At 34.5% G+C, this 72,089-nt stretch overlaps 5 protein-coding genes across 6 annotated transcripts; 4 read left to right on the top strand and 1 right to left on the bottom strand.

The window, feature by feature from the left end:
* Positions 1-4,947: 4,947 nt before the first annotated feature.
* Positions 4,948-23,046, top strand: LOC145576668 (protein trichome birefringence-like 41). 2 transcript variants are annotated; one of them, XM_081634388.1, is made up of 7 exons: positions 4,948-5,406; positions 7,051-7,222; positions 8,105-8,280; positions 8,461-8,619; positions 9,056-9,300; positions 22,400-22,477; positions 22,745-23,046. In XM_081634388.1, exons 1-7 carry the CDS (start codon positions 5,141-5,143, stop codon positions 22,756-22,758), a joined length of 1,110 nt encoding a protein of 369 aa, XP_081490514.1. In that variant the 5' UTR covers positions 4,948-5,140; the 3' UTR covers positions 22,759-23,046. The 2 variants fall into 2 exon arrangements, with proteins under 2 accessions (XP_081490514.1, XP_081490515.1); XM_081634389.1 differs by lacking the exons at positions 22,400-22,477; positions 22,745-23,046 and having other exon boundaries at positions 9,056-9,456.
* Positions 23,047-24,629: 1,583 nt separating this feature from the next.
* LOC145575528 (protein trichome birefringence-like 38) lies at positions 24,630-36,841 on the top strand. The gene is made up of 5 exons (XM_081633387.1): positions 24,630-24,879; positions 26,770-26,960; positions 35,562-35,740; positions 36,303-36,461; positions 36,553-36,841. The coding sequence occupies exons 1-5, from the start codon at positions 24,630-24,632 to the stop codon at positions 36,839-36,841; spliced, it is 1,068 nt and encodes a 355-aa protein (XP_081489513.1).
* A 1,246-nt stretch (positions 36,842-38,087) lies between these two features.
* Positions 38,088-44,533, top strand: LOC145574774 (protein trichome birefringence-like 42). The gene is made up of 5 exons (XM_081632631.1): positions 38,088-38,401; positions 42,478-42,649; positions 42,997-43,157; positions 43,953-44,111; positions 44,233-44,533. Exons 1-5 carry the CDS (start codon positions 38,088-38,090, stop codon positions 44,531-44,533), a joined length of 1,107 nt encoding a protein of 368 aa, XP_081488757.1.
* A 159-nt stretch (positions 44,534-44,692) lies between these two features.
* LOC145574775 (large ribosomal subunit protein uL13c-like) lies at positions 44,693-50,110 on the bottom strand. Its single transcript, XM_081632632.1, has 4 exons — positions 49,713-50,110; positions 48,186-48,371; positions 46,755-46,925; positions 44,693-45,022 (listed from the first exon to the last, which is right to left on the bottom strand). Exons 1-4 carry the CDS (start codon positions 49,977-49,979, stop codon positions 44,906-44,908), a joined length of 741 nt encoding a protein of 246 aa, XP_081488758.1. The 5' UTR covers positions 49,980-50,110; the 3' UTR covers positions 44,693-44,905.
* A 16,597-nt stretch (positions 50,111-66,707) lies between these two features.
* On the top strand, positions 66,708-68,896 carry LOC145575527 (protein FAR1-RELATED SEQUENCE 5-like). The gene is made up of 3 exons (XM_081633386.1): positions 66,708-67,367; positions 67,556-68,029; positions 68,150-68,896. The coding sequence occupies exons 1-3, from the start codon at positions 66,708-66,710 to the stop codon at positions 68,894-68,896; spliced, it is 1,881 nt and encodes a 626-aa protein (XP_081489512.1).
* Positions 68,897-72,089: the final 3,193 nt, after the last annotated feature.

Raw genomic sequence — 72,089 nt, 5'->3', positions numbered from 1 at the left:
TTCTAATTTTAAATATGTAAAAATTATAGTAATATAACGTAAAATTTTTATAGAAGATTTTGAAACGAATCTAGCAAGATTTCATATGATCAAATTATATTTTTTTTATGGAATTTTCATTTTCAATATTGGGAAATTCTATATGGTTTTTTATTTTTTTTTATTTATTTTTTTTATTAAACCATAGTTTCTACTTTCTAGTGATATACTACGTATTAGTAAAGGAAAGGAAAGGTGATGATTTGGTCTCAACCAGTATGAAGCAGTTTTCGGACAGAAAATTAACTATGATAAATCGGAGGTCTCTTTTAGTAAAGGCATGTGTGAGTCGAAGCAAGAGGAATTGATTGAGCTATTGGGAACGAAGAAGGTGGAGAAGCGTGAAAAGTACTTAGGTGTTCCGACAATTATAGGGAGATCGAAAAGAGTCATTTTTAATGCTCTAAAGGACAAAATATGGAAGAAGTTGCAAGGTTGGAAGGAAAAGCTCCTATCAAGGGCCGGCAAAGAAATTCTTATCAAGTCGGTAATCCAACCTATTCCGACATATTTGATGGGGATTTACAAAATTTCGAGTAGTGTGATAAATGACATTCGAGCCATGACTGCTCGATTTTGGTGGGGACACTCGGATCGTCGGAAAAATGTTCATTGGATTAATTGGGATGCTATGTGCTCCAAAATGTCTAGGGGGCATGGGTTTCCGATATATGGAAGTTTTTAATATAGCCCTCCTAGGCAAGCAAGCGTGGAGATTGTTGAAAAACCCGAACTCGATGTTGGGAAGAGTGATGGTAGGGAAGTACTATTCCAATTCTTATTTCCTACACTCGGCTTTAGGCCTTGGGGGCAGTTACCCCTGGTCAAGCATTTGGGCATCGAAGGCTTTTCTGATGGAAGGTCTCTTATGGCAGGTTGGCTCGAGTTCTCATATCAATGTGTGGGAAGACCCCTGGGTGGCAAATGAGCAGGGGAGGTATGTTATTTCTGATCGAGTGCACAGCATTGTGATAGTTAAAGATCTGATTGAGCCTAGCAGGATGGAATGAAGGCATGAATTCATTGCTGCAAATTTCTGTGAAAGAGATGCTAAATGTATCCTTACAATCCCTCTGAGCTATCGTTCCCCGACTGATGAGCTAATTTGGGCTTTCTGAAAAGATGGATCTTACTCTGTGAAAACTTCATATTTTCTCGGAAAATCTTGTAATCTTGATGACTACCATAAAGGTTGGTTGATAATATGGAGCTTGAATGTTACACCGGAAATTAGGCACTTTTTATGGAGGATTAGCACTGGAACTCTAGCTGTGAGAGCCTACTTACAGTCTAGACATATGTCCGACACCAATGGCTGCCATGGTGTCCAGACGAGGCAGAAACTCTACAGCATGCTTTTTTCGAATGTCCAGCAGTAAGGGACTTGTGGGAAGAGGTAGGGTGCGCTCAGCTTTATAATTTTGATAGTATGTCATTCGTAGAATTGATTATTGCCTGGAAGGAGAGGTTCGCTTCAACTTGTCACATGGGTGCCATTCTTTTGTGGCAAATCTGGAGTAGACATAATGACAAAGTCTGGAATGGGGCTGAGATCACATATTTCACGGTGGCCAAAAGAACAAGAAGACTTGCTGGAGATTTGAAGTTATATTCTAAAAAGATTTATGGATGCGTGAGTAAGAGTGTGCTGTGCAAGAGTCCTAATAAGTGGACAGCTCCTCCAATGGGTGTGATTAAAGTGAACTGCAATGCCTCCATTGACGAGTCAGGTTGGATGGGGCTGGGTGTAGCAGCAAGAGATGAAACAGGGGCTATTCTGTTCACGGCCGTGAGAAGAGTCCGAGCATTTTGGGAACCCATAATTGCTGAAGGGAAGGCCCTTACTATGGCAGTGAGACTTGCAAGCAGGAACAATTTCAAGAAAGTTATCATTGAATCAAATTATGCAACTCTGATCAAACGCCTCACGAATGCCTCGATTTATTTAACGGAGCTTGATGCTATCCTTGAGGATATATTTTCGCTTTCTTGTAATTTTGATAATGTATCTTGGTCTCACGTCAGAAGAGATGGGAATTTTGTCGCCCGATTAACTCCCTTCGGTTGTGAATAAGTATGGGTAAATCATGTTCCATGTGAGATTTCACCCTATGTATTGTTGGATGCTTTATCCTTGAATTAATACTACCTTTTTCGGGCCTGTTCACATTTACTGAACAGAGCTGAACTGAACTGAACTGAACTGATTGGAGCTGAACTGAACTGAACTGAAATGAATATTTTATGAGAGAAGGAAATTAGGAGCTGAATTGAAGTGAACGGAACTGAACTGAACTAAATTTAAGCTGAAGGCCCTTTGTTTCCTAAAAAAAAAAAAAAAATATTTTGTTTTCAGATTTTTTAAATACTTTAAATTTATCAGAATCATATCAACTAATTAGTTGGAATATACCTAGATGTATATTTTTTTGCAAATATTATTCCACCGAACATAATATTATCTAACCTTTTCTTTTTGGTGAAAATATTATCTAACCTTATAATAAGATTTGGAATGTATTATTATTATTATTATTATTATTATTATCAAAGTATATTATTATTATTATTATTATTATAAAAATATCAAAAAAAACCTACAAAGTCAATCAATTTACAAGAAATTAGTGGGAAGCCGAGATACAATCTGGGCCCCCACCCCTCTAGCTATAGCGAACCCGATCCTGCTGAAGATGTGAGCAGCTGCACGAGCACCAATATCCTGAGTCTTAGCGAACGCCTGAACCCGCTTCAGCAACGCAATAGCATCCTTCTCTAATTCCCCCAACGAAGAAAAGGAGAAAGGAAGAAAACCGTAGCCAATAGCCCTACAACGCGCCCCATACTTTTCCCGCTTCCGCTGAGCCGCCGTAGACACAACACGACCAGGAACAAAGTCAGACAACCCCGATAGTGTTAAAGGTGAAGATCCCGTCAAGTCAACACATACATCAAGGCCTCTATCCCAAGAATAAAGCAACACATCTGCTGGTCGAAGAGCCCCGTCATTCCCTCCAATTAACCCAACATTAACCTCCTTTCGAGCAGAAATCCCAGACCGAAAACAAATATCAACAAGAGTGTCACGAACAACGTTGTGCCGATGCTTAATACCCACCATCCCAGCACAAGACACTGCATGATCCCCATAAATATCCCCATCAAAAACCCTTGAGCAAGCAGAACACGGTGTTGAAATGGAGAACAAAGGAACACCCAACCTGTAGCAAAGAACACTGTGGTAAGTCTTACCATTCATAGTTTGACCCAGACCCGATATCGGAACCGCCCGCAACCAGGCCGAAGAGTGATCCCCCTATTGGGACTTCCATAAGGCAACCTGACGCGCAGATAAGGAGAAAGTGGAATCCGCTGATGCAGTGACCTTCGTGAAATATATATCTGCCAATTTTTTCATGAGTCTGGGGGCAGTGATCTCACTTTAAAATAATATCTGTGCATATATATAAAGAATCTTTTCATTCCAATTCAATAAATTAAAAATGATTCTCCATCCAATAAATTATATTCTCTCCGTTTCTGATAATTCAACTCATTTTGCATTTGTGCGATCTCAAATGACCATCTTTTATCATGAATATCTTCGGCTATGTATAAGTGAAAATTATAAAAAGTTATTTTATTTTGACCCATGAAACTTTCAGAAACGGAGGTAGTACATTACTTTATTTTATTTTAAGTTGTTAAAGCTTAGGTTTTATAAGATATAAAAAAAATTAAAAATATTTATAATATTGCCTTCCCTTTGAAGCTAAGTTTACAAAAAGTGTAAACCTTGAGCGGACCATCCAATTCTTATTCTGTAAACACAAACTTTTTAATGGACTTGCATGATTGCATGTACCAAATTATTATGGGACCCAGAATATGAATCTAGCTAGTCACTCCATAAAATTATTAAAGTTTCAACTTTCAATTAATCCAAGAATCTTAGCTATTATCATCACCCCATTATTATTGTTAACGAAAACATGAAAAGGATCTCATAGAAAAAAAGAATCAGTTACTTTTACCACTACATTATATTATTGCTTATAAGACTGGTATATATATATATAGCAGTATAATAATGACAATCAAAACAAAATTAATAATTCTTAATAAAATGACATTTATATGTATAAATAATATTATTAATTCTAGCCTGTTCACAAGATTTCTTAAAAAAAAAAAAAAAAAATTGTGCTTTTGTGTGCAGCTGATCATATCATGTGACCGTTTATAAAAATAGTCATATAACAATGATCGAGTAACCTCTATAATAATGACAAACTAATACATGTAACAGTGACGACTAAGGTCCTGTTCACATTTACTGAACTGAGCTGAACTGAACTGATTGGAGCTGAACTGAACTGAACTGAACTGATTGGAGCTGAACTGAACTAAACTAAACTGAACTGATTGGAGCTGAACTGAACTGAATTGAGCTTAAATGAATATTTTATGAGAGAGGAAAATTAAGAGCTGAACTAAACTGAACTGATTGGAGCTGAACTGAACTGAACTGAACTGATTAGAGCTAAACTGAACTGAAATTAAGTAAATGTGAACAGACCCTAAGTAACCCATATAACACTAATGAAGTAACACCTAGCGGGCCAAACCTTTTCAACCACATATAAGAATTTAGGATAAAAAAAATTTGCAATATAATCTCACATTTTATAACGATAGATATATATCACATCTCCATCAATATCTTTGTTTTGATACGTTAATCTTTCAAAAAAGGAAGGAAATCAAATGAAATCATGATGTGAAAGCAAAACAAATCTCTTACATCAAACTAATTAGCTGTATATATATATATATATATATATATATATATATATATATATATATATATATATATATGCATGCATGCATGTATTATTCATTTTATAAGCTAATTATCTAACCTCACAAAAAGGAAACAGAAATAATACTCCTTCATTTTTATAGCTCTTATCTAACATATAGATGTTACGTATATATATATAAGTAGCATAAATTTTGTTTTAGCAAACCATATTATCTATCACACATTATTTTAAGTCTTGACTCTCTCGAGTTGTGACACAATCATTGTTCAAACAAAATGGTACGTCGGAGGTGTACTTGGATTGTTATTATTCCCGTTATTGTGTTGCTTACGGTTCTATCAGTCACGATTTCAGAATCGATGGCGGCTGATGATGGTTGCAACAGATTTGAGGGGAGTTGGGTGTCGGATCCGAGTTACCCGTTATACGATTCGTCGGTATGTCCATTTTTGCGTAAACAATTTGATTGCCAAAAGAATGGAAGGCCAGATAAGTCTTACCTTGGCTATAGATGGCAGCCTACTGGATGTAAACTTACCAGGTAACTCTATCTCAATATTATTGAATGTGTTACATGACAATTATTATTTTAAAATATTATTGAATGTGTTACTACAAGATCCTTTGTGTTAGAGAAATTTATGAGAATATACACATAACATTCTCTTAATACTTTTACGTTCTTATGTTCCATAAATACTTTGCTTGTTTTTCACAAATTTATTGTTGGACATATCTTTCGTAATAATATAATTAAAATAATAATTAAAAATGTAATATTAATAATACTACTTTTGTTTCTTACTATTCCGGTATTTTTAATAAAGAGTATTCTTCCCTTGTTGCAAATAATAAGAAATGAATACCATTTTACAAATTCTTACCATTTTTTGTTGATTACTATTTGACCAGTTTTCTCTCCAAAAAATTTCAAACTTAAACAACAAATAAAAATGGAGAAAATACTATATTTCATAATTTTTAAAATCAGATAATTTGAAAATAATTTACACCAGACAATTAACTAACATGAATCACGTGATATTGTTTACCCGTGACCCTTGAGCATAATGATCTCTTATATTGACCTCATGTTAATCATGAATAATATATCTACGTAGTAGAATAATAAATATCTAGCAATATTGCTCGACAATTTAATTATACGAAGTATACGTTAATATTATTCGATCCTAGACATATAAATTATGAAATACTCATAGAAAATTAAATTATACAAATTATATATTCCTATATCTTTAAGACTCAATAATAAATATCAATCTTTAATATATATCATGTGAGATTTAATTAACATGAATTACTCTTGACTCTAAAATTGGATAATTAGCACATTATTGTTTGAGATTATCATAAATAATTTTTTTTCAGACAATGAAACATTAAAGATCTTACATATATATTTTGTATTTCATAACACCCCTGGTTAAATAAGAAAACTTTGCCATTTATCCTATTTTTCAAATTGGATAAGAAAGTGTATGTAATCCCTTAGTAGTTGGATATATTTTTCACTCTACTAGTTGAAGCTAATGTCGTTTGGTACACACATACAATTATTTGGTACTCTTGGACACTAGGTAGGTAAGCTATACATAACATATAAGAAAAATATATCACGCTTTATTTATTTATTTTGCTTTAATATCGGTTATTATAAATAGTAATTGGAGCCATATAAGAATATAACAACAATAATAATAATACTGAGAGTGAGAGTGAGGGATTACTCAAATGATAAAAACTTCCCACCCGATTCCAGGAGATCATGTGATCGATTCTCACCCTTATTCTTGTGGCTATCTAAACACCAAAAAAACAGAACGAGCTACCTAAACTTAAGTAAGATGATCTAAACTCTACTAGTTTTTCTTTCAAAACAATTGGTTGGTGACTCAGTGATAAAATAAAATATATCATTTTCTACTTTTTTCCCGCTTTTTCTTTAAGATAAATAGTTTAGTTATAGTGATTTTTATACAAAAATGGGTACAAGTTATATTTCGATTGTTTGGATAATTATTGCTCATTTATTCATCAAATAATTAATGATTAAAATTAACTGCATTCAGGTGAATATAATAATTTTCAAGCTACATGCAAAGTATGAAATTGATTTATTAGTTCAATTTAATTGACCCCTTTTTTTTAACTTAAAATACAGGTATGATGTAAATGTGTTTTTCACAAAATTTAGTGGAAAGAAAATATTGTTTGTGGGGGATTCACTAAGCCTAAATCAATGGCAATCTCTTACTTGCATGCTTCATGCGGGCAATCCGAACGCTACATACAACTTGACGCAACAACAACCCATGTATTCCTTTCAATTTCCAGTAAGTCACTTAATTAGCTTATTATTAACCATTCAATCTACTGCACTATCAATTCAATTGTTAACTAATTTACGGTGACTAAATTACATTATTTTTTATAGCCAAATATTAATTGATCTTGGGATCGATTCTGATCATCTGCCCTTGGGGCTCTCTAAACACCCCAAAAAAAATATAGGCAAATTTATACACTTGGTTGCTCGTTACGTTGGGTGAATGGGACAAGGGTGGTATCTAGAGCCGCCAATGATAAGGCACTATTGGGTTTATCGGCTAAGTGTTGAATGTAGACATGTGGTTGTAATGGGGACGATAGTGACGGGGTTGCTAATGACTTGACATGTTGGGTAGAATAAAATGTTGGATTTGGTTGTAATTGGTGGTTAATTAACTTAAACAAATTAGGAGGGAAAGAGACCTATGTTCCTATTGATCTGGAAAAAAGAAAAAAAAAAGTTTCATAACATACAAAGTATACGTGTAATGTGACATTTTCGCATTCACTAATTTTTATAGTGTTTGAACACATGACCAATGGTAATTAAGTTAGAAGTTTTAACCATCTAAGCCAATTTACTTATGTTTTTACATTTAACTCAAATTAATTACATCTAATTTTGATTGGAGGTGCTTATTATGATTTATTTTTTCGTCCTATATTGTTTAGTAATATTTATTATGCACTTTGTGTATTTAGAAATTTATACATAATAATATAAAAATTTAAAGTAATAACCTGGGACATTACTTGGACTACACACTAGTTGATTGAGTTAAATATGTGTAAGTTTAAGTATTTAATTTTAAAAAATTATGAAAAATAAACAAACAATTTTCTCTTCGAGATATGACTAATTTTCAAATAAATTTTTTGAATTGCAGGAGTATAATCTCACAATTAATATGCAATGGCATCAATTCCTAGTGGACATAGATGTGGAACCAACAGGCAGAATTTTAAAGCTTGAGTCTATCAAGGGTGGTGATGCATGGACTGATTTTGACTTGCTCATCTTTGATAGTTGGCATTGGTGGTTTTACATTCCACCCCAGCAACCGTATGTCTCACTCTATTTTTATATATTTTTTGTATTTTTCAAGTATCTACTACTACTTTTTCTCAAAAAAAAAAAAAAAAAAAAAAAAAAAAAAAAAAAAAAAAAAAAAAAAAAGGTAGTATCTACTAATTAAAGCAATTTGCTAAAATTTTGTTAATATATATTTGAATACATTTGTAGATGGGATTTCATACAATTAGGAAATGAAACAAAGAAGGATATGAATCGGATAGAGGCATTCAAGATTGGGCTAGGAACTTGGGCAAAATGGGTTGATTCTGCGCTTGATCATAGTAGAACCAAAGTTTTTTATCAAGGCATCTCAGCGTCGCACTATCAGTAAGATAATACTTGCCTTATCCTTCACCGTGAAAACTATATTATGCTTCAATTAGAAATTATACTACTTGCATATTGTAGATAATCAGTTATATAAATAGGTAGAACAGTAAATTTAAAAGACAAAATACTTGTAGCTATACAGAATAGTACTACATAGAATCGTAGATGACAAGAACTAGATTTGTATTTTTCTTATCATCTTATCTGACCACTTAACTAGTTACTTATTATCATATAGGCCGTCAAATTACAAACGAGATGCTATTACTCCATAAGCATGTTACATGTACCAATACAATAAACTTTTTCTTTTAAAAAAAAAAAAAAATTAAAGCAACATATAAAAGACAATTAGTCAATTACTAAATATTTGCCAACTTTGATTTTATATACTAACACATCCTAAATGACATAATTCCTATAAAATTGGCAGTGGCATTGATTTTGGGAAATCAACAGCACAAGGTTGTTATAAGGAGACACAACCAATACTTGGATCAAAAAGCCCAGCACCACCAAGCCCAGGAATTGGTATAGTGAAGAGCATATTAGGCCAAATGAATAACCCAGCTTTCTTTTTGGACGTCTCATTGTTGACCCAATTAAGGCCCGATGCACATCCACAGAAATATGGTGCCTCAAAAACTGGTGGAGATTGCACACATTGGTGTCTTGCTGGTATTCCTGATACTTGGAATTTACTCCTTTATGCTTCTTTATAGTTTTTTAGGCCTTTATTTTTCATTTTTTATGATTAATTAAGGTATACACAATTAAAGTCTCATTCTTGATAGACTTAATTTGTTGAATTACACATTTATTTTTAATGAAATGTTTAAGTAATAAAAATTAAATTGTACTTTTTTTTTAGGATTATTTATGCTCTCCATTGCATAATTCTTTTGAATTTATAGATTTATAGCACTGTTTTTATTGTTTTTAATGTTTAAATGAGTAGTGTATTATTTTCTTTGCATAAGAAATGTGAGTGGGACAGAAATCCTAAGAGCAAGAAAAAAGTACGCACATGAGTGGGGGTGTAAATATTTAAAGAAAATATGGGCTATTTTAGGTAGTTGAGTGAATAAAAAAAAAATTACGAAGGCAATTTGGTCTTTTCATAGTTTCTAGAAAATGAAAAAAAAAATTAAAATAAATTGGGACACTTGAAATGGAAAATGGAAAAACAATACGGAATAGCCACAATGGAAAATGGGAAAAATATTATGGGACGATGGAGTACCATATTTGTGCAAATAAGGTTATATTGGAAGAAAGAAATAACGAAATAGAAGTAGATTCTTACCGGGCAAATAAGAAAGTGTAGCAAGTGATTTGGGTAAAAATACCCTAGGCCAGTTGGCCCAATCAGAGTCTGCCACGTGTCACTGGAAGGGGCGCCACCTTGGACCTCCCAGGGAACGACACGTGGCAGACAGATAAAAGGACCTGGGATTGGCGGCTTTCAGGCCCAAATCCCGAGGTCTGCAAAAGCTGCGTGAATATTTTCTAGGGCACGAAACCCTAGGGAGTGCACGCTTTTCGAGAAGCCTATAAATAGGAGATGACCTCCTCATTTATGGTGACATTCAATACGTCTTTACGTACAACAAAACCTTTTACACTCCTTACGAGGAATATTCAGTGATTACTAATCATTGTCAGAACTATCACTCTCAAGAGAACAGTACACCCGAGCTCGGAATCCGAGCAGATAACCTTTTCATTCTGCACCTTATTCTTCGGACTTAGACTAACTTAAGCTTCGGAGGCGGACCACCGACCATTCGGTGCTCCGTTGTTTTGCAGGTACAGGCATCCAAGCGAGCATCCAGTCTTAGTGTTGTAACTCTCCCAAGGGACACAAAAAACCCCGAAACATTTGGCGCCGTCTGTGGGGAGAGTACCTCTAAGATGGCCTCTTTGGAAACTGTACCAATTTCTGTAACCAATCGGCCTCCGGAAACCAATCGGCCACCAGAGACCAGACAGCCACCAGAGACCAATCGGTCCCTGGAAGAAGTATTGGTCCAGTCGGACCATGACTCAGGTGACGACGGTGACGTTGAAACCTATACTGCCAGAGATGGGTCCCTCATCTCCAGGCGCATCCGCGGCAAGGAAAAGCGGGAGCGTCCTCATTCTCAGAATGTTCCGAGCAAACCAGCCGGACATCCAAAGAAACCGGCTGATCCTACCCAGGTGGAAGGGTCAGACCCGGTAACCAGAGACGAGCTCATGAAGCTTGTGAACACTCTCCGTGGGGAGATAAAACAACTCACCAACAAGAAGTCGGCTACTGCTGCCAAGGAGCAGTCGGCCAAGAAGTCAGCCCAGACGGGCAAGCACAAATCGGTCAGGGACCGTCAGCCAACTCCTCATCCTAAGGAAAAGGCTCGGCCTCAGTTTGACCTTTCAAGACTCCGTTTCCCAGAAACGGTTGCAAGAAAAGTCATTCGGCATGTTCAGCCGGATGGTAACAAGAAAACATTCTCTGATGCTCGACATTACATCGAGCAGAAGAGGAATGAGCTTTCAGAGTCGGCCTCAACGTCGACTTATCACGACAGCTTCCAGAATACCTCCTTGAGGTATTCACAATCTGTGCATGAGACTCCAACAAGCAGCCCCCGGGTTCAAGTTGGACCTCATGTAATTCAGCCGGCTCCGTACATGGCTCAGCCATTGTACCAAACGCTTGCTCAACCTTACATTCAGCCTGCCTTCCTTGGAGGACAGGCGACATGCGGCTATCAGCCCATGGATTGGCAGCTTAGGCTGCAGCACCTTGGAAATCAACCCTCTGCCTTCTCTAAGGAAATAACCGACGCCGAACAGCCGGCTAAGGTTAAAAACGTGTTGGTTGGAACCTATGATGGGACTACCAACCCCGAAGACCACCTGCTAGCATACACCCACCTCATGTATTTACAAGGGTTGGATGATGCCGCATGGTGCCGCTGCTTTCCAGCCACCCTGAAGGGCATAGCCCAGCAGTGGTTCGGCAATTTGCCGGCTGGTTGCATCAATAGCTTCAAGACGCTTGCGTTCTTGTTTGCTTCCAACTTCTCTATGAACATCCCTGCCAAGAAGACAAGCCTTGATCTTGGCAATGTGCAGCAGGGAGATAGAGAAGGCTTGCGTTCCTATGTCAGGCGGTTCAATCTGGTGCGAATCCAGATCCATGGGTTGTCTGATGAGGTCGCCTTCACAGACTTTTTCAAGGGTCTGAAGGAAGGTTCTACTTTCAAGTATGAACTTGTCCGAAAATAAATTTTCACCCTGCAGGGAGCGCTGCGAGAGGCGGAAGCCTATATACAGGCGACCGAGCTCTGCTCCTCCAACGGGCAGTCGGACTCTAAGAGGTCCGACCGACAAAAGGAGAGTCGGCCTGCTCAGCCGGCTCCTAAGCCAGAAGAGAGCAAAAAGAAAAAGCAAGTCTGGGCCGTTGATAACTCTGATCAGCCAGCCCAGAAAAAGAAGAAAGAGTGGAAACCGTACGTCCCAAGGTACGAGTTCCACAAGGACTGCTGCTCCATCTTGATGGAAATAAAGGATCGGCTGACCCTTGAGAAGCCGACTCCAATGAGAGGTTCCGTTGAAAATCGGAACAAAAACAAACATTGCCATTTCCATGAAGACATCGGCCATGACACCAACGACTGTTTCAGCCTCAAACGAGAGCTTGACCGTCTGGCCGACAAAGGACGGCTGAAGTCCTATTTGAAGTCCAAAGTGACTTCAAAGGCGAATCAGGGGCAGCCTAAAAAGCAGGCTCCTCAGCCGACTGTTAGTACCGACACCGATGAAGAGCCGGTATATACCATAGCAGGCGAATTCGCCGGGGGTGGCCCGACCATTCGGGGCACCAAGGATCATCTAAAAAAGATGATCCATTCTGTTGAAGAGGGAGAGACGGCATGTACATCCGCCTTCCCCGAAGTAATCATCACCGAAAAGGACAGAGGCAAAGTCCGTCGGCCGCATAATGACCCTGTGGTCATTGAATGCAAAGTGGCCAACCAACTAGTTTATCGAATCTTGATCGACACAGGCAGCTCCTCTGATCTCATCAGCCTCAAATGCTTGTCCAATCTCAAGTACAAGCCAGACAGCATGATGGAGGTCTCCCACACCCTTGTAGGGTTTGGGGGACGACTTGTGCACCCAGTCGGACGGATAGATCTGCCCATCCGTCTGGGGCAAAAGGGAAACGGTCGGCATATGACCATCCGTTTCCTCGTGGTTGAAGAGCTTACTGCCTACAACCTCATCTTTGGTCGACCCACTCTAAACGAGTGCAAGGCCATTATCATTCCTGCTCTCATGCTTGTTAAGTATGATAGGGATGATGGCACAGTCGGTTCCCTTAACGGGGACCAAAAGACAGCTCGGGAGTGCTACCTCTCGGATGTAAAGCCCGCGGTTGCAGCAACCTTCCGGGGCAAACAAACAGTCGACCTTGATGACAACAGGGAAGACTAGGCGGCCCCACCAGCCGAGAAAAAGAGAAAAGTTGATCAACTGGTGGTGGTCAAAAAAGAGAAGCAATAGCAATCACTGACCGGGGAACGGTCAGACGATCTCCGTCCCCAGCCGACTGGTGAACACATTGATATCCCTCTGGACGACACTCGGCCAGAGCGGACTGTTAAGGTGGGGACGGTTGCATTTGCTAAGCTAGGTGACAGCTTACACCAGCTTCTGAAAGAATTCAAAGACATCTTTGCCTTTGAAGTGGAAGAGATGCCTGGCATCAGCCCGGATCTCGCTGTCCACAAACTCGCCGTGGATCCCAAAAAGAAGCCCATTCGGCAAAAGAAGAGAAATCACAGCGAAGAAAGAAGTCAGGCGGCAACAGCTGAAGTTAAAAAGCTGCTGGACGCCAAGTTCATTCGGTCGTGTAACTTCCCTGACTGGGTAGCTAACGTTGTGTTAGTAAAAAAGCCGAATGGAACTTGGCGGATGTGTGTTGACTACACCGACCTGAATAAGGCATGTCCGAAGGATAGTTATCCATTGCCAAAGATCGACAATCTAGTCGATTCAACAGCCGGACATGCCCTGATGAGTTTTATGGACGCCTATTCAGGCTTCCACCAGATCCCCCTGTGGAAAAAAGATCAAGAAAAGACAGCATTTGTCACTGATCAGGAGTTGTTCTGTTATACTGTGATGCCGTTTGGTTTGAAGAATGCGCCTGCTACTTTCCAACGAATGATTAATACGGTCTTCATTAATCAGATTGGGAGGAATGTAGAAGCATACATTGATGACATGATAGTCAAATCCAAACAACAAGCGGATCATCTTGCTGATCTCCGAGAAACATTCGCCACACTCAGACGGCACGAGGTCATGCTAAATCTAAAAAAGTGTGTCTTTGGTGTTGAGTCTGGGAAGTTTCTCGGATTCCTGATTGATCAAAGGGGAATAGAGGCCAACCCTGAGAAAATACAGGCGGTCATCGACATGTAGTCGCCCCGTACTGTGAAAGAGGTTCAAAAGCTTACAGGTTGTCTGGCGGCCTTGGGGAGATTCCTCAGTCGGTCAGGCGATAAGTGTCTCTACTTCTTCCAGGCAATTAGGAAGAAGACTAATTTTGAATGGAGAGATGACGCAGAGGCGGCCTTTCAAAAGTTAAAAACTCATTTGCACTCTTTGCCGAGACTTGTTAGCCCTTTGCCCAAAGAGACGCTCTTCATGTATCTGGCCGTCTCCGATCATGCCCTCACCGCTGTTCTCTAAGCTGAAAGAGACGGCACTCAGCTCCCGGTCTATTTCATCAGCCATGTTCTCAGGAACGCTGAGCTTCGGTACCCCATGGTTGAAAAATTTGGCCTCGCTCTTTACATGGCCATCAAGAAATTGAAACCCTACTTCTTGGCACATGCGGTAGTGGTCTATACTGACCAGCCGATCAAGCGGCCTCTGACAACCTTAGAGTCTTCTGGACGAATGCTCAAATGGGCGATTGAAATGCAAGGATTGGAAATCACTTACGAACCTAGGAAAGCAATAAAGGGGCAAGCATTCGCCGACTTTATTGTGGAAATGACAAGGCCGGTTGTTCCGGATGATACTAGTCAGGTTTGGAAAGTGTATGTGGACGGGAGCTCCACTGCGAATGATTGTGGTGCAGGGATTATCTGTCAGTCTCCTGAAGGGGACAAATATGAATATGCACTACGGTTCAAGTTCCAGGTCTCTAATAATGAGGCCGAATATGAAGCCCTGCTTGCTGGCATTGGGTACTGTAAGGCAGCAGGGGCAAAGAAAATTGACGCCTGCTCGGACTCACAATTGGTCGTACTCCAAGTCAATGGGACGTACGAGGCCACTCATCCGGCCATGATAAAATATTTGCAGGTGGTCAAAGCTGAAGTTGGGACACTTGAAGAATTCACTCTAAGTCAAGTGCCCAGGTCTTCCAACAATCAGGCGGATGCCTTGTCCAAACTGGCATCATCCGCCTCCTGTGAGACGCCTCAGTCAGTCTTCTGGGAGGTCATGGAAAAAATAAGTATATCTGGGGAAGACCCCATTGGAGTGCTTGACCGAAGCTCAACCTGGATGGACAGCATCCGGGCCTATCTTACAGACGGCACGCTCCCTGACTCACCACAGGAGGCGGCTATTTTGAAAAAGCGAGCGGCTAACTTCGAGTTGCGACAAGGAGAACTCTTCAGGGCTGGTTTTCTGAAACCCCTGTTGAAGTGTGTTACCCCCGAAAAGGGTAAGGAAGTCCTCGAAGAGCTGCATTCGGGATTCTGCGCCTCCCATATAGGCGGCAGATCCCTCGCTGCCAAGGTCAGGTGGCTTTACTTCTGGCCAACCCTGGAGTCGGATGCAATGGAATTGGTGAAAAAATGTGACAAGTGTCAAAAATTTGGCAAGCTCATTCATCGTCCGGCAACAGACCTGACGGCCATCCACAGCCCAATACCCTTTGCCAAATGGGGCATGGACATTTTGGGGCCATATACAGCTGCACCAGGCGGCAGGCGCTACATATTGGTGGCTGTGGATTACTTTACCAAGTGGGTAGAGGCGGAGGCGGTCAAAAACATTAAGACAAAAGATGTCATTTCCTTCATCTGGAGGAACATAATCACTCGTTTCGGGGTGCCCATGTCTATGGTTTTTGACAATGGTCCTCAATTTGAAACACCTCAACTCAAGACTTGGCTGGGAGACCAGGGGGTCTCTAGCTTCTTTGCATCAGTCGGCCGGCCTCAAGCAAACGGCAAGGTCGAGGCCTTCAACAAGTTAATCTCAGACGGGATTAAAAAGAAAATTGAACGGGCTGGTGGCCTTTGGGCGGATGAATTACCACACGTCCTCTGGTCCATCAGAACGACTGTTAAAGGGGCAACTGGAGAAACCCCATTCCTTATGGTGTATGGTGCAGAAGCTGTCCTGCCCATTGAACACTATGAGCCGACTCTTCGAATCATGTTGTATGATGAAGAGGCGAACTGGGAGGCCATGCGCCTAGCATTGGACTCACTACCAGAGCGCAGGGGCAATGCTGCCTTGCGCCATGAGATATACCGTCTGAGAATAACTCGGGCTTACAACAAAAGAGTACACAAGCGTCCTCTCAAAGTAGGGGACTTTGTGCTACGGAAAATGGAAGCAGTCGGTAGGGCGAATGAGCAGGGAAAGCTAACCCCAAATTGGGAAGGCCCCTACCGAATCTATGAGGAAGTAAGAGACGGCACCTACCGCCTGGAAGAACCAGACGGCAGGCAGCTGCCCAGAACTTGGAATGTAGACAACTTGAAAAAGTACTAATTCTAAGTACGAATATAAATACTTCAAATTTTGTTATCTCAAGTTTTGTTAATGAGAATATGCCTCCATTCTCCAACTTGTCTTTTTTAAAGTTTTTTAGCACCGCCTGTACCAGATACAGACGGCCAATATGCTTGGAAAGCGTCTGTCTCAACAGCAGACGCCCCAAACCCTGTGAAGGAGCCGATTGTTCTAAAACAGTCGTTCGTACGAAATTTCATTAAGTTTATACCAACATTTACTTAATCAAGTAAGAGGCCAAAGGCCAGATAAAAACAAAAAGAGACCGAATGGTCACAGTCCGCTCCAACATGAGTATGACCGTCTGCTCCAACATGAGTCAGATAACCGGCGACGTCCATTCGGGCGAATTCGTCGAGGAGAAGCATCTCCCATTTGGGTGGCACATTGCTCTACGAATATAACAAGCGGCCCTACCGAATGCTAAGGCAGCATTCGCAGTCGTTTGTTCTAATTGAAAGTGAAATCTAAAAGGCCAAAATTTTCTATCTGTTCTAGCACAGTTCAGAAATGGTCATTGTTTCATAAGTAGAGGCTAACCGAGGCATAAAGCCGGATGCGCCTGTTTTAGCTCAGGGGCAAAACAGGCGGAATATTTTTACATACACGAGTTAAGTTAACTACTTAGCACTCATTTGAGGTTATCAGCCGGATGACGCCTGATCCTTACCTATAGGGCAAGACAGGCGGACAATTAATTTAAAGAAAATTGGCTAAGTTACAAACTTAGCATTTTTATCTCGAGGAGGCCAATGGCCGGATGCGCCTGTTTTTGCCTATGAGTCAAAACAGGCGGGGATTTTTCCTTAGCATTTCAACTAAGTTGGAAATTTGAGTTTAGTTCGAGCCAATGGCAGAATGAACACTTATATTTGCCAATTCTGGATGGACGTCTGCCGAGTGGTTTGGGGCAATCACCATAGTGATTGATTGACTCAGAAACCATGAATACTCTTCTAAGTATCAATAATTTCTAAGTCAATCAATCCCATAAATCGAAACCACTCGACATCCGTCTAGGGGCAAGAACATTCGCATGGTATACAGGTTATAATACTTAGCCAAAAAACATGCAAAAATTTAAAAAAAATTCAAAGGACAATAATGTGCATAACTTCAGCCAAATGGCTGAAGGATTCAAATTAAAAAGACCAATCGCCCCCTGGCAAATGGTTTAAATTGTTATCTGGCAAAGCCAGAAGAATTGTCAAATCACCCGACCCCTCGGTCGGTAAAAATACAGAAATACTCGGCACACAGGGCGGAAAAGCAAGTACTTGGCCATTCGGCCGCAGAAACAGAAAAAATAAAAAGCTTAAGTTATCAGGGGAGAGCATCTTCATTGGAAGCCGGCCTGTTGTCCTTCGGCTGCTCTTCATCTTTTTTCTCTCGCTCCTCCTCCTGATCCTCCTCCTCCCCAGAGGACGACTCCCCAGAAGAGTCGGACCCAGAGCCTTCGGTAGCCTCGGCATCGGCATCAGCCTTGGTAGCTTCTTCCATCTCCTCAAGGAGGCGATCGTCGAGAGCCTTGCTGAGCTCATCAAACTTGGATTTTCAAATTTGATAGTCCGAGCCTGACTGCACAGCCGCCCAAGTGTCCCGCATGATGGCTTCATTGTCACTGATCAATTGTTTGATCAGATCAGCTCTATCCTGCTCAGCACGGGACTCAAACTTGGCCTTCAGCTGGTGCTCCTGGTTTGTGAGGCGCTGCTCCAGGCGGATCACCCTCTTCTTGGCTCTCTCGGCCTCATCCTTGGCATCCTGAGGGGGCTCGAGCTCCGCCTTAAGGGACTTGATCTCCTTCTTAAGGTTGGAGACCTGTAGGCGGGCCGAGTCCAGGTCCTTCTTCACCTGCAGATTGGCCTCCGACTGTGAATACATCATATCAAGCGTCAGAAATTCATTCTGAGCAATATCAAATTGAGCCCTATCCAAGGCGGACTCGGCCTGAGCCTTAGCGGCCTTTACCTCTTTGGACTTGTCCTTGAGGGGTTTCCCGAGCCCTTGGACGCGCAGCATGGCCTGCAAAAAGAAGCCCGATGGTTAAAAACCAGGCGGACAAAGACGAATGGAAAATTGTTCAAGACTAAGTTCATACCTCACAAAGGTTCCCTAGAATGCCATCTAGGTCTAGGGTGCCGACTCCTCTGACGGATGCTTTATCATCCGGATCAATCGCCCTCAGCATGGACTTGGCCATTTGAACTACAGTCGGCTTCTGTACAGGAACTGCAAAAAAAAAAAGAAAAAAAAAAGAAAAAGAGAGAGTTAGAAAAATGTTCAAGTATGGATAACTTGGAGAAAAAGAAAGGGGGGACGAATGGTCTTTACCGTCGTCCTCTTCTTCCTCCTCTTCCCCCAGAACCCTCTTCTCACCGGCAGAAGAGGCGGGCCTTTTCCCCAAAAACCTCTCCTTACCAGAAGAAGAGGGAGGCTTTTCCCCCAGAAACCTCTTCTCACCGGTAGAGGCGTCTGGGGCTCTCTTGGGCTTGTGAGCAATGTGCTTCCGGCCGCCCTTGCCGGATGCGCTCACATCACCCGCCCTAGTTTTTTGGAGCTTAGGGTCGGATGGTTTTGATGGGGACTTGGAGGAGGTACCCTGCATCAATAAAGACAAAACACAAAGTCAGAAAACATTCGGACGAACTCAGCATTAATCAGAAAAATGCTAAGTACAAAAGCCTCACCCCTGGGGTACCGACTGGTCGCTGCTCTTCCACCCTTGTAGTGGTGGCCTCCGCCCTGTTAAGGACGTTTGATCTGTATCTAGCAGCAGATACAGCCGGCTTCCTGGAGGCCGAGAGCTTCTCCATTACTTTGTCTGCGAAAAAGAACAAGTGTTAGAATCATTTAACAAGTGAAGACAAGCAAAATAAAAGTGCATATAAAACAGACGGCCGACTACCTCTCGGCATCTCAGTACTTAGCCCACAAGCGGCCAAGAACGTCCCTTCCTCAAACCATTTGTACAAAGGGAGATAGCATTGAGGGGTGACTTCCTTGTCCCCCTCATCATTCGTCCTCACGGACACGGTGAACAAACCCGCGTCCATGATCTCCTCCTTTGCTCGTCTAGGAAGAGCTGGCAACACACTCCTACCTGCTAGGAGAGGTGGATCCTTGTTCCACCTGTTATACTTTTGGTTCAGGCGGCTGTTGGCGGTTTTGACTATGTAGAATTTAGTCCTCCAGTCTTTCCACTTGTTCTCCTTGCCAACAGCCATCATGTACCCCTTGCAAGTAGTCAAGGTGTACCAGCCCTCGCCACCCCTAGCAGGCGCCCTGCTAAGATAATGCATGTGGGCGAATGCTTCAAAACTCGCCTCCACCTGCAGCATCTCACAGGCGGCAACGTACCCCAGAATGTTGATCCAGGACTTGGGTACAAGTTGCCAGATACCAAGTTGGTATCCATCAAAAATCCTCTCCACGGCCGGATGGAGAAGGAAGCGCAAGCCAGCCTGGAAGGCCGCCTCATAGCAACCGAATGCTCGGTCTTCGTAGCTGGCCATACTCGGCCAAGTAATGGTGTCGTCCTTATTGGGGACGCACAGAGTAAAGCCATGGCCCAAAACAACCTTGCACTTAAAACTTGCAAGGCCGTTTGCCATGGTGTTCCGCCTGCTTTGCGGAACATGATGATAGAAAGGGGGCTTTCTCCAAGCGCCTGGAAGCACTCGGCTCGGCCCAAGATTCCCCCCTCTCAACTGCCAAGGACTCCCTGGCAGTATCTATTCTGGCCCTTGCCTCCCCAGAAGAAACGGAGGCATTATCTGAAGAAGATGACGAGGTCGACTCGTCATCAGAGCTCTCATCAGAGCTAGGGGACTGCCGACTGGTGCCAGCAGGGTCCTCCCCTAGACTCTCTTTCGGCACCTGTCTAGAAGGCCCGAGTGCATAGGTTTCATCCGCCTCCTCCAGTATCCTATCACTAGGAGTACCACTTGAAGTGGGCGAATGGTAGTAGGTGGGGGTAGGAGGAAGATAAGAAGGGCTATCAGGGTGTTCCGACACCTCACTTCGAGGCACCCTCATTGAGTCGTCTGAATAAAGAGTTGAACCATCCGACGAGAAGAAAGATCCATCGGAGTTAGGTTTTCTTGCTGTTCTTTTGGTTCTGGCCATAGTGTCCTGCACAGACACGAAACCAGTCGAATTCGGAGAAGTTCGCAAAGCACTGTCGCTGGCCAAGTAGTCGGCACTGCAAGTTCTAGATTCAGCCGTCCCCGGTGACCAGCTGATCACTATCCTATGCTGTGCCGCATGCGATTGGGATACCATTTTTCGAAAACAAAGAAAAAATGAAAAGTAAAAGAAGAAACAGGCGTTACCTTTAGAAGAAGGGTGAGAGACGCTTGGTTGGCCGAAGAACGGTCGGACAGCTGGCCGAGTGTCGGATGCTTGAAAGAAGAGAAACACTTAGGGAATTTTGAGATTCTTAAGGTCAAACAGTCCAAGATTCTCCAAAGATTCGCAAAGATGTAAAAAATTCAGGGGGTGAAAACTTTCCATTTATAGAAGGGTCAAAAACCCTAAACTTTCCCTCCACAGTAATTTTTTGAAATCCGACCAATCGGATGTTTACACCTGTCACAGGCAACACGTGGCAAGCGCGTGTCACCTGTGAGGGGCAAATGATTTGGGTAAAAATACCCTAGGCCAGTTGGCCCAATCAGAGTCTGCCACGTGTCACTGGAAGGGGCGCCACCTTAGACCTCCCAGGGAACGACACGTGGCAGACAGATAAAAGGACCTGGGATTGGCGGCTTTCAGGCCCAAATCCCGAGGTCTGCAAAAGCTGTGTGAATATTTGTTAGGGCACGAAACCCTAGGGAGTGCACGCTTTTCGAGAAGCCTATAAATAGGAGATGACCTCCTCATTTATGGTGACATTCAATACGTCTTTACGTACAACAAAACCTTTTACACTCCTTACGAGGAATATTCAGTGATTACTAATCATTGTCAGAACTGTCACTCTCAAGAGAACAGTACACCCGAGCTCGGAATCCGAGCAGATAACCTTTTCATTCTGCACCTTATTCTTCGGACTTAGACTAACTTAAGCTTCGGAGGCGGACCACGGACCATTCGGTGCTCCGTTGTTTTGCAGGTACAGGCATCCAAGCGAGCATCCAGTCTTAGTGTTGTAACTCTCCAAGGGACTCAAAAAACCCCGAAACAACAAGCATTTATTATAAAGCGGACGTAAAAAAAAAAAAAAAAAAAAAAAAAAGTATTGTGGAAGGAATTTAGAATTAATTTTGTAGACAATGCAAACAGACTGTATTATATTTATAGATTAATATTGATAATTAAAAAAAATATTCAATAAAACAAAACTTATTTATATAATTAACTAAATAAAACCCGAACAAATATTTGGTTTTTCAAAGTCATACTACGTACATCTACAATATAAACCAAAACTAGCAAATCTAACATAAATTGGATAAAATAATATTCAAGTTGGATAAACACTACTACAAAAACGGCCTAAGGAACCACTCTTAAGGCACCATATAAACCACTAATCTGGTTTCTTAGATTAAGAAACCTAATAGAGGAGGTATCCGGTTTCTTAAGTGAAAAATAGGAAACCATATATCACAACAAACCGGTTTCTTAGATTAAGAAACCTCACATGAGAAATATTTGGTTTCTTAGATGTTATAATAAGTAACAATACATTACTAAATCAGGTTCCTTAAATTTCATTTAATATTTAATCATTAAAAAAATATTAAAAAAAGATAAAAACCCCTAATCTGCGTTCATAGTAACTGCCGCCCCATTCCCCATTCCTCTTATCCTCCTCTCCATAAACGAAATCGTCTCAGAAATTCAGGCCTCATCTCTCCTCCATCTCTACTTGATCTTAATTTTTGATTTCCATCAATCCTCTCTCATCTCTATCTTAATCTCTATAGTTTCTCTATACATCTTATACTAACAGATCTGACGCTTTCTCGCTATCGTCTTCTCATCGCAACGAATCCCGACAAGATCATCTTCTTTCTCCTTGGTTTTTCCGGTAAGCCCCCTTTCAATCTCCATTGTGGGTAAAAATATTTTCTAACTTAATTTATTTTTCCTTCTTTATTTTACAATCCTTTTTATGTTCTCTTTATCAAATTGTGCACTTCAATTCACAATCATTATTTGCCTAAAGATTGTATGCATATAGAATTTCATTCTTATCTTTTTAAATTGAAGTTTGTTACACCGTTTCAATTATTGATTTGTTTTTTTCTTGGTTGAAATCGATTGATTTTTATTTATACATCTATTTTTTTGGCAGTAAATCTACATTGATTTTGACCAGTCAAATTAAAAGTGGATATTGCAGACATGCGCGGTTGAAGAATGTGAAACGGAGCAATCGTGTTGCTTGAATCAAGATTATTGTTTTACGGAGGAGTTCATAGAAATAAGATTGTAATGGAGCATTTTTATTTTCTCTGAACAATGTAATTTTTCATTTAGTCAACTACTTGTTTTTTTATGCGTAATGGTGTCAGTAACTCAGTATGTTTAGGAATAAGATTGTAATGAAGTACTCCATATTTTTTTTCCATTAAGTTTTTTTTAGAAATTTAACAATTGAATTGTAAGTAGAACTGATTCCTACTTTTTAGTTGCATAGATCTTTAGAAAATATTGATATATTTGTTGAGTTGATTCGTGGGCAAAAAGTAACCATCATATGATTTTTTTATTTTTTTAAAAATAAATTATCAAAGAGACCGGTAATCTCTAGACATAGGTCTTTTAGACTAGTATCTAAGAAACCGGTAATCTAAAAAACATTCGGTGCCTTTCCCTTATTTATTTATGGTCTTACAATGATCTAAGAGACCGGTGAAAAGGAAGAACTAGTCTCTTTGCATAATCTAAGATACCAGGCAAAAAACACGGTCTCTTATGCTAAGAGACCTACTACCTAGGCACCGGTCAATTTCCGGTTTCTTAGACGTATTTTGCACGGTCTCCTAGGCTATTTTTGTAGTAGTGAAAATAACGATCGTTATAGATGAGATTTGATATTATGGATAAATACTCACTTTCACATTGATGTTTGATACAGTGGAGTCTTTCGATTTATTGTAGTTTTGAAATCAAATAATATTTTATGCAATTGATTGTAGCTTTAAAATATATAAACAAAAGAGCAAATTTATTGCTAAGTATAAGATATAGATTAAGGAAAATGATATATGTAACTAGCCCTTAGGGCAACATATAGTTTGTAAAGAGCTAAAAATAGAAAAAACATATTAATGTATATATACATATATATATATATATATATATATATATATATTATAATAAAAAAAATGATTTGAATGTGATTTTGTCATTCATTTCTAAATTAATGCCAAATTAAGAATGATGAATGCTTATTTGTAACCCCTTAGTGCTACATATATCATTAGTACCCATAAATTAATTAAAATTGCGCGTACACAATTTTATAAGACTGTAGAAATATCTAGAAAATAATAATCAACTTGCATTACTCCTTCTAAGGCCTTGTTCACTTTACCTTAAAAAAATATTTAGTAAAAAATAATAATTTAAGTTATGTAAAAATAAGTTCAGTTCATTAAAAATAATTTCAGTTTAATAAAAATAAGTTTAGTTCAATAAAATTCAATAACTTTAAGCAAGAATTATAATAGAAAATCAGTAAAAAAAAAATAATTTCAATTTAGCAAAAATAATTTCTATTCAGTAAAGTTAATTTCAATTTCATAAAAATAATTTCAATTCAACAAAAATAAGGTAAAGTGAATGGGACCTTATTCATGAACATTGACAAATGCAATCGAGTGCATGTATCTTTAACATACATGAAGAATCTCATAATGTGAACCAATAATTCAAGCACATCTTAATCAATCTTTGATTTCAAATACTAATCTCCTAGAAAAGAAGCAAATCAAACGAAAAAATTATGCATAATAATACTTTTGGTAACAAAATATTCTTTCAATTCTTTAAGATGGAAGTAACAATATCAGCTTTTGCAAAATTTGCATATATATATATATACATATCAAACATTATGTAGTGACATATATAATTGTTCAAATTTTACTAATATATATATATATATATATATATATATATATATATATATATATATATATATATATATATATATAATTGTTCAAATTGATACAATGGTGTTTTGGAGGCGTCTTTCGATTGTTCCCATTATTGTGGTGTTGCTATTATCAGTTTCGATTCATGAATCAATGGCAGATGATAGTTGTAACAGATTCGAAGGGAGTTGGGTTTACGATCCTAGTTACCCTCTATACGATTCTTCGTTATGTCCATTCTTGAGCAAGCAATTTGATTGCCAGAAGAATGGTAGACCTGATAAATTCTACCTTAGTTATAAATGGCAGCCTACTGGATGCAATCTTAATCGATGAGTCCTAACTGTATGTACTAATAAGTACGTTCTTTCCATTTGTATTGTCGTACTGTGTTATTCTCTTTTCTTTTTTGAATAAAAAATTTTAACAATATTTCTAGAGATTACTTTGAACGGTATTATTTTCATTTACTTAGGCTTCGTTCATTTTACCTTATTTTTGTTGACTTGAAATTATTTTATAAACTGAAATTATTTTTACTAAAGTTAAATTATTCTTATTGAACTGAAATTAATTTTACTAAACTGAAATTATTTTTGCTGAACTGAAATTAATTTTTACTGAAGTGAAATTAATTTTTACTGAAGTGAAATGAAGTGAAATTAATTTCACTAAACTGAAATTATTTTTGCTATATATTATTCTTTTAAGGTGAAGTAAACAGGGCCATATTTTTAATACATGAATATTGGAGAAAGTAAGTTTACACAGAATGCAATAAAATATCCTATGATTTGTTTTCATTATATATATTCTTACATATATACGTGATCAAAATATGATCATATGTAGCGAATGTGGGAAAAAAATTGGATTGTAGAAGTGTATTAGAGATATAGGTATATTAATTAACCTAATAAACAATAGAAATGCCCTAAAACAAATGTAGAATATATTTTTTTCAATAAATTTTATATGTGGATGGTCACACCGTATGACCAAGTTATATAGGTTATTGGGTCAGATCAGTATTACAAGGATTACTCGGTCATTGTTATAAGTGTTACTTGGTGAGTATTACAAGGGTTACTCGGTCATTGTTGTATGTGGGAGTTACTTTGTTATTTTAAAAGCGGTCACATGGTGTGATCAACCGCGCACAAAACACGCTGAATAAAAAGACATACGACATTTATAAATGAAATCTAAAAAATACAATATTTATTGTGTATCAGTATATACCCTTATTTTAAAGTTGGTGTAAACAAATGCAGGCCTGGCCTTGAGAGTAGGCCGGGAGTGCCACCGCCTTGTAAAAAAAAAAGTTCTCTAGATTATGGAAATGGTTAAGATAAATAACATTAAAAATAAAAATAAAAACATCTATCACCAATTATTCAACTCTCATCTTGTTTATATTACTCCGTATTAGTTGTTTTCAATCAATTTCGCATTAGCAATTTACACTTTGTTCTTTATACTTTATTTCGGCAATTATATTTATCCCCCCAACGTCCGATCGACCCTCCTTGGTCGATTGCATAGAGGTGACACAATATAGCTGTTACTCTGTTTTTTTTTTTCTTACTTGTAAGTACATTTATTTGTAAATATTGTGCCATGATTTAAGGGATTTGATTTACTCTAATTATAGTATATAGTTATAATATAAATATATAATTATAATTATTAGTACTATGATTTTATCATCCTAAACTCTAGTCATATCTAGTACTCCGTATAATTATTATTTATTAGTATAATTTTATACCTTTGAATAATTAAATAATGTATGTTTGGCCAGAAATGTTGAATAGTTTGGCAACACTGGTCAATTGAGAAAGATATGCATGAAAATCAACATTGACTTAATTATAAAGACCTGCGCCAAAAATTGCTTGAATAAATCATTTTTTTTTTATGAAGTGGGGATTATTATTTTGTATTACTCCGTGTAAAGTACAATATAATTTAAATCAAATACGTAGTAAGTTTTTTTTTTGTCGATTCGTTGTTTAACTATATTTAAAGAAAAAGATTAGTTATGTGAGGCCATAAGGGGCCCTTTTCTAACATTATGCCTAGGGCCCATAATATATCAGGAACGGAGCTGAACAAATAGCCAATTTTTTTTTTAATATTTTTTTTTTTTTTTTTTGAAACAACAAATGGCCAATTAATCACACACTTTTTTAAAATTGATTATTACTTACAAATTGCAGGTTAGATGTAAATGAATTTTTTACAAGATTTCAAGGAAAGAAAATATTGTTTGTGGGAGATTCACTAAGCGTGAATCAATGGGAATCCCTAACTTGCATGCTTTACGCGGGCAGTCGTAGACCTATTGCTAATTACGACTTGGCGCAGCAAAGCCAGCAATCTCCCTTGTACACTTTTCAACTTCCTGTAAGTCACTTTCCATTCAATATATCTAGGCAAAAGCTAATGAGTGCCCCCGGGACGTTAGATAAGAGAATTAAAGTGTAAATATTAGAGTAAAATTAACATTAATTACACCGAACGACGCGTGATTTTGTCATGAATTCCTAACTTAATACCATTTCAACCAATATAATTGGGAGGGAGTAGGGTACACATGGTGTACAAAAGAATCTTGTACACAAGCACCTTATTAGTTGAAAAGGAATCTTTTGAATTTGTGGGTCATCCTCATTTTCATTTGAATTTCAAATCATATTTTTTAAATTTTCAATTTTGAATTTTAAATTTATCTAACCTTTCAACTACTCACATTAATATAGTATATAATCCCAAAAAAAAATATTCTCTTATTTTTTCTCCTCATTTTTTTTCTCTCTCCTAATTTTTTTTCCATGTCTCCTAATTTTTTTCCTCTGCCCAATTTTACAGATTTCTTGCAAAAAAATTAGTCTCCTAATTTTTTTCCTCTGTCCAATTATTACTCTCTCCATAACGAATGAAATATACTGAAAAAATCTTACATTATTAGTTTCTTCATGGAAAAATTTGACCCCGCTGAGTTTTCTACATATTTCTCCGGTGAAAATTTGAACAATTATGTAATTAAGTTCCTGTTGTTTCCGGCCGTACTCGTGGTGGGTTACAATTGTTAAAATGAATTTTAATGATAATACTATGAAGAATAAACTTATTTGAATACAAGTTTGGTTGATGTTTCAAAAAAAAATAAAAGATTTGGAAGTATATGCGGTAAGTAAATTAATTTGGTTAAAGTTGATGTCGTAAAATTTTCGTAGAAATTGGTGTAATGTTTGCTGTCGAAAATTGAAATTGGACACAAAAAAAATTCCTGGAATTTTAATTGACATAAAACTATCGCCGGAATAGTGGCGGGAGACACCAAAGTTTTGCCGGAATTGCCATAGATACATTTTAATAAATAAATTTATTTTCACATAATGAACGTGCTGATACCCCTTAGTCCAATGGTTTAGAATACTAGCGTCGAAAGAGTGTGTATATGTCTACTGGATACCACAGTTCGAACTCTGTCGAAAGAGTGCATAAATTTTTTTATTTATTTTTGGTGTCTTATTCAATTTTACAGAATCATATTTAATTATAAAAATCAAAATAACAAAAACATAGTTATTATTTTTTTTATATTTTTTTTATTTATGTGAAGGAAACAAACTTATTCCTTTAGATTTAATTTTCTTAAATTTAAATAAGTATTTTATTTTTGTATCCAAAATTTAAAAAGTATTTTAAAAAAGTAAAAAAAATTCAAATTTGATAAATGTAAAAAGAGAACCTATTCATTTAATAATATATATTAATATGTACTCCAATGAATGTGCTGATACCCCCTTAATCCAATGGCCTGGACATTATTGAAATAGCGTATTAAGCAAAGCCATTCAGTGTTCGAAACTTGCGACCTTGAAAAACCTTTTTTTTTTGTTTTTTTCATTTGAAACATTTGTTATTTTAAAGAATTATTCTTCTGTTTATAAAATCTAAATTAATAAAAGTAATAATTTTAGATCTGCGTACACAATGTTTTAAACTCTAGTACACACTATAGTTTTAAGTGAAATTAATAAAAATAATGGCATAAATTTTTTTACATATTTTTGGTGTTTTATTCAATTTTACAGAATCATATTTAATTATAAAATATCAAAATAACAAAAACATAGTTATTATTTTTTTTATTTATGTGAAGGAAACAAACTTATTCCTTTAGATGTAACTTTCTTAAATTTAAATAAGTATTTTTTTTTTTGTATCCAAAATTTAAAAAGTATTTTAAAAAGTAAAAAATTTTCAAATTTGATAAATGTAAAAAGAGAACCTATTCATTTAACAATATATATTAATATGTAATCTAATGAATAGTCCAATGGTCTAGACATTATTGAAATAGCGTATTAAGCAAAGCCATTCAATGTTCGAAACTTATGACCTTGAAATTTTTTTTTTTTCATTTGAAACATTTGTTATTTTAAAGAATCATTCTTCTATTTATAAAATCTAAATTAATAAAAGTAATAATTTCAGATCTGCGTACACAATGTTTTAAACTCTAGTACACACTATAGTTTTAAATGAAATTAATAAAAATAATGGTATATATTGTGGAACATGTGGACCAAACTTCAAACCCCTTAGTCTAGTAATAAACAAACCCCTTGAATGACTATGGATAGTTGTCCTATGTTCGAATCTTGTGGAGGTATAAAGAAACACGTTTTGATTTTTTATTTTTTTTTATAAATTTTCATTTTAAGTATCATTTTTGTATTTAAAAACTCAAAAATAATTATTATCAGTTTTAAAGGAATCATATTTGTATTTGTAAAATCAAAACTTACACCGTATTTCAAAGTCAAGAAACTTATTGGAACTTTGTAAGACCTTATCAAACTTATTATACCTTTTTCTGAACTTATCAGTCCTTACTGAACTTATTTGAACTTATTATACCTTATTGGACCTTATTAGTACGGGTATCCATCATTCGGATTAAAATCGAAATTTAATCAAATCAAAACTGAATTAATAATTCAGATCGGATCCGAACCTTAAATCTAATCGGATTAGATTGAATTTTTTTGAAAATTCGGACGTTCGAATTGGATGGGATTGACCTTGTTTGAATCCAAAAAACCGAAATTAATTAAATATGAAATCGTTAGTTTGTAAATAAGTATTGTTAATATAATCATGCTAAACTATGATTATAATTATTACTATTTATCATGTAACTTACCTACGTTTTCAATACTTCTATTAATCATGTGTACAACTATACTTTTAAGAATTAATTTTTTTATTATTGTATTTTAATTTTTATTATCACATTAGGCCCAAAATATTTGCAACGTATTTTAATTTGCACTCTCGTATCGAGTCCAAATAACCGAATTTTAAATCGGTTTGAATCAGATTGGATGTGGTGAGGAATTCAGATCGGGTTGAATTTGATAATTGAAAATTGAAATTTATTTCATTCGGATCAGATTGAATTTGGGCTAAATTCTAGTCAAAAATCGATGGACACCCCTACATATTAGACCTTATTATTAGACTTAGTAATGATAACAAAGAGCGTATATAAGGATTTAGATCAATACTTACAATTTATCTTTCTTTAATACGTTTTATTAAATTACTTACAATTTGAACTCCGTGATAATACATAAAATGTACAATTTTAAGTTACAAAATGAATGACACATTTTTTTTAAAAGTATAAACATTAGAATAGTATTAACATATCAAATAGAAGAAATCATTACAATCTATAAAAGCAACTAATACATCTGTAAACTAATCCATTTAGAAAGTGATTCACATAACAGAACAAGAACTATACATAAATTATGGTTACTATTTTATGTGTTTTTGTGTCCCTTGGGAGAGTTACAACTCGAAGACTGGATCCAACAAAGACGCCTGTACCTACAAAAGAACGGAGCTCCGGATGTTTGGAGGTCCGCCTCTGAAGATTAAGTTAGTACAGATTTGAAGTAAACGTGCGGAAAGTAAATATCTTTTCGGATTTCGAGATCAGGTGTTCTCTGTTTTCGAGAGCAATAAATGATGTAATGATTAAGACGTGCCCCAATAAATGAGGGAATCTCCCTATTTATAGGGTCCTAGAAAGGTGTGCCATATCTGCGTGACACGTGTCAACATCTGGGAGGTCCATTTGGACACCTCTTTCAGTGACACGTGTCGTGCTCTTAGTGGGGTAGTTGTACCCAAATCAGTTACATACATATTCTTGTTAACACATATTATTAATACAAATTCTTGCTCATACATATTATTAAACCACACAACGACATTCAATACCATTATCCTTACATTTGAAGCCCCGTAAACCGTAAACCTTAAACCCTAAATACAATGATAAGAAGCAATAATTATCATATATACTATATATTAAAAGGCGTACCTTTTAAAGGAACGGTGCCACGTGACACTCTTCAATGTATATGAAAACATGTCACTATGCCATGTCAGCGACACATAAGCTTGCGACTTCATTTAACAAAATAAATAAAATACGGTTTTATCTAGATTCGAATCCTCAACCTCAAAAAAATAAATGCTACACACTTACCATCTCAACCAACTTTTATTAGTGTTTTAAATTTCACATATTTAACATTATATATTCTTTTTAAATTGGAGGTTATTTAATTTATTTATTTTTCACAAGATTAGAAAATAAATACATATGAATTAAAAAAAAACCGTAACATCCGAGACAACGCCCAAATCACACACTAGCTATACAACAGTTGAACATAATTTTGAAATTAAAGAAGTACAAACTAGCAATCCGGGGCATCGCCCGGGACACACACTAGTTATGTAGTACTAAGCGTCGTTTTAATATTTAAGGAATCATATTATCGTTTATAGCATCATGGAATTCACTTGACATCAACATCAAATGTGGAAAGAAAATAATACAAATTTCGTTCACCAATGTGATTATATGCCCTGGTTTAGTTGGTCAATGCTTTCCTATTGTACACAACATATCTGTGTTCGATACCTAACTATACCCAATTTTCTTATTTTTTTTAAATTTTTTACGTAAAATCACATATTATCATAGATTCTCCTAAATAAACAACTGCTCTATATTCCTTTTTTTATGTATCCAATTTAAATTAGACTTTTAAATACCAATTAAAGGGTTTACAAAAAAAGGTCAAGATAAAATAATTAGCCATAGATTCACCTGAATAAAACAATTTGAGGGTTTAATAAAAAGGTCAAAATAACAATTCGAGAAATCATTCTTTCTTTAAAAGAATCATGGAATTCATTTTACATCACAATAAAATGGTACAAAATACTAAATATTTAAAAACGTACATGCTGATACCCTTGGCTCGGTTGGTCAATGATTTCCTATTATACAAAAGTGATCCATGTTCGAAACCTTATTACTATACCAGATTTTTTTAAATAAAAAAATTCAACCACATATAACTCATAAATTTGCCTGAAACTGTGTTATCTGAATATTTCTATAAATATTTATATAAAAATAAAAACATAATACTTATATATTCAAATATAAGATGTACCCAAATTACAATAAATGTATACCCATGTTCATGGATATGATTCCAGAAATAAAAAAACGATTATATGAATTCTCAAATGATTAATGTAAATAGTTTATTTTATTGGATGTTTTTGAATATGATGAATTTAATACATGTATGATTTCAACCCAAACTTAAATAAATGAAAACTACCTTAGTAATGGATAACATATGATTTATATAAGGAATTAATACTTACAATTAACCTCTCTGTTAATACATATCCCCTACCTTATAAAAAGTACAAGGTTACTCTCATGAATAGTGTGAAGTGTGATGCCATTTATACCCTTTAAAATGTGTATTTACACATATACCCTCATTAATTTGTACAACCTTTTGTAATGAATATTGTTTGGACAATTATATCATTTAAAATATTTAATGACTTATATACCCTCATTAATGATAATTATCTCTCTTCTTTTTATAACTTTTAAATATAGTGCGTGGACATTAATTCCCTTAAATACATTTGATTATATGTTTTCTTTCACTAAATCGACCAATAATTTAATTTGTAATGTATGGCCAAAGCGAAAAAGATTTTGGGTATGGATATCTATGACGCGCACAACGCGCGCGTTAACTACCCTAGTTATTAAAAAACTTACAGTTTAAACTCCGTGGTAATATATATAAAATGAACAATTTTAAGTTACAAAATAAATAACGCACTTTTTTTTTGAAATATAAACGATAGACTAGTATTGACATATCATATAGAAGAAATAATTACAATCTATAAAAGCAACTGATACATCGGTAAACTAATGCATTTACAAAGTGATGCACATAACAGAACAAGTATTGTACAAAACTTCTTGTTAATACATTTTATTAATACATATTCTTCTTAAAATACATCGGTAAACTAATTCATTTACAACGTGATGCACATAACAGAACAAGTATTGTACAAAACTTCTTGTTAATACATTTTATTAATACATATTCTTCTTAAAATACATTATTAAACCAAACAACAACATACAATACCATTATCTTAACATTTATTGCTCAATAAAATTTTAACCTTAGACCATGTAACCTAAACCCTAATCCCAACCCTAACAACATTTATATGCAATAGTAATTATCATAATATATTAATAAGTGTCCTATTAACATTTAAGGAATCATATTGTCTTTAATAGAATCATACAATTCATTTGACATAAATATAAATGGTACAAATTAATAAATAATACTATAACATACGTGCTGGTACCCCCTGGTGTAGTTGGTCAATGCTTTCCTATTGAATATAAGTGATCCGTGTTCGAATCCTAACTACACTGATTTTACTTTTTTTTGTTTTAATTTTATTTTTTATTCACCTTCATCAAATTACTAATGTATCCCAATAAAAATTAGTCCTTTTAAATATTAATGTTACCAATCGTCAATAAAACAATTCGAGGTCTGATTTCTTTAAATCCGAAATTATGTGACTCCCATTACAAAAGCAAAATCTTTCTGAATTTCAGAGTATCAAATTACATAAAACAATAACTTTCCAAGTTTAAACAACATCAAAATAGTATTTGCAGGATCAAAAAAATATTTGCTCACTTATTCATATCTAACATAATACTTAGTCATTCAACTTAGAAACATTGGATGGATGTGGGGATCGATTAACATTCGATTGTTGAGAACTATTCTGAAAACTCATGACGATTTGTCTGGGAACACCTCTGCCAAAACTACATAGGTTCAAAGTTGTTCCAGACTGTTGAAATATTTGACCACCGGGGCTTTGATTTAATCCTCCGTATGGGTTGTGCTGGTAAATGCCTCAAGGGTCAACTGATCCATAGTGGACTAGAACACCGTAAACAGAGCTGAAATTACTAGTATGGTGCTGCGGATTCACTCCATAAAACTAGTTTGCATTACCAAACATACCATTGTCAAAAGTATCATCCCCCTCACCTTCATCCTCAGGTTCCTAAACATAGAACAGTAAAAAAAGGTCTTAATGATAGGAAGAATTAAACTGTATAAAACCATAATAATTGTCGTTCTATCAATCTAACAAATTTCACTTTCCATTTCACTGCCACAATGTCAAATACACTACTCTATTTTATTTCAAATGCTAAAAAATAAAAAAAGATACTATGAAATAATATTTTAATTTATTATTAAAAAAATGATCTTAAATACAACAAACAGATTCTATAAAATGATTTCTTATTGACAACAAATAAACCTCGCTCAATTTTATTTAACAATTGCTTCCATTACAATGGAACCCAGAAACACTCCTGCAATTAAATAAAATTTCACAAGAAACAATTATAAAATAAATAAAACCAAAGCCAACATACAAATCAATCTATTAATCTAAAAGATTTACCCTTTCAAATCAATCTTTATAAAACTTATAATGTTTAGCCAAAATCAATTTCTTCAAAATCAAACAATGAAAACCCTATATTATCAAAATCGTCAATTAGGAAATTTAAATGAAATAATTCAACAACAAACAAGATTACCAGCGAATACTTGTAACTAATTAACAAAATTGATATCCACACTTGAATAATTTCTTCACAATTCGTTTCCTTATTTAAATTGGTATGTTCTTCGTCAAAGAATTTTGGGGGAAAAGATGAAATTTTGGGGAAGAAGATGATAACTTAATTGTGTATCATCCATTAATTGATGCATTAATTGTTTGGCGCCCAGTTAAATTTTTGTCGCTCACCTTCCTCACAATGGCGCTCAGCCTGAAAATTTTGCCGCTCTTCTTTCCCTCTTATTTTTTTCCATTCCCTCTTCTTTTTTCCCCTTCCCTAACTTCAATGCTGAGTTGGCGAAAACTAATTGGTGGTGTACAAAATGCTTTTGTACACCATGTGTACCCCTAGCTTTTACCAATATAATTTATCCTTATCTAACGCTGCGAGGCGCTTGTTAGCAAGATCCATATATCTATTACTCCGTATTAAAATCGTTCTTAAAAAAATAAATAAATAAAAAAAAGCAATAATATTTTTTTTAAGTACTTTTTTTTTTTTTTTTCTCTCTCTCTCTTTAGATTTGTGTTTTACGCAATTTTCAATGTACATTTTAAAGTTTTTCACCATTAGCAAAATAACATTAAATATTCTGTATCATATATATTTGTAAAACTTAAAAAAATATTGATATTATAAAACTACGTATAAAGACAATATAGGCGAATTTACATACATGTCATATGAGAATTTTATTTTTTTACATATATGCAAATCAAAAAATGCGGTAAGTTTTTTTTAAGTGTTACTAAATTATAGTAAATGAAAAGATAAAAAAAATGTAGAGAGTAAGCAAATCCCAAGATTAAATGACTATTAAGAAAGACTTATTTAGTTATTTACACTTGAACATTTTTCTGACTTATTTACATATTATATACTTTTATATGCAATTGTAGGAGCATAATCTCACAATTGATATGCAATGGCATCAATATCTAGTCGACATAGATGTTGAAACAATAGGCAGGGTTTTGATGCTTGAATCCATCAAGAGCAGTAGTCATGCATGGAAGGATTATGACTTGCTTGTCTTTGATAGTTGGCATTGGTGGTTTCACCACGGTCTTAATCAACCGTATGTCTCACTCAATTTATATACTTTCGGAACTTTCAGAATAAATACTCCTACCGGCCTGTTCACATTTACTTAATTTCACTTTAGTTTAGTTTAGTTCAGTTCAGTTCAATTCAGTTCCGCTCCTAATTTCCCTCTCTTTTTTTTTTTTTTTGAATAGCAATTTCCCTCTCTTTTAAAATATTCATTTTAGCTCAATTCAGTTCAGCTCCAATCAGTTCATTTCAGTTCAGTTCAACTCAGTTCAGGAAATGTGAACAGGCCCTTAGTATATTCGACGTCTTTTATTTTACAATTCGTTTTTCGTAGTCAGCCTCTTATTTAAAAGTTAAGAGGTATACATACTCTCAAATTCAATACAAAAATACCACATTTTCTCCCATCACATGATATACTTTCTTATTAAAAATAACAATTGATAATCACACTCCAAAACTCCGCCTAGTCAATATGCCCTAATTAATTGAGTACTCACTAAACTGAGGCAGATGGAGTACTAATTAATGCCTTTTATTTTTATTTTTTGTTAATGTTTTTCGTCTATGTATGAGTGAATTTGTAGATGGGATTTCATCCAGTTGGGAAATGAAACAAAGAAGGATATGAATCGTACAGATGAATTCAAGATTGCTCTTAAAACTTGGGCTAATTGGGTTAATTCCGAGGTTGATCATACCAGAACCAAAATTTTTTATCAAGGCATCTCACCAGATCACTTACGGTAAGATAATTTAATTACTATTCGTAGTATTTTTCTTATCCTTCATGAACACTTTTTTCTAAATAATAATATTTTTCCATGGAAATGGCAGTGGAAGTGATTTTGGAAAACCAGCAACTCAAAACTGTGTAAACGAGCAACGACCCGTAAATGGGTCAAAAAGCCCAGCAACACCAAGCCCAGGAATTGAAATAGTGAAAAACATATTGGGCCAAATGAAGAATCCACCTTTCTTTTTGGACATTTCGTTGTTGTCAGAATTGAGGCCCGATGCACATCCTCAAAAATATGGTGACTCAAAAACTGGTCCAGATTGCATACATTGGTGTCTTGCTGGTGTTCCTGATACTTGGAATTTGCTCCTTTATGCTTCTTTATAAATTTTAAAAAGGTAAAAAAAATTACAATTTATTAAGGGACACACAAGAATAATGAATCAAATTATTATTTTTTTCTTTATATGTGAAATTAATGGTACCTCCCATTAGAAATAATTTTTTGTTGTTGATCTTAGAAAAAAAAAAATAAAAAAATTTCAATCCTCCATTATGAATAACGTAAAATACAATATTTATTGCTATCATTTATAACAAGTCGTGTATTGTATGGATCAAAATGCTATATTCTTGGAACTACGACAAATACTAGCTTATCATCCTTTAATAATTTTCTGCAGTTTGTTTGTTTGTTTATTTATTATTATTTTTTTTTAATAGAGTTTGTTTGTTTATTTAAACATAGTTTGTTTGTTTGTTTATTTAAACATATGTAAAGAAATAAATAATTACAATGCTAGGGTTTTTTTTTTTTTTTTTTTTTTTTTTTTTTTTTTGAATAGCAATTAAAATGCTAGTTGAGGTTAAAGAGTCTGGGCAAAAACATACATCTTTTTTTTTTATTTTTTTTATTTTTGAAAGAACATACATTTATTCATTTTTAACAACTTAATTAAATTATTATAAATTTTGAAATATGGAATAATTTTTATGTATTTGTTTAGATCTGAAGAGATTTGTTGAACACATTAGTACGTTACTTTAGACAAAGACAAACCAATTTCCCATTTACCAAATTATATTCATCCCTATTTATTGCTCACATGTAGATCCACATACGTATCTAACCAATTCAAAACACTCAATTTAATTAATCTCATTAGCTTGTCGTTTTTGCTTCAATTAAATTTTGTATGAATATTCATTTTTTTTTCTTATCGAAAAAAGATCCTTAATAATCATTGAATCAAATGAGATACAATCCCAAATTTTATTTCAAACACTACTAATTAACTTAAATCAACTAGATAGTTGTTGTCTTGTTGATGCTTATTTTATAACATTAGTACTTTAAAATCAACTGTCGTTGATACTTATTTTACCCAGGATTTTTTTTTTTTTTTTTTTTTTTTTTTGACAAGTACCATTAGTACTTTAAAATCAACTAAGATAGTCGTTGATACTATTTTATACCATTAGTACTTTATACGAGTAATCAATTAAGATAGTTGATATCTCGTCATCTATTAAAACAAAGTCATTCACATATCTGTTTCCTCACCTCCCCTATATTATAAATACAAACACCCCCTTTCCCTCACTCTTTCACTCTCTCCCCTCTCTCCACAAAATGAAGAGTAACTTTATTTCAAGTATTCTTTTTCTCCTTCTTGTGGCAAATTTTGTTATCCTCGTAGCGAACGCGTGCGACGAGGAGTTATCGAGTGCGGTACAACGATACAGGAATCGCAAGCCCAAGAGAAGAGCGCGGAGAAACGGCTGTAATATCTTCAAAGGAAGTTGGGTTTATGATAGATCATACCCTTTGTATGATGCAAATAGTTGTCCATTTATTGGAGATGGATTTAATTGCCAAAAGAATGGAAGACCTGATAAAGATTATCTTAAGTATAGATGGCAGCCTTCTGGTTGTAATCTTCACAGGTAATTAACTTTCCTTCAATCTTTGTTCTGTTTTTATTTTAATAATAGTAATTAAATATAGTGTTATTAATTATTAATGGTAATGTGGTTAGTTTATAAAACACAATTTACATGACATTTTAGTTTGTTATAATGTACCCATTATAATAAGTTTGGTGATAAAGACTATTGTTAATTGAATCGTTCTGTTTGGAATTTATAGTCACATACATTGTTCAATTTGTTCACACTTACGGGTACCTTCCATTTAAGTAGGTAATATACGGTCGATAAATCATGATTATTGATTCCGGAAGGAGTGAATATGAGATCGGTGTAGATCGTGGACCGAGTGGGTTTGTTGTGTTGAGAAACTAGGAGGATGGGCGGGAGGATGGAGAAATATGACCGTTGTACCTAAATATAATAAAAATAAAATTAAAATAAAATAAATAAAAAATAACCGTCTTACGGTAAACGGGAAAATTAACGGGGTTAATAGTGGGCCCTACACGTGAATACCAACACATTCACCCCATTTCAAGGTTTTAGTAGCTGTTTTTTGGGAGCCAGCACCCATATTATGAATGATGAATGATACAACTAGTGTGTTTATTTTAATTATACCAGTACCTAGTTGAGTCATTACATAGAATGCTCCGAGTCATTACATGAAAATATGAAATTAATAGATATATGTTTAAAAAGCTAACGAACGCTCCTTAGACTAGCTAGCTAAAAGTAGAAGAATTAAATTAAAAATTAACATTAAATACTCCGATCGACGCGTGATTTTGTCCTTATTTTTCAAATTAATACCAATTTAGGTAATATTTTAAATGCTTATCCAACGCTCCGGGATGTTCGTTGGCAAGATTCTTTTATAAATTACGGAGTAATATTTTCTTTGATTGAGTTTTATTTTCATATTGTCGTTCACTATTTATTGATATTTTATTTATATAAGAGATTACATGGAATGCTCCGAGTCATTACATGAAATTACTAGATATATGTTTATTTTATAAGTTACGGAGTAATATTTTCTTTGATTAATATTTTATTGATATTTTGTTTAAAAGAGATAATATAAATTATTGCTCCTTTATTTTGAAGGAGAATAACATAGCTGAACTTGAGGTTTCATGTTCATGAAGGTTTATATAGATAGAATGAGTTACCGTCCTTACCTGAAACAGATGCTCTTAAACTTCCAATTGTTCCACCACTTTAATGCTCCCACTTGGGTCACAAGCTTGCGTTACCAAGTTCAGCTATATAGATAGAGATTATCAACGAAATATTAAAAATATGAATATTTATTGTAATAGTTTTATACTCTATACTAAATATATGCTATAGTTATTGAGGTCAGTTTGCGTTAATGTTGGTATAAGTTTCTGAATCCGTTTAGAATAAATAATTAGTTATCATTTGATTAAATAATTTTTTATTTTTATTTTCCTGGGAAATGAGTCAAATATTGAGGAATAATGGTAGTTTCAACTTTATTTGTCGAATATATTCATGGCTTTATTTAGTCAGAGTATTTAACGTTTGCTAGTTTGAGACTATTGAGTACAGTCCGTAATTATTCATTGACACTCCGTATTTTATATGATACGGTGTAAGTAGTATTTTTCTACGGTTACTTGTTGGGTGAGCATTTTTAGGTATTTGAAAATTACAAATAATAAGTATTAATTTTTACGAAAAAATGAGATAAGTATAAGATTAGCCTTAGGTCTTAAGACTATACATGACATCAGCAAATCACTTTTAAATTGTTTTAAGACAAGGCTTCACAAAATTTATGCATTTATGAAGCAAAGTCTTAACAAAGTCTTGGATGGAATCTTGAAAATTCAAGACCCAACTTAAGACTCATTTAATACTTTATACTGTATTTTTTTCTATATACGTTTATTAAAGCACTATAATTTTTTTGAAAAATATTATTGTTAACGATAATTTAGTTTAATTTTATTGGAAAAAATATAAAGTGTAAATTTAATTGCAATTGACTATTGTATTTATTTTTATTTATAAAACTATTTGTTGTATTTTAATATAAAGTATTCCATTATTTGCTATTTTTTGTTGTATTTATTTTAATCTAAAGTATTCTATTATTTGCTATTATTTTCATCAACAAATTTAAATTATAAGAAAATATAAATTTTAGGACTATGGTATTATGCATATATAATTCATGTAATTTCATTATTATTTATAATGTTGTATCTAGTGGTTTAATATTATTTTTCCGCTCTGTAAGATATGTAACTTACTACACCATTGCAAATTATACTATTAAAATATCATATATATAAAAAAGAGAAATAACAATAATACGTATTTAATCTTAAATGAGCCTGAGGAATGAAGATCTAAATTTAGTTGAATCTTAGGAATCTTAACATAATTATAAAATAATAAAAATTATTAAAATATGATGTGGCATGGGAAAAAAAATCTTAAGACAAGACAGGACTAATCTTGCTCGATTTACAATAGAAAAATTGTTAGTTAAGAATTACTCTTTGTAGAGGCTTAGAAAGGACGTTACAATTACTTTTTTTTTTCTTTTTTTTTTTTTTTAAATTTGAAGCCGTACGGACTCGGTACATTGCGATAATTTTTTACTAAAAATTCAAAACCCGGGAAAATGCCTAAGATTTTCGAAAACCCCAGGCTAAAACGCCTAGTTTTTTCGAAACATCCTTTCGAAAAAACTAGGCGTTTCAGCCTAGGATTTTCGAAAATCCTAGGAGTTTTCCTAGGTTTCGATTTCCAACCAAAAAAAAAACAAATTAGTACAAATCTAAACTATAAACAAACTAACGAAGTTGTGAATTTTTTTTTTTTAAAAAAAACAATAATAAACACACAATAGCGAAAAATAAAAAAAAACGAAATTAAAAAAAAAATTAAAACCCAGGAAAACGCCTAGTTTTTTTTAACGTCCTAAGCTCAAACGCCTAGTTCGTGCGAACAACCGTCCGATTATTCGAAAAAACCCATGGTTGTTCGAAAAAACTGGGCGTTTGAGCCTAGGACGTTCAAAAGAAGCGGGTGTTTGCCTGCTATTTCAGGGAAAAAAAAAAAACCTTTTCTCCGGCGACCGACTTCCCTCTGTCCTTCATCGTTATTATCGCGGCTGTGTAGATCGTGAAACTGGAGGTAAAAGGAGTTAGTGATTAAAAGAGGAGGTGGTGGTGGTAGCGGTGGGTAGTATGAAGAGGTGGTGATGGTTGTTGTTGTTTAAGGAGAGAATTATGTTTAAGAGAGTGAATAAGGAGTGAGAGTACGGGGGTAATTTTTTTGATAAATTAAGGGTAAATTTGTAATTTTATTTTATTTTGCGGACGTTAGTTAGATATTCGAGGACGACGTTTAGCTTCCCACAAAAAAAAAAAAAAAAAAAAAAAAAAAAAAAAACATCCTTAGGCTTTTCAATCCGTACAATTTTTTCACTCCTTAAAAATTACATTAATTATGTCGTATGAATTTTGCTACTCGACTTAGAGTAAGTTTAGCCCCAAGACTTGGATGTGACATTATTTTTTGTGGTTCCCATTAAAAATGATGTCATCAAATTCTTGTTAAAATTCACTAAGATTTGTCCAAATTTATCACTTTAGCCCTAAAACTCAAACATATGACATTTTTTTTTAATCTCTTTATACGTAGAAAAGTGTAAAAAAAAAAATAATAAAAATAAAATTGAAGTTGGTCCCAATATCAAGTCTTAAGTTGAGTCTTGAAATTTCAAGACTCAACTTGAGACTTGCTTGAGATTTAAGAACAAAAATGGGAAAAGTCTTTTACATAAGTCTTAAAACTCAAGATAATGATGTCATCCCAAGTTTTAAGCCTTGGGGTTAAACTTACTTTTACTAGGTTACCAACCACATTTACTCCGTATCATTTTAATGAACTGGCCTGGTTTTTTTTTTTTTTTTTTTTTTTTTTTTTTTTTTTTTTTTAAAAAAAAAAATAAATAATGTCTAACTATCTAAAAAAAAAAAACTAGAGATTTGATTTATTGCGATGTGGAAATTTTTGTGAATATATTGGAAATTTTTTGTGAACAGATTCGATGGACGTGCTTTATTAGAGAAATGGAGGGGAAAAAAGATAATGTTTGTTGGAGAATCATTAAGCTTTAATCAATGGGAATCACTTACATGCATGCTTCATAGTGCGGTGCCTCTATCCAAGTACACCATTGTCACTAGAGGTTCTCTCTCTGTTTTCTCTTTTCCGGTAAGCTATCTCATCATCGTCCATTTACACTCTTCCCAACATTTACGTTCCATTTGCTAGGCGGTAATTACTCAATTTGTTAGTACGAAGTTATTTTGTATTTCTTCTAAATTACGTATATGTGGTGGATTATGTGTTAGGGAGTAATTTTTTTCTTTTTCATTTTGGACATATGTACGAAGCTTAAAAATTATATCAAATGGTCTTGACATATTTGTTTATTCATATATACTTCAATAATGATGTTGAAAAACATATCTGTTTTCTCTTGTAGGTACTTTATATTTAATTACGTTAGGCTTATACATGACATTATAAAATAAGATCTGTTTATTTATTTTGAATAGGAATATGATACTTCAATAATGATGTTGAAAAATGGATTTTTGGTGGACGTTGTGACTGAAAAATTTGGACGAGTACTCAAGCTGGATTCTATTAGTTCCGGCTCTACTTGGTTATGGGCTGATGTACTTATTTTCAATTCCTACCACTGGTGGACTCACAGGTACATTATCATTATTATTATAACTATTACGCATACTATATTTATTACGGCGTACTAAAAACTACTCCGTAAAATGAATGGCAAAATACTTGTTACGGCGTTGCAGAAATGCAATATATTATTAAACTTTATATCGATGGCTTAAATTAAGTGTACAAGGTGGTTATTGGACAGGGTAGTCCAATGATAATAGGGTCAGGGTCAAGCTTATAGGGCTTTTAATGGACATGGCTATTAATGGACAGGGCCCTTATTGGGTAGGGTCCATATAGGGCCAACATGTTTTTCCAATTTAGTTGATAAAGAAAATACATAATGCAAAAATAATTATATAGATTAAGGGCCTGTTCACATTTACTTAATTTCAGTTCAGTTCAGTTCAGTTCAGCTCCAATCAGTTCAGTTCAGTTCAGTTCAGTTCCAATCAGTTCAGTTCAGTTCAGCTCTTAATTTCCCTCTCACATAAAATATTCATTTCAGCTCAATTCAGTTCAATGCAGTTCAGTTCAGTTCAGTTCAGCTCCAATCAGTTCAGTTCAGTTCAGTTCAGCTCAGTTCAGTAAATATGAACAGGCCCTAATTTGTATTCATATGTATTTAATAATGGCTTTGTCCAATATTTATTTTAATTGATATTTTGTAGGCCCGCCCATTATCGACCCGCGACCCGCATTGGCCCGACCCTATATTGACCCTATAAAATGTGACCCTCTTTGACCTTGACCCGTAACTGACCCGCACCGACCCTGACCCGACCCGCCCAATAACCAGGTCTATGTACAACATTTGATGCAGATGGGAATACTTCATGACGGGAGGCAAGATTATCAGAAACATGGACCACATGAAAGCGTACAATATTGCATTGAGAACATGGGCTAAATGGGTTGATGCTAACATTGACCCTAGAAAGACTCAAGTTTTCTTCCAAGGAGTTTCAGCTGCTCATCTTAAGTAAGTTCTTTTAGATACATCCTGCTCGCTAATTAGCTTGGTTGAATACACCTGATGCTCACAAGTTCTTTTTTTTTTTTTCCGGTTCTTTTGGTGTGTTACTTGGGTTTTGCGGGTCCAGTGGAAGCGAATGGGGAGAACCAAGAGCAAAGTTTTGTCGCAAAGAAACTAGACCGTTGTTAGGATCAGTGTATCCAGGTGGTAGTCATCCGGGTGAAGTGATTGTGAGGAAGGTATTGAGTAAAATGAAGAAGCCTGTTCATTTGCTCGACATAACCCTTCTCACTCAGTTAAGAAAAGATGGACACCCTGCAATTTACGCCGGTGGTGGTCCTAAATTACTTGATTGTAGTCATTGGTGTCTTCCTGGTGTTCCTGATACTTGGAACCAACTTTTGTATTCAATTTTATTCCGACAATGAATTCAACAAACAAAAACAATGAATTTTATTTTTTAAACAGCAACTGTCACTTTTTGTTGATTCTTTTTCTTTACCAGCAAACAGTTATATTGAACACTATTAAACACAGGAGCTCATTGTCAAAAAAATTTAAACATAAAATAAAATAAACACAGGAACTGAAGAGCCGCTTCGGAAACAACATTAATACACCTTCAAAAGATACAGAGATTCTCATCTGGTCTAACAAATGTGAGTTTGTTTACAGAACTGAAATACAAAATGGTAAAATTATCTACCAGCTATAACCTAAAGAACTTGATTTTCAATCTACAAAACAAGATGCATAATTGTGTTAAAGCTTTGGCAAAATCAATGAGTTGCTTAACAAATTTATTTTGCCACACGGATTCTCTTGTCTCGGAGAGGAAGAGCAATCGGTTGCTGAGCTTGGTGAGGATGGTCTGGTCCTTTGTACACTTTGAGGTGATTGAACAAATACCGGCCAAGCTGTAAATAATTTTTATATTAAATTATAAGAGGGTAATTTCATTCAATCAGAAAGCACAGAAACAGAAGAAATTTCATTCAGAGATCCACATGGAATCTAGCACTTCCTTTGTTTTCTTGCTCTATTTTATTTTCCCAAGGGTCAGTGTGGGTGTAGAATTGTACTTTCTTAATGTATGCACGGAAGCCCTAACACATGGGCTGAAGTAAGACAACGTATAGACTCTTCAGCTGTATGGGAGGCGGCTCAAGGTCGTGAGACAAGTAAAAAAGATACGGTGTCTAAGAATATTGTGCATTTTTTGTACTTCTTTTATTAATGATAGTCTATTGTGTACTTTGCGTAGAAAGTTCAAGGCTCAGGTTTCCAAGAACTTTGATAAAAAAAAAAAATTGAATCATATTCAGAAACCATGAGGCTGGAAATTAAGTTTTAACTTGCTGATATAACATGTTAAATATCGCTTTTAAGAATAATTTTTAAAGGGTTTTTCTCGTTTTTGGGAAGTCAAATGCAGTGACTTGCAGAAACCTCTAATGTGGCCTAGTTGGGGGAAATTAATTACAGTGACTAAGGAGGATTTCTAAATAAATTGAGGGAAATAAAAAATGCAAGATGAAATTAAAGTTCATAGAATCTGAAACCTACTGGCAATTTCAAGTCTGGCGGTTTGCTGTTGTTTAAAGCAAAAACAAATATCCACACAAGCAGAGCAGCTACAATAGGTTATAATTGGAGTATTAAGGCGATTTAAAGATTCCTCAGATTGGGGCAGTTTCACAGTGCTCATATAGGTTGAGGTCTCTCTTGTTAAAAAGCTCATTTTTCCACCCGCCACATCTCAATTAATCTACTAAAAAAAAATGCATCCTTGATGTGGCAGAATCACGGAACAGGATGTACTTAAATCATTTTATAATTGGAAAACATTGCCTACGTCATTGCACAGAAAATACACAGCTCTTTTTCTGTAATCAATCAATATGCAACACATTTTCCTTCATGTCACACACACACACACTCAGCTGCTCTCCAGAAAATCTGCTTTAATACATAGCACGGCTTTACTTGGCTATTGGTGTTAGGCCCTATTCACTTCACCTTAAAAAAATAATATTAAGTAAAAATAATTTCAATTCAATAAAAATAAGTCCAGTTCAATAAAATTAATTTCAGTTTAGTAAAAATAATTTCACTTCAGTAAAAATAAGTTCAGTTCAGTTCAGTAAAATTCAGTTTTCTTAAAGAAGAATTATAATAGAAAATCAGTAAAAATAATTTCAATTCAGCAAAAATAATTTCAGTTCAGTAAAAATAATTTAAGTTCAGTAAAAATAATTTAAGTTCAGCAAATATAATTTTGTTTCGGTAAAAATAATTTTACTTCAGCAAAAATAAGGTGAAGTGAACGGGGCCTAAGACATAGGTACACATCCAACATCCAAGTCATAAATTTGGCTATATTTAACATACTGAGGTCTGAGGTGTCAAGGATCCTACAAGGTGTTTTGAGATAATGAAGAGCCTGAATAACATAGGTCAAAGAAACTTATGCAATTTTCATAGAGGTGGTATATAATTAAATGCATGTTGGGTAAAAGTGTTTTTGTATGATTCGGTCTATTTAAACCATTATATCCAACTACCTAGTGTTTTGTCAGCTGTCGATTATTAGCAGGCAGAATTAAACTATATCATAAGTAAAATGAAGATACAGCCAAAATCACTTACCCTTCCTTTAGGAAGCATGCCACGAACAGCATGCTCAACAATTCTTTCAGGAATTCTTTTCTGAAGTTGGTCAAAAGTTTCCTCTTTCAGACCACCTGGCCTTCCTGAATGCCTCCTGTATAATTTCTGTGTCCTCTTTTTACCCGATACAGCAATCTTATCAGCATTTACCTGTAGTTTTTCAAGTAGAGCGAAAGCCAATCAGCTGGTAGATACTTCATGCCTATACTGCATGTATGTGAGTAGCAAAACCTATATGAGCCTTAATATGACCAAATCTAGTATGCAAAAAGTGGTGAAGTAGCACAAATGACCTGAATCAGCATCTGGAAATAATCATCTCTTGTCCACACTATTTATGACTAATATTCACTGCAGTTTGAATATTGTCTAGTATAGATTGCCTGATAAAGAGTTTCTTCTACTTCAATATCTTGTAAGCATCCAAATTCCCAATAGTTCAAGCTTATTGTTGTTACGCACATTTTAACGAAACCTAGTCATTTATCTCAAACAAAAATATCTGAATTTCACTGCCCTCTATATTATTAATGTTTTGCTAGGCAGGGAACAGGTGTGCCTAGGTGCTGAGAAGAGCAATGCTCCTCTTTTTTTTGTAAGAGAGGCAATTTTGATGAGGTGAACACTTTCTATTAAAACACAAAAAAAATATTGATTTATTATTAACAGCACCTCACTTCAATGAGGCATGCGTAAGGCACAGAAAACCCCCCCATCACCATGATGCACCCTGAGCCTATTATGCATTGGCAAGGAAAGGCGAGCTTTTGGAGCAGGGACTGTCACCGTCTCACTAATCACTAAGAATCCATAAGGAACAAAGCTGTTTACCTGGCTAATAACAGTTTTGAAAATCCAAGATCCACTCAATCAAATTAAGAAAGTTTGCCAGTGCATATCAAAAGAACAAAGAATACCATATTTCCTGCTTACCCAACACTTATCATAGTTCTACAGTTCTACCTACTTCCTGTTAGTGAGAAAGTTATTTTCCTGAACATCCCCTTTCACTTCTATAAGCACTAATAAAGAGTTAAGGAACAATTATGGTACACAGATGAAGATACAGTGTCAACATTCAAGCATCGGAGAAAAGCTATAGTACTTTATAAGTATATAACAAAAAATTTAACATCCACAAACTCTCATCTTTAAGCTTCAATACTCGAGAAAACAAGTTACATGATGTATCACAAACTTTCTGCTAGTATCCTATGGTAAAGAAAATAGACAACAATTTTTAAAATATGAGGTTTTGCCTTCTTTCCTTTTAAATTGTAATTTACGTCGGTCAGCCCCGCAGGTATGAGAGGAACTGATGAACACATGTAACATAGCTATGTAAAGGAGGATGCAAGAGACAAGGCCACATGGTTTATAATAAGCCTAAACTTCAGAGAAATAACATACCACAATTACAAAGGCTCCCATGTCAACACTTGGAGTAAAGGAAGCCACATTCTTCCCACGAATATGTACTGCTATAATTGACGCCAGCCTCCCAAGAATCAGATCTGTGGCGTCAACAACATACCATGTCTTGTCGGTAGGGACGTGGTCAGCAGCTTTAGGATACCAAGTTTTGTTCCAAATATCCTGGAAGCAGAGAAAAAAAATAAATAAGCGTGAGTAAAACAAATTGATTCACAAAGTATTTTTAACCAAATGATAAGATTATCAGCCACATAAAATAGTATGAGTTGCTTGATTGTGAGGACAAGGTGCAAGTTAGACATTTCTCCACATAAAATGATTATGTGCAAAATGTGGTGAATATATATATATATATATATATATATATATATATATATATATATATATAGATAGATAGATAGATAGCTGCCTAGACCTTGAAGTAATTTAGATAAGCACAAAGAGGAGGAAAAACAAGGGGTATGCACATTCACACTCGACCAAGGCTTCTATTCAAATTCAATCTTAACAAAGTGAAAAACAGCACAGTTATTTCTGGGTTTGGCAGGCTGCAATTTCAATTCAAAGGCCTGTTTCTTCAGGAAAATTTTCTTCTGTCAATTTTGTTACTGAATAATAATTGCAATTAGGAATAGCTACTTAAAAAGAGAGAGAGAGAGAGAGAGAGAGAGAGACTAGCTTTATAATTCGTTAAAAATTTTGCTGATGAAGAAACATTCCACCATGTAAAGATATTAAAACCATTTGTATCAATAAAAATGAAAAACCTAAATCTTCCTAGTGAAATCTAATGCCATAATTACACCACAAAAACTCCCTGCTAAGAGTATCCAATAACACTACCTACACAAAGAACTTACAATATGATTGATGTAACTATTGACATTGGGCTAATTATTTCAACTCAGTTTTATTTCCAGCTTTTTCTATACTCATTTTTGTTGGCTTTCCCAATTTTTTTCTTCTCTCTCTAAACTAGGAATTCAAATAGCGAAAACATATTTGCGTAAATCAGTTTCTGTGACATTGTAATTAAACACTTAAAATAGCTCCAACCACTCAATCCATTGCAGAATTATACTCAACAACCCAAAATGCCAACACAAAACATAATCAACATATTTGTAGCTAAATTCATGCCCAAATTTCACCAAAAAAGCCTTATTAAGCTAATTACAATTCTAGTCAATAATTAGCCTCAGTCTTCAACAACCCACATCAGAATTCCCTAAAATATGACTCCCACTACACCAAAAACAAGCATAATTGGAGTTTATCAAACCACAAACACATTCAATTTATTCATTAACAAAAAATAAATAACAACGGTCAATGCGTGATTTTGTCGTACATTCCGAAACTAAAACCCCATTAGGAAATATAGTTAGCTCTCGCGTTTGCATATATCAAGACCGGTAAAATCAATAATTGAGAAATTACCCATATAAAAATAAACAAAAAGACATTGCAGAAATTGAAAGGAGGAGAGAGAAAGTTAGTTACAGGGCCAGCAGCTTCATCAAGAGTAAACATCCAGCGCTCGGCTAAAGGAACATGAGGTATAGCAAGCTCTTTCTTCACTTCCTTTTTGAGTTGACGCCATTGCTCAGTACATGACTTAGAGGATGCTTGTGGGCTGACAATTGCTGTTGTCTTGGTTAAGCCAGGAAATCTGAAAACTGGAGTTTGCTTTAACTGGGTTCCGAAGATTGATTTCTGGGTTTGTGTTGATGGAAATGTTAGGGATGAAGCGCAGGCCATTGCCGCCATTGTTGTATGTGTCTCCGAGCTCAGAGAGAGAATGAGGGGGCCAAGAATTGGATAAGATGACACTCAATAGTGCACACTCGCAAGGTAATGAAACCAGGATTTTGAAGATAGGGGAGAGATGGAATAAGACCCCCAATTCAATTTCAGCCGATTTGGGTTCGTGGTTGGGTTCGGGTTGGTTTGGGTTCCAATCCCGATTAAAAAGGTTCAAAAGTTTTGGGTTTATCTCTTGGAAAATTTGTCAATTACAATCTGTAAAATTGGAATATTTAATCTGCGAGTTAGACATTTAGGGTGTGTTCGGCAAAATATAGTTGTGAAGGTAGTTGTTAGATGTGAAGGTAGTTTTTAGCTGCGTAGGTAGCTTTTAGCTGTCAACAAGCTGTAGCTGTGAAAATAGATTATTGTGGTATGAGTGTTCGGTAAAGTAGCAGTTGATTAGCTGTTACATATAAAAATCAATATTTACATTTAAAATTATAGATTAAATTTTCAACAGCTACCTCTACTTTCAAAAGCTAACATTTCTAACTTTTCATAAAAGCTACCTCCACCACTAAAAGCTACTCAAACGCTAGCGCCGAACACGCCCTTAATTTAATTTTTGCCAATGAGTATTATACGCACCATGGTGCACACCAGGCCCAATCCGCCGTCCTACCCAGACAGAAAGAAGCCCGCACCCAATAGAAAGAAGCCCGGTCATTTTTTTTTTTCACCATTGAATTTTGATATTCTCTTTATTCTTTGAAAATCTAAATTAAAACTTTCAACTACCATTTTTTTTTAAAGATTATTTTTTGTTTTCTTCATTGACAATTTTGATTCTCCCTTTTTTTGTACCTCTAAATTACTAGAAACTCTAAAATTTTCAACAATGGGGAAAACTCTACTTTCTCTATCCACTTTAATATAAAGTTTCTTGTATTTTGTTAAAAAAAATAGAGATTTGCTTTTTTTTTTTTTTTTTTCTCTTGAGCTTTTTGACCAATTTTGGTGGATTGTGCAATAAAATTAGCAAATCTGATGTTAATCATTCCATATCCATTACTTTCATGTTTTTGTTCATATATTTCCTGTTTGATGTTCATATACGTTATCTTTTATGTCCATATATATGTGTTGTATGAAGCAATAATTTGTGTATAAATTTTATCAAGTATTTTGGTATGAAATAATAATTTATTTGGATGTTGTGTATTTTCTTCTTTTTTTGTTTAATATTTAATTATAGACCAACTACTGAACACCTTCAAAAAACTTCTGAACATCCCCCAGAAACTTCTATTAAGACACCAGAAGCAACACAAAAGTCCCCATAAACTTCTGATAAGCCCCAAGAATTTTCTGTTAGCCACCAGAAAACACTGAACCAACTTCAAAAACCTCTGAACACCCTAAAAAAACTTTAGAACCCCAATTACAAACCACTGAACACCATTCAAAAACATTTTAAGCACCTTCAAAAACCTCTGAATCTCAACCACAAACCACAAAACACCTTGCCAAAACCTCTGAACCCCCTACAAAAACTTCTGAACCCCAACCACAAACTACTGAACATCCTAAAAAAACTTCTAAACTCCAACCACGAACCACTGAACACCCTATAAAAACCTCTAAAGCCCTACAAAAACTTTTGAACCCCAACCATAAACCACTGAATACCCTACAAAAATTTCTAAACCCCGACCACAAACCACTGAACACCCTACAAAAAATTCTGAACCCCAATCACAAACCATTGAACACCCTACAAAAACCTTCTGAACCCCCTACAAAAACTTCTGAACCCCAACCACAAACCACTAAACACCCTACAAAAACCTTTGAACCCCCTATAAAAACTTCTGAACCCCAACCCCAAACCACTGAACACCCTTCAAAACCTTCTGCACGTGAAGACACTACTCAGAATGCTGCTCAGCCTTCGGACTTTCCTTATAAACAATTCATACGTTCTAACTGCAATAAACAAACACAATTCATAATAACCATTAGTGGAGTTCAACAATAAAACAACAAAGTTCAAATACAGGAAAATAATGTTCATAATTACGTTTACAATTATTTTCGAAAAAGCATATATACATACTCAGCGAATATGTAAAACGGAAAGGTTCATTAAAGTAACCTAAATGTTCATAAAAATAGAAACAGTGTTCATAATATGACACTGCTAATAACAATTTTGATAATAAATAAAATGGAAAGTGTGTTACTCGAATTATATGAACAAAATGTTCAAAAACATGATATAAACAAATTATATTCATAAAATACAAATTAAAGCATCAATTCAACAATTAAATTATAAATGAAACTGAAAATCATAAAAAAAAAAAAAAAGAAATTAAAATCAAAAATCAAAAATCAAATTCAACACACACTTTCAGCAGCTTAATTAACATTAAATCTCAAATTAATCAATAATTAATAAATAACAACTAAAATATATGAATATATTTCAAAGTGATCACATAAATTCTAAAGTAAGTAATCATATGAACCGAATTAATTATAAAATATGAACAATTAATAAAAATTTATAATATCAATATTAATTGATGAAAAAGCAATAAAAACAGAAAAATTAAACTTATAATTATAAAGTATGAACAAAAAAAAGAGGAGAGAAAAAATAAAACATATAGTTCAAAACATATTAATAATTAATCAATATAATAAAATCAAATTTAATTGAAAAATCAACATCAATTAATGAAAACATAATATAATCAATTTCAGTTGCAAAATCAATCACAAGAGAAGATTTAAATATAAGAAAAACGAAATATAACTTAATTTCAAAGCAAAAATAATAAAATAAATCAATAATCTAACCTGAAATATCAAGTTCATCATGTACTTCAATAATCTCCATTGATGATGACCGAAACAAAGTGAAAAAATCAAAAACAGAAAAAAAGAGGAGAGAGAAATTAAGGAAATAGTTTGATCAATGAAGAAGGAAAAAAGGAGAGAGGAAATATGGAAAGATCTCCCGCAAGAAATAACATAGTGACTTTAAAAAGGAAATTTAAAACAGATGAAACACCATTATTTTGGGATTGGTGCATGTATCTTCTATGCACAATGGTGCATCTTATAAATTGCGAATTTTTGCAAATTGCAACAAAAAAAGTCACGCAATTAAAATTCGATTTTCGACCACTTTCACCAAAATATGATGTCATTAATTAATGATATAAAAAATAACTCCCAACCAATACTACTTTGGATCATTTATTTATATAATGACGTTATATTTAGTAAAAGTGGTCGAAAATTGGAATTTGGTTGAAGTTAAGAATGTTTTTTTTTAATGCAAATTAAATGAAGGTCAAGCCCATTTATTAAGAAAACAAAGAAACAAACTAAGTAAACAACCGTGGCCAAGCCACACCCACTACATCCTCCCTTAGAAGACTACTTATCTCAATTGGAGGAGAATTGAAATAAGTAATCCCCCCACCATAGATTACCCCCATATTGGCAAGTCGATCTGCCACTCTATTCCCCTCTCTAAAATAATGTAAAAGACTACAAAAGTTATAGAAAAATTTAATTAAACTACGGCAAGAAGACAAAATGTGGACACATTCCCCTCCTTGATTTGCATCATTGCGAATAGCTTCCAAGCATGCCTTGTTAGTTATCCATCTGTAAGATCAGCTTCTTGATTCCCAAGTTCTTTGCCATTTGCAACCCAATTTCAGCAGCCATCGACTCGACCTTGTAAGAAGAACATATACCGAAAATTGGCATAGAAACCTTCTATGAACTCACCTCTGCAGTCAATGCAATACACCTCCCCCACCTGCATAACCTAGAGTCCCTTTTGCTGCTCCATCAGTATTGAGGCAGAACCAGTCCAATGGAGGGTCAATCCAACGAACTAGGATTTCTTTTTTACTAATGTTACTACTGCTAACAGTATTTGAGCTTGAGCCATTATGATCAGACATAACATTTTAAGTTGCATCATTTTGAGCTTTGATAAAGTTGCCCACATCAACATAAATGATATTTGCATTACCAAATTCAAAGTTGTTTCTCCATCTCCAACTCCACCATAGAGTAGTGGAAAACAGGTCGGCCAATTCTCTGAGTGTATAAATTCCTCTCCTTTTAAATTCCTGATCAGCTAAGCTTGAAGGTCTCCTTTAAAAAAGGAGGGGTAACTCATAGTACTTCCCACTTTCTCCCAAATGGACCTAGCAGCAAGGCAAAATTCTCAACAACTGTAAAAGTGTCTCATCCACATCCTGAATACATATCTTTGGATCCTCTATGAGATGTCTAAGCTTTTTATATAACACTCGATCATGAAAAAGCAGCCATAAGAAGACTCTAATTCTATGCTGAATAGGAGCTAACCACGCAAGATTCCATTTCGGATCAGTAGGAACTGAGTCATCTTCCTTCATGATATGCATAGCATACTTAATTGAAAAGCAACCTGATTTTGAGCCTTTCCAGTACCTGAGATCACCCTTATTTGGATCTTCAACAACCGTGTGCGCTACTATTTTTTTAAGAGCAATCTCTGGCAGAATGTAAGAATAGTTAAGAATGTTGAATGGCTTTTTTGTCTTGTAATTTGCAAAAATAAACGTTAATGGTTGCAACCCGCAAAGTGGATACTCTTACATATTGTAATTGGCAAAATTTTCAATTCTCTTTGGTATCCCACTATTAATTTTTAGCTTTGGTGAATTGCAAATAAATTAAGGTAGTGTTTGGGGAATCAATATTTAATTTCAAATTACTCATTTCAATTCTTGGTATTGAAATTCTAATATTTAATTCCAAATATGGTGTTTGGAAAATTGTTAGAACTTCAATTCTAGAATTTCAAATTCATCTTGTTGTTTGGTCCTTTGGATGGACTGGAATTTTAATTTCACAATTGGATTTTTCAATTGTTTTTTTTTACCAAAAAAAAAAAATTTAAATGCAATATAGCTTTCGTCTCTTTTGAGAACTCCAATGGCAGTTCAACAATGGCGATGCAACATTGATGTAATATCCCATATATTTTATATGTATTTTTAATTTAAATAAGTATTTCTTAAAGTATTTAAAGAAGTTGAAATTAATTATTCATGAGGTTTATTAATTTAAAGAGTTTTATTAAAGGTCTAATTTAATTATTTAATAATTTTGAAATACTTTATTTTATAATTTAAAAATAATGGGTAATATAATTTTATAATAAAGTTAATTTTTAAAAGTCAATGGTATATAAAGAAAAGTCAAATGTTGGAATTGAAAAGGGATCATTAAGGGAAGAAAATTTTTTTTAACTAGAAGGGTTGTTGAGAGAGGGTATAAATACCTATCATATGAGCAAAATCAAACTTTGCCTAAGGTGGAAAATACCCAAAGGTAATTCTCTCTATCTCATCTTATTCTTTCTTTCTCTTATTTTTCCCCGTCCCCTTCCCCTTTATTTTTATTTTTGATTTTAATTCACCACCACACACACCACCATCGTCAGCCACCACTAGGGGTGTACATAAACAGGACCAGACATGAAAACCGACCGGAATCGAACCTGACACGGACCTGTTAATTCAGGTCCGATCCCGGTCCTTGAAATTCAAATATTCCAGTCCCGGTCTGGATCAGGTCTAAAATCGGGGTTTTCAGGTCCGGACCTAAAACCTGGTAAAAGCATGTATTTTTTTGAAAAAAAAAAATCAAAAATCAAAAACCAAAACAAGAAATCAGTTTTCATTTCTAAACCCTAACTCCCTCACTCTCTCACCCGAGTAGCCACCAACCCACCCTCACGCAGTCACGCTACAGTCACCCACTCACCCTCACGCTGCACGCACTTACTCACCCCCTCAGGTGACCACTTGTCACCAACCAAGCGTCCACCGACCACCAGCGCGAGAACCCCCCTGCCCTGCATGCTGTATCAGCCACCTTGCTTGGTTTTTCTAATGAAAATGTAAATCTAATTATGTTTGGGTGTTTTTGTATTCAAAATAATGAATTAAGGGTGAAAATTTATATGTTAATTCATGTTTCAATTGCTTATAATGGTTGTTTGATGTTTGCATGTTGAATTTCTGTTTTTTAGTTCATTTCTTTCGAATTCATGCTTTTATTTAGTTTAATTAACTGCTTTCGAATTATTTTTTTTTCATTTCTTTATCATGTAATTGCAACAGGTTATTTAATATTAAAAAAAAATTCACAAAACAGGTTTGTTCAGGTCCAAATCCGGATTAGACCTAATTGATCAGGTCTGACCCGGAGCCGGACTTGTTGAATTAGGTCCGGTCTCCGATCCTCAAAATCCACTAATTCAGGTCCCGGTCCCAACAGGTCCGGTCAGGTTTTAGACCGGTGTACAGCCTTAGCCACCACCACGGTAGCTCGTCGGTCGGAGGCCACCACCACCAACATTCGCCGGCAGCAGCCAACCACGGTGGTTGTTGTGCACCGGTGGTGTTATTCGAAATTTTTTTTTTATTATTTTTGTTTTTAATCCTAAATCCAATAATTGTTCTTGGGTTTTGTGATGATTTTATGATGTTTGATTATAAGTATGATGTATATAAATTTTCAGATTTGGTTTTAATTTAAAAATCCTCAAATTTCAAACCCTAGATCTCTAAGTTTATGAATATTGGTGGAAATTGATTATGGGTGATTTAAATTATTGAAATAGGAATTTTAAAACGTATTTACAACAAGTTTTTATTTTATGATTTAATAAAGCTGGAATTTTGTATATAAGCCATAATTAAGTTTCTTGAAAGGATTTTTGACTACCTATTAATTGGGGATATATACACTTTATATTTGACCATAACTTCTGTTGGGAGTACAAGACACTGTATATTCCTTTTATTAATACACAAGAATTCCGCCACTTACGAGTGGTTCTTTTATACTAGCACGGTTAGCTCCCGTGTTAGTACCCCTTTATTGGTTCCAAGTTGTAGGTCAACTTTATTTGATTTTGTATGACTTTGGTTTTACTTTACTTTCGTTGGGTTTTGACTTTGAAGTTGACTTGTTTTGAATGGTTTTAAAAATAGTCTTTCGTTATGTGTCTTTGATAATTGCCTTAGCTATTTTCACGGCGGTGGTAATGTCTTAGATCTTCCTAATTCGTATTTTAAAAAGAGCAAAACAGGTTTTTTAAAGGAAAGGAATTTCTAAGGTGTTACAATTGCGAACTCCAATTGTTGTTCAACATTGGTGATGCAACACTGAGATCTCGAATGACACTTCAATAATGGAGACACCCGATAACTCCAATAGCGCCGAGAAAAGCAGCAATTTCGCCTTGTTCCTGATCGGGGTCTTCTCGATAAATCATCATCGTCTTCTTTGTTTAAATTAAGGTTCAGGTTCATCACCATTGCTTAGTCGGAAAGTGGAAACCATAGTTTTTTTCCGACGACGAAGGTTGAAGCGGTGGATCCATGAGAGAGATTATTTATATTGTAGATGAGAGGAGAAAGAGTGTAGGTGAGGAGAGAGAAAATGTGGGTATAGAAGAGAGAGAAGTGTGGAAGGTTAGATTAGAATTTGAAATGACAGGGTTTGAGGTGTCATTTTAAAATTCTGATTTTGGTCTTATTTTTAGATGGGTTGAAATTTGGCCCAAATCTTGAATTAAAATCTTGGTTTGCCAAACATGTTATTTGGGCCAAATCAAGATTTTCAATGAAATATGTGTTCCCAAACAAGCCATAATTATCTTTGTTAATCATGAATTATTATACGGAGTATTAACTTCTTTATAACATTAATGATAACTTTTTATTACATGTTTAACAATATCTAGTTTTTTTTTTTTTTTTTTTTTTTTTTCAGTTGACATTTATTAAATTTCTGTCTTTTTGAACTTAGCTAGATAGTCTTCTACTAGCTCTCCTTATGCTAGGTTATTTTGGCCAAGTTTGCCATGGTAATTTCATCTTCTTGCATAATGAAATGATATTCAAATTACCATTCCATATCGCTCCATGATTGAATGGAATTTTGTGGCAAACCGAAAAACCATTTGAAGGTCGCACTAATTAGTGAGGTAGGAAAGTCTAAGTTTGAGAAAGTCATGACCAGCGGCTTCTCTACACGGGCATGTGAATCTAGCAAAATGTTCTCCTGTAGTCATGTTATTATCTGTAATAGCCCATATTTTTATACGTATTTCTAATTTAAATAGTATTTCTCAAAGTATTTAAATAAGTTGAAATCAATTATTTATGAGGTTTTTTTAATTTAAAGAGCTTTATTAAAAGTCCAATTTATTTATTTAATATGAAATACTTTATTTTATAATTTAAAAATATTAGGGCATATGATTTTATAAAAGGGTAATTTTTAAAGTCAATGACATTTAAAGGAAAGTCAAATTGTAGTTGGAATAGGAAATAGATCATTAGGGTAGGAAGGAAATTTTAGGAAGGAGGGTTTTGAGAGAGGGTATAAATACCCACCATATAACCAAAATCAAACTTTGTCCAAGGTGGAGAATACCCAAAGGTAACTCTCTCTCTCCTCTTATTTCCTCTTTCTCTCTCTTATTTTCCCCTCACCCTTTATTTATTTATTTATTTTAATTCACCACCACCACACACACACACACGGTGGCTGGTTGCCACCACCACCACAGCCGACCGCCGCCGGCAGCAGCAACAGTCGTGGGAGGTGGTGCCAGCCACCCTCCCTTCCCCCTTGTAAGTGTGTTTATAAAAAAAATGTTCTTCTTTCTATTTTTACCCTTCATCTAATTAATTATTTTGGGTTTTGTGATGATTTTATGATGTTTGATTATAAGTATGATGTAAAATAAATTTTCAGATTTGGTTTTGAATTAAAAAGCCCAAAATTGAAAACCCTAGGTCTCTAAATTATTGTATATTGAAGGAATTTGATTATGGATGGTTTAATTATTGAAATAGGTGTTTTAAAACATATTTACAACAAGTTTTGATAATTTAATAAAGCTAGAAATTTTGTGAGTAAGCCATAATTAAGTTTCTTGAAGGAATTTTTTACTATCCATTTATTGGGATTAAAGTAAGGGGTTTTAAATTAAATTTCAGCTTGTTTTAAATAATTTATGAGCGAAATAAGGAGTGTATATATTGCTGGAAATTTGTGTGGATTAGATATTAATACCTCTTTATAAAAAAATATATATTCTTTCTTTCTATTTCAGATTTGTAATTTTGGATTGTAGGAGATTTCCAAGTAAGTGATTTTGTGTAATCGTGGCGATTTTGAGATCGTATTCAAGGTACGTTCGCATACTTGGTATTTATTTGATGATATAGGAACATGCTAGGATTTGAATAATAAATTCCAAGTAGCATCATGATAGGTTTTGATTTGGAATTTGTTATTTGGTTGATGTTGGTGATTGAATTATGAAACATGGTTTCTTTGTGATGGATTAGTGATTGAAAATAATTATATTGGCATGTTGAGCATGAACCACACTTTTATTATTGGCATGATTAGAAGCATGTTTAATTAAACTAAATGTTTAATTTAACTAAATGTTTAATTTAATTTGGAATATAAAAAGGGAATTCTATTATGGTTCATATAAGTTTTATTGATGCTAGGAGCATGAAGAAAGAGCTATTTAAGTGTCTAAGGACACGAGGATTAAATTACATTGTGGTGCCTATGCGCACTTAAGGTGTTTCCAACACCGAGGGATAGGATTTGTGGCGCATTATGCGTTTAAGGTGTCTTTGACATCGAGGTAGACTAAAAAGGATTCAACATTAAAAGCTATGTGGTCACTAATTATTCAAGAATTAATTTGGTATGATTGATTGCTTGTATAATTAGAATGTTTGGTTATTGCTATGGTTTGAGAGTCATCACCAAGTAAAATAATATGTAAATAACGTAAAGTGAAAGAGATTACGCACCAAAACTCTTGGAACGTATATACCTTGAGTATGAACATATGGGGGAAGTTATGCGACTTTATATTTGACCATAACTTCTACTGGGAGTACAGGACGCTGTATATTCCTTTTTATATGTGCAGGAATTCCGCCACTTACGAGTGGTTTATTTTATACTAGCACGGTTAGCTCCCTTGTTAGTACCCTTTATTGGGGCAGGTTAGGGGGAAACCCGTTCGATGCGTAATTAAGCTAAATAAATAATTTAGTCATGTAGCAAATGTTCATATTGTATGTTGTATGCTTGAAAACAGGTGCAACACGGTAAGTTGTGTGATTGATGGGATTAAAGCATGATAGTGTGTTTCTTTACGCTTATGAACTCAGCTTTGCTGATTGTATGTTTGTATGTTTGTTTGGCCTTGTCTTTATCTTGGCCCTACGACGACCCATTTCTAATGGCGAGTAGTGGGGACAAGTAGAGAGAAGCTTTTCAGGTGATGAAGCATTTTCATGATGGGCATGAGTGAAAATGAATCATGCTTAGTTTTCATAAGATTACGATGTGGTTTATTGCTTTAATTATTATATTATATTGTGCTTGTGAGACTAACGCAAAGGTTTTAAGTATTGTTCTGTTTTAATAAGGGCCTACAATGGTTCCGAGTTGTAGGTTGATTTCGTTTGACTTTGGTTTGACTTTACTTTCGTTTGGTTTGACTTTTAAGTTGACTTGTTTTGAATGGTTTTGAAAAGAGTCTTCCGCTGTGTGTCTTTGATATTTGCCTTAGCCGTTTTCACAGTGGCGGTAATGTTTTAGATTTTCCTAATTCTTATTTCAAAAAGAGCAAAACAGGTATTTTAAAGGAAAGGAATTTCTAGAGTGTTACATTATCACTAGAGAACAATGAATTAAAATTAGGTAATTTGTAACATGCGATATAAGAACCGATTATCAATCCAATACGAGTAAGTTTTTCTAAAGCTCTTCTTAGATCCCATGTTGACAGTATCGCTCTTTGAATCATATCTTCAAAAACCTACCTTGACTAAGGATTATGGTTGATGTTTTCATAGTTTTGTGGATTATTTAGATTTTGGTTTTGTCGATTGGTATGGCCAGGATTGTAATCTCCATGATTTCTAATTCTATAATTTACATTATGGTTTTTAGTCATGTTGTTCCCCATTTTTAGAGTCCAATACATGTCATCACTTGTAGATGCATGCATGTGGTCTAGGTCCCATCACTTCCATTGTTGGGTTCATGAATTGATCTTGGAACATCATATTTTGTCCCCTAGCTAGGAAGTTTTGATTAGGATTTGATTATGTTGCGGTTCATTTATAAGATCATACATTATTGGATTACTAGTTATTGGTTTTCCAAAGGGAGATTAAGCAAGCGATGCCCTACCACTGTTTGGTTTAGGAGGAACAACTCCTATTGAGGGATTTTATGGATTAGTCTGTTAACCCCTTCCCATTGGGACAAGAAATCAGATGTCGGATGGCATACCCACTGGTAATATTATCGGTGTAGCAAATGCATTTTGGCGATCGTTCTGGTTCCAGCATGTTTTGAACCCGACACTAAAACTTTCATCTCTTTGATTCATCCCTAAGTCTTCGTCATTGGCAAGTGGAACTGACTTGCTTGAAGTTCTGGGCTAACTACACAAAGCATTTTGTGTTCCTGCTTGTGTATTCAAATTTTGACACGGACTCCTAAGTTCCTTAACCTATATGGAGTCTTTCATTAGTTTGCTTATCACTTGTGACCTTACGTTCCATCATTCTAAGTAACTTGTCATTAAGTTGGTTACACCAATGGTTCTAGGCAACAAATTAAACGATCTATGTTGCTACACTTTTAAAAGGGCAATGTTAATGGCGTTGAGTGTGTCATTAATTATAGACATCTGTCTAGTTATGGCTAAGTGTGATCCTCAAGAAATGTGTTGTAAGACACTTGTAACTACCATAGTGATCTCTTCCACTACAACCCTACAATTCGTTTTGCTTTTCTCTTAATTACTCTAAATGCTCTTTTACAGTATCCACATACCAAGAATATATTGAATTGATAAGGTTTCTAGCTGGACTTCTATATATTTTCCCTATCATCGTGTGATGCATCTCGCCCTGCACGGGTAGATGTTTCGAGTTCAAAATGGTGTAGTTGTGTTTCAAGATGCGGGATTTCAGATAGTGTTGTAGTCTAATCAATTTTGGAATTCAATGTTACAGTAAGGATTTTCTATTAAACACTCTTCATCTTGGTTTCCTTTACGTGCAGCAGAACATTTGGGAGCCATATTCAAAAAGTGATTTTGGTCAGGATATCTTTGTGTTTAGGCTTTCCTCCCAATGTGATCACCAAAAAATCTGGTGTAAAAATTCAAACAAGTCAATGATACCCCTGCAAAGGACAAAACTATCTCAAGGGTATGCCCTTAAAAACTATTAACCTTTAAGTTAGAAGCTTTACTAGTGTACGAGAAATATATGATTATCAAATCAACAAAGATTGAAGACAAAGATGACTGATCATTAAAATGAGAATATTTATATAAGTAGGAAGGTTTAGAGAAACCAAAGGCTTACAGTCGAATTAAATCGCGGGGGGGTGGGGGGGTGGAGTTACCACCATGATTAATCACAACTAGACATGAATAACTACATGATTACAATATAATAATTTTATAACTATCACTAAACTAATTAATCTAGGTTACTAAGCCAAGGATGCTAAAGAATTAAGAACTATAAAGCTTAAAGAAAATTCAAAGTGTGAAGTTGATTGCGTTGATTAGATATTCTTTATTTTGATGCCTCTTGTTTCTTATATAAAGATTTTAGATGACGCTTATGCGTTGTGGATTTTGCAGTTATTTCCTACTCTCTAGTGACGGTTATCGTTTATTATCTTCTTTTGCCGGTTAAAGATTTTTGAATTTCTAGTCTGCATACTTATCTTGTTGGTCGAGCTTCACTACTCCTTCAACTATCATCTTTAGCTTGGACTATGTAATTCTAAAATTGGGATTTATTGACTCTAAAATCCAACGCAAATTAGGCTTGAGCCTTTAAAGTCAAGGAAATTTAAAATAGTCTAACAGACATACACAATGAGAAGGGCAGATGGAGATTCTTGGCATATGCCTTGACATGCCACAATTGGAATTTGATGAAATATTTATGTTAGATTTTTACGATCCCAATTATACTTGGTGGAGATTTTAATGAATTTTTATGCTATAAGAAAAGGAGCTGATAATGACCAGAAAGAAATTTTCTGCTTTGCGAGGAAGTAGATGGTTGTAGATCAAGAGAGATAGCTTATGGAAGGTCACTAGAAAGAACACATAATTCATACAAGAGAGATTGGGGAACAAGATGCATTACCAACAAGTTATGTGATATTTTCGGGTTCACTTTAGTAATTAAACGTATGATTGTATAAATGTTCCAACCTTGTCCAGGCCAAAATACTACTCCCTTTGTTTTTTTAAGCGCTCCATTGAGTATTTTAACACTATTCATTAGACTTACTTTTGATCATTATTTGTTAATTACAAATAAGAAAAAATATAGTCTTGTGGATACTTGTTAGAATTCTTTCAGTATCTATATTATTAATATTCAATTGTTATATTTATAATTATTGGTAATTACATATATTATTGGTCAAAATTTTGTATGACATGCCTAATGTATACTAATTCACCATAGGACACTTAAGACCTGTTTTCTTCAGCTTATTTTCAGTTCTGTTCAGCTCTAATAAGTTCAATTTACTTCAACTCTAATAATTTCAACTCCAATAAATTCAGTTCAATTCAATAAATCAAAACAAACCCTTAACAAAATAACAAAGGAATAGTTCATATTTTAAACCTTGTCATTGTGGACTGCAAATATTCTATTAATCTATCAAAAACTTTTATATACAACCGGTGTGCAGTAAAATACTGAACAACGGATTTTCGTACGTGTGAATAGTGTTTTTTTTTTCCTTTTTCCAAAATAACGACATCTCCTTCAAAACTCCTTCAGCAAGCAACAATGGAGGAGAGAGAAAACTCCAATTTTCCAGATTCAAAACTCCTTCACCAAGCAACCATGGAGGAGAGATAAAACTCTAATCACTACTACAAAAATTGGATAAGAAACCATACCAAATAGGCCTAAGAGACCAGAAAATGTATGGTTTATATCTCAATGGTCTCTTAGCATAAGAAACCATGTTTTTAGTGTGGTTAGTTTGATTTAACAAAGAAACCATACTATATAAATGTGTATGGTTTCTTAGATACCTTTTAAATTTATAAAATAAAAAGGCAAAGAGACCATATATGTAGGAAATGCGGTGTCTTTTTACCTTTTTTTTTAAAAATAAAAAATGGTAACTTTCCCTAATAAATTTGTTACCTCTTTCAATTGCCTTGCAAACCCACGCGCCACCAGTATAAAATCATAATCTTTGAAGAACAATTTTAATCTTCATTATTTACATTCCAGCAACACCAAATATAGTATATATATACATATGAAATCGTATAATCGTATAAGCATCTAATATTACAACAATTAATCAATCAACAAATCTCTAATTACAAATCAAACTCACTAAACAGTTCTACTGTACTGTATTTTTTCTAATACCACCATAAAGCTCTTGTCTCTTGTTGTTTCTTCTTGATTTTGTAGAACCTGTTCATTCATAATCACCAATTTATAATTAGTTTAAAATTTCATAGTCCAAGAAATTTCTAACAACAATCACTCTATATCATTGTTTTTAAATCATTACTGATAGTTAGTTATTGAATTAAATTCCACTAAATCAACATATTCAATTTATCATAGAAACTATAGATCCAGGAACAACATACCCAATTTTCTTATTTTATATTTAAATTATTGAATCGAAAATTGGACATATTACATAATGGAAGCATATTTATAACTGGACTATATTAATAAATCAACGAAATTTAACTAAAAACATCAAACAAAAAACAAGTAATGAATCAACAAAAAAATTGCAAACTCAGACAAAGTACATATCTAAATCATATAAAAGAAGGTGATAGAAGAAAATGAGACCTTGAGGAACGATTGATGAAGAAATATTGGAGCAGCGATTAACGACGACGACCTCAAAGCTCCGATTAATGACGAGACCTTGGAGCAGTGACGAACTCGGAGTAGCAATAGAAATAGACGACCTCGGAGTGGTGATTTAATCGTCTACGCTTGTGATTGACTGTTGGTGAGTGACTGAGGAGTAATCGGCGGCTTGCAACTCTTTGTATTTATTAGGGTTTATTTTGATAGTATAGTTGGAATTTTAAGGTTACAAGATAGAGATAAAGGAAGGAAGTTACTAATATACTACTAATAAAAGGTTGAATAATAATATAAAAAAAAGTAAAATTAAACGTGTAACGGTGTAAGGGACCAGTGTTCATTTATTCATGGTTTCTTTGTCCTCAATCTGTTATACAATAAATTTTTATTTATTTAATTTGTTCTAAAACATCATATTTCATAAAGTGTGGTTTCTTATTTATATCCTAAGAAACCATATGAGTTTGTTATATGGTTTCTACACCTAAGAAACCAACTAAGTACATTATATGGTTTCTTATCAATGGTTCCCTTGTCCTATTTTGTAGTAGTGAATTTTCGATCAACAATGCCGGAAACCTCCAGATCGTCCAATTAAGAAAACCTAATGCGCGAATTTCTACAATTACAAAGAGAAAATCAACCACCATTAACGCAACATCCAGAGAAAACATGGAGTTTCGACCTCAATCAAACATTCAGAGAAGGTGAAGCAGAGAATTTCGTTGATGATCTCGATCAGTTTAATGATGATAACATTCAAAACTCAAAAGTTCCAGAAATTCAAATACAAGGTAAAAATCTAAACAAATACTAACCTATTGTTTGTTTTTGCTTAAATTTTTGATTTAATTTTCAATAATTAATGCAGATATTGAAAATCAAGGTGTTTCAAATACATTAGACGATGAAGATCAAGTTATTCCGAACACTTTAGATGAAGAAGGACAACCAGTAGATGAAGACGAAGGTAAAATTCTATAAAAGTTACATATATTATGGCAAAAGTTACATATATTATGGCAAAAGTTACATTGACTATATGTATGAACAAGTATAGGTGAGTTGAAAAGCAGAAACATGCTAGTCTTTGCCCTACTTGATTTACCTAGTCGTGTAGTATATTGTCCTGATTTATTAGAAAGAATTATTTGGCTGTTTGTCGAAGGATTGCTGAAGAATGCAGTTAGTAGAGGTTAGTGAAATCTGTTTTGTTGGTTTGCTGTAAAATTTCATTGAATTGAAATTAAGGACATGTAAGATCAGTAAGCAGAGAATTACAAAAGAAACAGTCCTTATCAATACGATAATTGTTACTAGAAAATGCTAAATATCTCTTATTCTACTAATGCACAGATACAAATCCAAAACCAATAGATACCACTGGTTTAGATATGGAAGGATCATTAGTTGGAGTGGAAAGAGACACTTATCAAGAAATTTATGACTTGTACAGTCTACATGCTTCTACAGTGGGATTTTCAATAAGAAAGCATACAACAAGGTACCGCTTACACACACGTATAGTCACAGAGAAATACTATGTGTGTTCTGCGGAAGGAAAAAGACATACTGCTGCAAAGAAGACAAATATGGTTCTAATGGTTGATGAAGATAACAAGGATTTAAAACAAAGAAAACCACGAAAGTCTCCATTACAAGAACTAACTGCAAGGCAAGCCTAAGAGCAAAAATGAATGATGATGGAAAATTTAAGGTGGTGTCACATGTGTTACAGCATAATCATGAACTAACAAGAAAGCAGTGGCATTATTTGCATCGATCTGAGAGAGAAGTAACAATAGAAAAGGCAGAAGCAATTAAAACAATGAAATCTGCTAGACTTTCAACAATGGACACATATAATTACATGTGTACAGAAGCTAATGGAGAAGAAAACTTGGGGCATAGTGTTGTAGATCACCTCAATTTCTGCTCAAGACTAAGAATGGAACAAATAGAGGCCGGAGATGCTCAGACATTAGTGAACATTCTGATCGAAGAACAAAAAGAAGATCCTAACTTCTATTTTAGAGTGAAATTCGACACAGAAGGTAGAATTTCCAACATTTTTTGGAGAGACGCAATGATGTTAGAGGATTACAAAATATACGGAAATGTTCTTGTATTTGATACAACATACAAAACAAATCGGTATAACCTTATATGTGCTCCTTTTGTTGGAATAGATAACCATTGGAAAAATTGTATGTTTGCATGTGCATTCATAGGCAATGAAAAAACAGAGTCGTTTGTGTGGTTGCTTGAAACCTTTAAAAAATCTATGGAGAATAAAATTCCAACCTCCAAATTCACTGACCAAGACCAGGCTATGGCTCTTGCAATTGAGCAGGTACTACTTTTTCTATTTGAATATCATATTCACTGATTCCAGTCTCATTTTGAGTCATTTTTGTGTTCATAACTTTTATGAATATAAGTATCACTTATGTGAGTATAAATGTTACTTTTGTGAGTAAAAATATCACTGTTGTGAGAATAAGCGTTCAAGTTTAGTGACATGTCACATTCTGAATGCAGGTATTGCCAGACACAAGGCATAGGCTATGCATATGGCACTTAGAACAAAATGCAATGACACGCTTTGGAGCCCTTAAAAGAGATAATGAGTTCAAAAAAATATTCAACAAATGCTTGAAGGGATGTGTGACAGAAACAGAATTTGAAGAAAGATGGAAAGAAATGATACAAAAATTTGATTTGGTTAATCATGCATGGTACCAAAGGGTGTATGATCTAAAGGAAAAATGGTGTCCAGCACTCAGTAAAGATTTCTTCTCGGCAGGAATTCTTTCATCACAAAGAAGTGAAAGTACGAACCATGCAGTAGGATTCAGAGCTAATAAATCAACAACACTGACAGAATTCTATGGCATCTTTGTAAGAACCATAAAAAGATGGAGAAGTGATGAGAAGTATAATGAGTTTACCTGCAGCAAATCAATAGCCTTTACTTCATTGCCACTATCCGGAATGCTAAAGCATGCTGCACAGGTACTTCTATATTCCTTTATTACATATATCTAAGACCTGAAAACAAACAACATAAGCAAATATAAAAATGATACATGCAAAAGAACATGACTGGTAGTAAGTTATTGCTCTAATGTACAGGTTTACACATTGTCTCTGTTTAGAGACTTCGAAGAGGAATTTGGATACTCAATGGCGACCACAGTCCAAATTCTAGGGAGAACTGAAGAAAACATTATTCTTTATGAAGTATCTCTAGAAGAAAAGCCATGGTTTTCCCAACAGGTAAGTTACATACATGAGAGCCAAACTATATGGTGCACTTGCAAGAATTTCGAAGCTTCTGGTTGGCTATGCTATCACTGCCTCAGAATTTTACATCTACATTCTATTACAAGAATTCCGGAGAAGTACATTAGCAAAAGATGGACAAAGCTTGCAAAGTCTGAAGTATGGAATAGAATGGAAAAAAAGGATCCAAAACTCCCATATACACCATGGAGACATACAATGATGAGAAAATATTATAACTTAATCTTAAAGAGTCAAGAAAATGAAAAGGCAAGAGCATTCATGGAGGAAAACTTCAAAAGATGTATGAAAATGGTGGAAGACTTACTTGCGGCTGATGCTTTTACAGAGGAGGTTGCTGCAAGTGATGACAACTCTAATGTGGCAGAGAGTGCTCAGAGTAACAATAATACTACTGCTTCTTCATCAACAAGTACAACCATACCCACTATATTAGACCTTAAGAGAGCTGTAACAAAGGGGAGAAGCAAGAGAGCAAAAGGAGCACTTGAAAAAGGGAAGAAATCAAAGCAAAAACCATTACCAGATCCAAATTCAGAGTTTGGATCGAAGACACCTAATGTGCGACTTTTTTGAACTTGTAGTGAGTTTGGATGAAACAAAATTGCAAACTTTTTTGTAGTGAGTTTATTTTTGTTTTATACTACTATTGACTTTCATACAGAATTTTTTGTAATGAGTTTATTTTTGTGATATGGAATTGCTCATGAATTATGAACATTTATATAATGTTACACTGATACTTAAAAAAGTAATGCATATACTCGCAAAAGTGATGCATATACTGGCAAAAGTGATGAATTTACTAACAAAAGTGATACTAACACTTACAAAAGTAATGCATTTACAGAAAAGTAACACTAATACTCGCAAAAGTAACAATAATACTCACAAAAGTGATGCATCTGCTCACAAAGGTGATACTTTTTACTCACAAAAGAAATATGTCACTCACAAAAGTGATATTTATATTCACAAAAGTGACAATAATAATCACAAAAGTGTCCGTTTTTAAAATGAATAAAATGGTAATATATATATATATGATAAACTTTAAATTTTCATTTAAATCAACAATATTTCTGTATGATGATATATGATACACTTATAAAATAATAATCAGAAATATAAATAAATAAAAATAAGAACAATAGATTACCAACATTTAATCATATATATATATATATATATATATATATATATATATATATATATATATATATATATATATATATATATATATATATATATATATATATATATATATATATATATATATATATATATATATATATAAAATTTGTACAAACATTTTGAAAATATTAACACTAGTTTAAGTGTCAATATTTATCACTAGTTTCAACTTCCAAAAGTAGTTAACTAATGACAACTTCCAAAAGTATTTAACTAATAACAACTTCCAAAATTAGCTAAAATTTAGAAGGAGTGTACTTCTGTGTAGCCTTTGTAGTCCGTTTTGCTTTCGGAGCAGTGTCAACAGCAGGAGCAGTTTCAGATTTCTTCTTTTTCTTCTCCGCTGCTGCAGCCTTCCTCCTTTCTTCAATTTCAGCAACATACGCAAGATCGCTCTTCTTTTCATTAAATTTTTCAACTTCTACTAAGACTTCAGATCTTGATTCGTTCATGTCACACAACACGAGTTTCGCACAAATCTTAGCATGTAAAAATTTCCTCCCAGCAACCTCACAACAAGAAAATAAAAGGCGCATTAATATGTATAAAACATTAGCATAAACAATAACAAATGAATTAATTCAGATCAGTTTCAAGATCACTCACTGTTCTAAGTTCATCTACAGAAAACGATGTATCACCAACAAAATGCTCCATATGACACATCATAAACACACCACAGTCATTATTATCAACCTTACTCTTCCGCCACACTAAATCGGCAATTTTGAACTTGTAAAAAGGGACTTTTTCACTCTTTGGATGATTTCTTCGTGCAAGAAAATCACCAAATTCAGAACACTGAAAAAAAACAGAATATTAAAAACAACAAAAAAATCAGATTAAAATAAAAACATACTTTAAAACAGACAATAACATACCAGATAAAAAGTCAAATTTTGAAAATATGTAATCGTCTCATCACTCCAAATGATATTATCAACATAATGAACCAATTCATTGCCATGATCAATCACAAACAGCACATAATGTTCATCAACAAGAATAGGAAAATAAACCTGAAAAAATAGAACAAAAGTAAGCATAAAGCACAACCATCAAACAATTAATATATATAAAAAATTAAGATATATACCAAGTCTGCACCAATAACATCACAACCAGAATTTTCATATGTAACCCATTCATCCCAAATTTCGTGCAAATCGGAGACAGCAGAACTAGCAGAACTATCTTCGTTCCCCTCCGATACATGCAAAAAAGCAAACTAAAAGGAAAAAATAAATAAATGAAAAGTGTAAGAAAACAAATAACTCAAAACAGAAAATTGCTTACACTTTGCCTCGCACCAAAAAAGAATCTGTGAGGACCACAAGTATCATAAAAACACGATTCATTTAGATAAATGCAGTAGCAATCAACTACTGACCAACGAACCAAATTAGGATGCACCAAAGACACCATATCCTCTCTTGGAATGAGAAAATGCAATCCATAAGTAACAAGATTCTCACTGCAAGGTCAAACAATATTATTAATATCAAAACAAAAAGAAAAAGAAAAAAAAGTTTCAAAAAAAAATGACAATTAAAAAAGAACTTACTTATTATTAAATAAGTGATCCACTAGACAATGATCAAGAGCTTCTAAATATAATTGAGGTAATTTTTCACCAAAAGCACGAGAATTACTTTTCATAAATGGTTTAACAAACACTACACTCTGACCACCAATTTCACCACAGTCCAAAGAACACAAACTTTTATTCGTTCTCATAACTGGACCACCTCTGCCACCACCATCTCCACCACCACCACCACCTCCACCACCACCATCTCCACCATCTCCACCACCTCCATCATCTCCACCACCTCCATCATCTCTTAGGGTAAACTTTGATGAAGTACTTGCATCAACTTTAAACAACTCATCCACTGACTTCATTTTTATAAACTCATCAATTAAGCCATCAAGAAGCTTATGATAATACGGGTTAGACAAAAGTTGTTGTGTTTGAGACAGCTCAATAGAATCAGCATCCAAAGAAACAGAATGTTCAACAAAACGACTATGCACCAACCGTTGCAAAGTACTAAAACAATTGGAATTCACAGATGAAAACAGCTCCATGTTCCTTTTCATAAAAAGAAACGCCTAATGCAAATCCTACACGTTAACAAACAATTATATCAGAATAGAATAAAGGTTTTATTAAAGTTAAAAAAAAAAACATACATCAGTTGCAGCACTTTTAATCTCAGAATCAGTTAATACTCCTTCAGGCAAATCGAAAGTCACACATCTTCTACCATCATCAATAGGAGCTGCACCAACTTCACCCTTACTTAAGTTGTTAACATTTGAATCAACACGCTTAGCAGAAACTGGATAAGTCAATTCATTCAAAACCCCCTGACCAAATCCACCAGCCTTCAACTCCAAGGACACCCTGTTTCTCACTTTTTTATCTGTCCAGTGTTGGATAAGAGGAATAGTGGAGTTCTCTACTACACCTTGGAAATTCAAACGATGAAAATACATAATCTTAAGCAACAACAAACATCCACTAATACTATCTTTAGCCTCAGAATTTTTGTAACTAACAACAGAATTC

The sequence above is a fragment of the Chenopodium album genome, chromosome 13 (genome assembly GCF_948465745.1).
Source record: "Chenopodium album chromosome 13, dcCheAlbu1.1, whole genome shotgun sequence".
Classification (NCBI taxonomy): domain Eukaryota; kingdom Viridiplantae; phylum Streptophyta; class Magnoliopsida; order Caryophyllales; family Amaranthaceae; genus Chenopodium; species Chenopodium album.
Note: the sequence above shows the minus strand (reverse complement) of the source record. Positions and strands in the feature narration are given on the sequence as shown.

Excerpts from the sequence above, each read along its gene's own strand:
- LOC145576668 (XM_081634388.1), top strand. The coding sequence starts at position 5,141 with ATGGTACGTCGGAGGTGTACTTGGATTGTTATTATTCCCGTTATTGTG. Across the intron at positions 5,407-7,050 it reads ACTGGATGTAAACTTACCAG|GTATGATGTAAATGTGTTTT; the intron begins GTAACTCTATCT and ends CTTAAAATACAG. Across the intron at positions 8,620-9,055 it reads ATCTCAGCGTCGCACTATCA|TGGCATTGATTTTGGGAAAT; the intron begins GTAAGATAATAC and ends TAAAATTGGCAG.
- LOC145575528 (XM_081633387.1), top strand. The coding sequence starts at position 24,630 with ATGGTGTTTTGGAGGCGTCTTTCGATTGTTCCCATTATTGTGGTGTTG. Across the intron at positions 35,741-36,302 it reads CACCACGGTCTTAATCAACC|ATGGGATTTCATCCAGTTGG; the intron begins GTATGTCTCACT and ends GTGAATTTGTAG. Across the intron at positions 36,462-36,552 it reads ATCTCACCAGATCACTTACG|TGGAAGTGATTTTGGAAAAC; the intron begins GTAAGATAATTT and ends TGGAAATGGCAG.
- LOC145574774 (XM_081632631.1), top strand. The coding sequence starts at position 38,088 with ATGAAGAGTAACTTTATTTCAAGTATTCTTTTTCTCCTTCTTGTGGCA. Across the intron at positions 38,402-42,477 it reads TCTGGTTGTAATCTTCACAG|ATTCGATGGACGTGCTTTAT; the intron begins GTAATTAACTTT and ends TTTTGTGAACAG. Across the intron at positions 43,158-43,952 it reads TACCACTGGTGGACTCACAG|ATGGGAATACTTCATGACGG; the intron begins GTACATTATCAT and ends CATTTGATGCAG.
- LOC145574775 (XM_081632632.1), bottom strand. The coding sequence starts at position 49,979 with ATGGCGGCAATGGCCTGCGCTTCATCCCTAACATTTCCATCAACACAA. Across the intron at positions 46,926-48,185 it reads TGGGAGCCTTTGTAATTGTG|GTAAATGCTGATAAGATTGC; the intron begins GTATGTTATTTC and ends GAAAAACTACAG. Across the intron at positions 45,023-46,754 it reads GCATGCTTCCTAAAGGAAGG|CTTGGCCGGTATTTGTTCAA; the intron begins GTAAGTGATTTT and ends AATTATTTACAG.
- LOC145575527 (XM_081633386.1), top strand. The coding sequence starts at position 66,708 with ATGAATGATGATGGAAAATTTAAGGTGGTGTCACATGTGTTACAGCAT. Across the intron at positions 67,368-67,555 it reads TGGCTCTTGCAATTGAGCAG|GTATTGCCAGACACAAGGCA; the intron begins GTACTACTTTTT and ends TTCTGAATGCAG. Across the intron at positions 68,030-68,149 it reads TGCTAAAGCATGCTGCACAG|GTTTACACATTGTCTCTGTT; the intron begins GTACTTCTATAT and ends TCTAATGTACAG.